Genomic DNA, 72089 nt, shown 5'->3' with positions numbered 1-72089 from the left:
GATCATCTGCGTGACGATGGATTACGGCATGCTTTCTGAAACTTGAGCTCTGCATTCTGTGTACCTGATACTTCAGTTTGATGACTGAGGGACGAAATCAGACTGAGAGATTGTGCAAAGAATGGAGACCAGTGTCCACATTCGCCTACACAGAGAGAGAAATATGCAGAAAGATGGATGGCCCTGAAGAGAAAAGACCTGCATGAGTTTGTATTTGCATGGACACATGCGCATATATTACCCAGGACTGGTTGGCTAATGTTAAACTAGTGGTTCAGTAAGACTCGTTACACCAATAAAAGCTTTATTTTCATGTATTCTGTAGATTTGTTTTTAATTATTTTCTTCATATTTGTCTGAACGATCCTGTGGCTGCTTGTAAGTTCGGGTCCTCTTTTGGGGCCTTTACTGTTTCTGTTACATCTGCTCTCTTTTCAGCACTATATGTTTTGTTTTCTAAGTTATAGATCTTCCATAGGCGCTTGGACTGTATCAAAAATCAGATATTTGACAATTTTCTCCAACTTAATAAAGAGAAGGTAGTGCTTGTGCCCTCAACAGATTTGTGGTAATGGAAACTCTAGGTTCTCCTTGACGCTTTTGCAAAATCTTCTATCTGTCATGGCTTAATATGTGAGTCAGCCTTCCCCTTGGAGGCTCATGTTGACTCACTCTTGCTTTTATCACTTTCAAGTTGCCAATGTGAGTTCTTTCGTACCACGCTGTTAATTGGAAATTGTTATTCATGCCTTTATTTCATCAGAATGGACATGAGGGAATGTACAAAGAACTGGAAAGATTTGAGGGACAGATTTGTTTGATTTTAAAGGTGCTCTTTGTAAAATATCACAGCTAGACATCAGCAGATCGCAGACGTTGCAGTCAACTGAATTCTGTTTTATGCCTCCTCTCAATTAAAGTGCAAAATCCTATCTATGGTGGCCACTGTAAGACAAACAACTCTGGCCACCTTTCATCTATAGTGAGTCATTTCCTTGTTCATCTCAGTCTATTTTCTCTGGAGACTTTGTGAAAGGAGTCTGATATGAGCCGATGAGTCTGTGAAGCTCACTTGTTGTTGTGGATATCCTGAGTTTTTCTGTTGCTAAGCTCTGCTGTTTTTGCCACTGTTAGCTGCTAGCCAGCATTAGTGGGTCTTTCTTTGAAGTGGATCTAAGGTTGATCAATAAATCAGTAAATACCAAGCTGCAACTTTCAAGGCAAAAAACAAATTCAAAGTTAAATTTCCTTTCAGTTTAGTTCCATTTTATCTTATCTATATAGCACCAAATCATCCCAAAAGTTGCTTCAGTGTGGTTTATAATGAAAGGTCAAGACTCTAATAATAGAGAGATAAGAATTGCGCTGGGAGACACTTAAAATAAGTGGAGGATCTATCGGTTTTGTGAGGAAAGAAAAGATGAGAGGTAAGTGTAGGCTAACTATTAGCCTACACGCTTACCTAGCATATTTTGGTTCCTGCAACTGGTCCGTCGGGTTATTGTCTCCCCAGAAACACTTTTGCTTTTGTAAATCTGTTATTCCTATTTCTGTTTTCGTTTTCATTTTTCCAATTTCCGTTGTGTTTTGTGTGCTTTTGCAGCGTTTTTCTGGTGTTTTCAGTTTCAGTCTGTTTGGCCTCTCAGGGCCACCATACAAAAAGACCAATCTCCAGGGTTAAAAACAGTCCCCATTAGTCACAGTGGTTATGTCAATATTTTATGGATAATTTGTGGTAAAAAACTTAAAATTTAACTAAACATTAGAGTCTGAACTGAACACCTGAAGCCGGTCCAATTGGCTGGAACTGAACAATGTTGATGTACAGATCCACTCAGAGACAAATTGTACTAGAAGTCTGTGTGACCAACTTGACAAATTCTCATCCAGCAGCTCATCTTTACAGAACAATTTTGTTCATTATAAGTTGTCGCTTAGCATCTGGCAACATTTCAAGGTGACTGCAGCTAAGAAGTGAACACAGCTGGAGCAGTTTAAAGTTGTGTTTTCTCCTGTCTAAAATTAATCTTGTCTAGATTACCTGTCGTGTGCTTCACCTTCATGTCATCTTGTTGTGAAGCGGTCAGTTTGCTTGTATTAGTGAAACAGCAGAGTAGCTTTTCTTGACATTAGTTTAGGTCTCAGGACAAAGACTAAACCAGATTTATGTGAAGCCAGCTGGATTTCAAATCTCTGCTGCGTGTTTGCTGTCTTTAAAAAACTGAATTCTGGAGGACAATCATCTATAGAGATTAAATTACTCTCTACAGACATTCTATGTCAGGGTTTTTCAACATATGAGAATATTTTCTCTTAATAAAGAGCCTTTAAATTCATGTCTTAATTACAACAGTTACCAAGATAATCACATAAAACCTGAAAGCACTGACTCTGGACATCTATGCGTGTAAATACAGCAGCAGCAGAAGTTGCTCTGGTTTGAGAAGCAGCAGCTTTAAGTCTCTTACACATACTGTGTGAATGTAGCCCTGCTCCACCCGACTGCTCAGCCAGTAATTCAAGAGTATAATTTAGTGTCTTCAATATTTTCTCCCGATGTTCCAAGTATGCTTTCTCTTTCTGCAGCTTAGCCGCAGAAATGCTGCGGAGGGGCCCAGACTAAACATGAAGATATTTTGCAAATGCAAGCAGAGCAGCCAATGAAAGTGAATGTTTTTTATCATTATTTTTGATGGAGAACAGAATACCGGAGAGGATAAAGCAGCCAAAAGGCAGGACTTTCTGCACTGGAGTTCCTAATGCAAAGCTAAACAAAACGGCATCAAAGCTATTGCACAACTGAACCTCCAGTCCCTTCAGCAGAACAAGAGGTACTCTTTGTACATGTGCGTAAGTGAACTCCTGTGGCCTTGGGGTGGAAACAAAGCTCATGACTCTGCTAGACAGGACACCACCTGGACTCTGGTGATACGCACACACAGACACACATGCACAGATGGTGAGGCACATTCCCTTTGTAACTCAGAGTCTGTACGGGCGGAGGCATGTTTCCTGTATGACGACGAGGTTAAATGACGTCAGAAGCCTCCCATCCACCTCTCCTAACCCACTCACACAGACACATACGTGCAGTTATTTCAAAAAATATTCTAATGACTTACATTTTCTTGACTTGTGCTTTAACCATAACCATACTTTTAACCAACCTCAAATATAAACCTGCCCTAAACTGATTATTTACTTTGAGGGGACTTAAAAAAAATTAATGCATGTCCCCATGTATAGATCCCCTCAAGGTGATTAGTACTTACACACTCTTTCTCCACAGGCATTTCAGAAATGTTTGACTCACAGCTAGCCAATCAGAATTGACCTGGCATGTCTCAACTTCTCTTTGCTTTGGGGTAAGTAAACACATTGTTACGGGCACCGATTAAGGTGAAATCGCAGACGCAGCTGCATGTTGTGACCTCATTTCACGTTTTAGTGTTTTACAAATTCTACCTTTGTTCGAACATCTTGAATTCAGAAGCTGCCCAACCCAAATGTCCTGATGAACGTGTTGCAATGAATGGAGTAAGTCTCAGTCAAGTCAATCAGCTTTTAAATTAATCCCAATTATTTCCAACGCCTTTGCAATAATACTTAAGCTCAGTAACTCTGTAATCACAGCACAATGAGTCACTGTGTAATGAAGAATTGTTGTCAGGTCACCTAGAGACTAAACCTGCCACTCAGGTTCAGGTGGTGAGCATAAGCGTGAAAATGACTGCTCATATGTGAAGTGGTGCGATCTGGGAGTGAGGTGACTTTACTTTCTCCGGTTCAGCTCTTCCACTGTGACCTACTACACCAGAGTGTTTGCTTAGTTTTCAGGAATACACTAATATTAGCACTGAAAAAAACTATCCTGGAGTGTGAATACCTCTGAGCTACTGAAAAAGACACAACAGAGACTGTACTTTCTGAGAGTGCTTAGGAAGAACAACATCACACAGAGACTGCTGGTGTCTTTCTACAGAGCCTCCATCAAAAGCATACTAACGTACTGCATAGGCATATGGTACGCTAGCTGCACAGTGGCTCAGAGGAAAGCACTCCAGGGAGTAATCAACGCTGCCCAAAGGACAATCGGCTGCCCTCTCCTCAAACTGAAAGACCTACACAGTTCCCGCTGCCTCAAAAGAGCCCATAACATCATAAAGGACACCTCACACCCTGGACACTCCATGTTCGAACTGCTGCCTTCAGGTAAACGGTATAGAACAACATACACAAGGACTAACAGACTCAAACACAGTTTCTACCCAATTGCAATATCATGTTTCAATGCTACTAAAAGTAGATGACTTTCATTGCCCCTGTTGTCATTTGTGCCCTTGATGTTGGAATGCTTTCAGACATGTTTTGTTGGATGCGCTAACAAATTGACTGAGTGATTGATTGTTTGAGTGATATATCAACTAGGTCGTATGTTGAGTGTCTGTATGGGGCCTTAGGCCTGGATTGCTTGGGTGTATTTACTGTATGAGAATACTGTATCTTATATGTATTTCTATCTTTTATATCCTATTTATTATGGTTTTTAAGTATTTATCTTTCGTGATGTTGCACTGACCGGAGACATCTTTCAATTTCATTGTACTTGTGACAATGACAATAAAGAATATTCATTCAAAAAATATCCTGATATAAACAAGAAACTTGGGTTGGGCTCAAACGAGCTGCCATTATTATGAAATATCGACGATTATGACTGATGATCATTCAAGCAATTACACCATTACCCACTCACTGTCTGTGACTTTTTCATTATGCAACAACTTCCTGTGTATAAAACAAGACAGAACATTCCCGACTAATGAGCCGTATACCTTTCGAGGAAGAACAGGACATGCAAAGGCAGAAAGAGTCACAGACTACGCAGAAAAATTAGAGGCTTAAAAGGAAGTTATGACAAATATATCTAAAATAAATATTAAAGCAATTAAACGGTGGTGTTTGGTGTTTTATTAGAACATTATCAGTACTTCAATCTGTTCAATATTCCCTGAGTAAAGAGAAAAAATCCAGGGAAACATCGTAGAGTTTCCATTGACCAGCTGCAATTTAATGATGCAACCAATAATCCTTACAGTCACCCTCTATGTTTTACAGCTCACAATAATCCTTATATTTCCTTATTGTAGGCCCTGGTGCATTTTCTGTCTAAAACAAGCTAAATTTTGGGCTCTTCCTCCTTTATCACTCTCCCTTTAAGCCTACTTTCTTCTTCACAAGCTTCCTCCCAAGCAGAAGCTGGTGAGTGGGACTTCTGTGCTGATATGACCATATTACACATATCCACTCTCACTGACATGTCTAGAAAAAAAATACTGTAACTGATTGTTAAAGATGAACCCTGAGCTAGCTGCTCTGGATCAACTTTACTTGTGTTTGTTTAGAACATCCATATAAATGACTTCAGGTGAACAGAAAAATCCAACATCCGAGCTTATGACACATATAGAACAAGGTACTTTTTATTAATTCCCATGGGTGCACAATTGTGGATGGAGCCACATGTTAATTTGGCACAGATAACAGGCCACAGACTCTTCGTGAGCTAACGCTCGCGTTTATCCGGGCGTGCAACCGGAACTAGGAGTACAACAGCACGTGACCCCCCCAGCATGTGGCTCCTCCTGGCCTTGAACCAGGGACCTGTCACATATGACGTGAATGTGTTAACCATGCACCACGGAGCCACTTTATATGGCATACAGAAGCCACAAATATATTAGGTGAAGTCACAAATAAAATGTATTTAAAAGTATGAAGTGATGATAGCTAAAGCCCTAAGTAAAACTGACTGAACTGGGATAAACTGAGATACGCTGCAGAAACTGAAACATAATAAAACCACAATAACTCCTGTAGATCATAATCATAAGCGCTGACAAAAAGACAGGAAGTCAGACAGGGGCACAGTAGTAATGACCTCATAGTGATGACACACCAGCTGCTGTGCCAGGAGCACTGCAGTCAGATCTTCAGCACAGGCCTTATAAGGACAATATATTTGACTCATTCTGTGCTGTGTGAATGACTGACAGACTAACTGAAAAGGGGATGACAAGAGTAGTGTTCATTATCACCACACCAGACATCTTCCCTCTTCTTAATCCCTCTCATTTATTTCCTGTCTCCTCCCACACTCCAATCCAATTCTTTCCTGCTTCCTTCTCTCTCCTGCTGTCTTTACTTGGTTCCTCTCTCATTTCCCAGCTTTTAACCGTGTTTTCACCTTCTGTTAAGTAGGAAGGTCAGCATGAGTCCTACACAGACACACATGAACACTGTCACATACACACACATCTGGCTGTAGCTGGATCTCACCACTTTGCTGGGAGTGCAAAAATGGAAGGAGGAGTGCTTTAAACAGGCAGGGCCGAGAGAGGATGAGGATGGGCTGGGCCTCCAGCTCCAGAGTTAGAGAGAGGAAACCCCTCCCACAGGAAACCAGCGCTCCACTCCACATGGCCTTTTAAGGTAAAAAACTTCCCAAAACTCTTCTCGCTTGGGAAAAGGGCTAAGATATAGTCATATTTAAAGCTACAGAGAGAGAGAGAGAGCTGCTAAAGGCAGGGAAGAAGACCCAATGAAAAGCAAGCAGAGGAAAATTCATGTGCTTGGAATTTATTGTGTTATTTTTTAAGTAGCACACCTCATTTGTCAAGAGCCGAGTCAGTTTCCTCAAGTGTTGCTAGTTTAAAGTCATATTTTCATAACATTTCACTATCAGGGCTTTTATGACTGAAAGCCTTCATTAGCTCTGGTTGTGATTGTATCTTTATGACCGAGTCTTTGACCTGCTGCATAGTCAACATTCATGTCAATTATCTCGTGTCTGAGTCATATCACGAGGGGAGGGGTGTGGGAAACAGACCCCATGCATTTCTTACACATGGGAAAACTATCTGCAATTTAAAGGAGATACAAACAAAAGATGCGTCCGCAAAGTGAGCCATTATGAGAAATTGGTATTGTCGAGAGACTTGCAAAGAATTCCTAATGTTTCTGTCGGATGTCCTCTTTGTGAGCAGTTACTGGATAACAGCCAGAGAGAAGTTTACTGTCAGCGTGGATGTTTCAAAGTCTTGCACACAAACAACTATTTGGCATTTTGGCCAAAATGCAGTTGTTTTTTTTTAAATTTCTTTAGCAATGTAAAAGAATAAGGGAGAGCTTTAATATATGATATTTGGAATTTTGTGTGTATCAACATTTTACCTGTTTAACAGACTCACTGTAAGGAACCAACTTCCTTTGGGAGGAAAAAGCAAATTCACATAATTTAGAGTAGAATGAACTTTATTGTAGTTAAACAAGCGCAACAAAATTTAGACTGGCATCCCTCCTATAGCCGTGATGGAGGCCGTACCTCAGGGAAAAAGACATTGCCCAGTCTGTTTGTGTGTACCATTTGCCTAATGGCAAAACAAATGCATGTATAATACTTTGCTTAAGCTTAAGGTTAGAGGCTAATGTTATGTGGTGAGTCTCTAACGGTCTCTGAGTACTTCTGTGTCTTACAGACGGTCTCTTGGATGCACTGCCCTTGCATTTAAACCCCATGGTTTCATTTACTACTTTCACCAGCACACCTTATTGTATGTGTGTGTGCATTTCTATGCACGGCCCTATTTTTGATGGGCGCTGCCTTGTCTTGCCCTATGTTATCTGACTGTTTAACATTGCTCACAGCAAATGTGCAAATAAAGATCGTTGTCTCGAATGCCTGTCTTGCACCAGTTATTCACAGTTTTATCGCCTCATCGCGCTCATTTATCAGAAGACGGGCTGACAGGGAAGTTATATTACCTCCCTGTCAGAGGTGAGATGACACACATTTTGTCATGAATGGCTAACAGTGTGAATGAATGCAGCATGGATCATAAATTCATCTAATTTCACACTTACATTATAATCTCTTATAGTCCTGACTAAATGATCTAATATGATCTCCACCTGCAGGAGCTGCCAGCTTTGCCTGTCTGCAGTTTGGTGCTGGATGGCTGAAAATAGCTCCTGCTGCTGGAAATGAGGTTGATGAGAGCGGTGAGAGTGAACCAAAACAGTAAAAATGTAGGTTGTAAAACCAAGCCCAAAACGATGGCCCATAAACCTCCACAGAGCTGAGGGTATAAAATGAATCTCTGTGGGTTCATTCCAGCAAGAGATCTACACATTAGACATAAGAACCATTGTTCATATAAAAACACTGATTAGAACATCTTTAAGAGTAAATTATTTGCCTCATATACCACAAAATCGCACACATATAACAAACTTCTGAGGCTTTTCCTTCATTATTGTATGTTTAAGCAGCATTTGTACAGACTTTATCCTTCTTAAAGGTATTCTAGGACAAAGTTTTCACCATATAAACAAAGGCGTGTTGCAGAGGTTATCAAGGCTCTCCAGTTAAGAAGCCATACCGGAAAATGCATGACGTTAGCCTGATAGGCTGCAGATAGCTGCCAGCATATCCCAGTTAATTAAAACCTGAAGTGCTGCCACTGCCAGCTCGGTCACAGGAGGTCAAAGGTCACCGTGAGTGATCGTTAGTCTTCCTGGATTAGAAATGAAACAAGGAGGTGTGGCAAATGCATGAAGACTGTGAGAAAATCACGACTGTAAACACTGCAGCCAAATCTAACAGATGTTACACATTTACTTTTTGAGTCAAGCTCTCTATTTAGACTGTAGCTTTTAGTGTAACTCCTCACTGGATGAACTTCATACTCTGCAGTTCGTCCAGAACGCTGCTGCCAAAGCCTCTTTTCTCACCCGTCTCCTGTGAAGCCTCCACTGGCTCCTCACATAAAGTCGAAATCCCATTGTGGAGGAACTCCTGAAGCTCGTAGACCATTTCCAGCCTTCCTCATCTGCACGGTTTGGGCTCAGTTTGTGACGGTGGGCTCTTCCTGTCCTTCAGCAACCTGGAGTTCACCTCCCCACAGCCTGACCTGAAATGTTCTCCCTCCTGATTTCGCAATGTGGAACTTCTTTGGTAAACTTTTGCTCCTCTCTCTGTCAGCATCTTTGTTTTTCAGTCAAATCATTCCAGTATTGTTCTCAACACTGATTATCTCTCTCTGCCTCATTAAGCTACATTAGCTTTTGTACCTCTGTTTGACAAAGTTGTAAAACAAAGCAATAAGCATCATGATGTAAACCAGAGACCGTGCGTGCGCGTGTCTTTTTGCCTTACCCACATATATTTGAACACATGGCTTCATTTAAAGACTAATGGCTGGGGTCATTTGTCATCAGCAGTACAAACAAAAGAGGTCTCACGCACACTAATGCACACATATTAGTTTATGAGATGTGTATTTCCCCCTGCAGCTTTTCAAAATCAGCTCATTTTATGATGTTTCAGTGTAGCCACACTCCATTTCTTTCAGTGCTGCCACAGAGAAGTACGACAAAATTTATGCTTATATTTTTGCTGAGTCGCACCCATTCTCCCTCTGTCCCTTGTTGGGAATATTGCTGTTTTCCATTTGTGGAGGTGTCCCCTCCTTTTCCCACTGCCTCCTCACCAAGCGTAATCACATTTTTTTGAAGGTTTGTCAACAGCTCCCTCTTCTGGGCTTGAAGAATATGACGTAACGTGTGCTGATTACTCTCATTTCTTTGTCGCAAGTGAGACCAATAGGAAAAACACTCACTGGCCACCTCGTTAAGTACATCTGTTCGACTAATTGTTAACACAAACATCTGATCAGTCAGTCAAACAGCAGCAGCTCTTTTAGGCGTGTAGACATGGTCAAGATGAGTTAATGAACTCAAGCTGAGCATCAGAATGGGGAAGAAAGGTGATTTAAGTGACTTTGAACGTGGCATGGTTGCTGGTGTCAGACAGGGTTTTCCAGAGATTTTCCCACATCAACTAACTGTTTACAGAGAATGGTGCGAAAAACAGAGAACATCCAGTTCTCTGGGTTAAAAAAATGCCTCACATCAAGGATGTAGCGCCAGCAATTCTGCTGCAGACGTGTGATGCTATCGTGTGATTATGAACCGAAATCTCTAAGAAATGTTTCCAATACCTTGTTGACTCAATGCCTCAAAGAATTAAGACAGGCCTGTAGAGAAAAAGGCTACTACTTCAGGGTTGTCAGGAGGCAGGCAACCCCTGACACGTAAATCCCCACCTGCAGCCATTTAAAGTCAACATGCATGTCTTTGAGGCATGTAAGGTTATACGACACGCATCGACTCAGTGAGAACATGGAAATTCCAAAATCCAAAAGCCCGAGAGCCAGGGTACATCTTGGACAGGTCGCCAGTCTGTCACAGAGCTAACACAGAGAGACCGACAACCATTCACCCCTATGGGTAACTTAGAATTAACCCCACTACAGGCAGCACATTGGAGGGGTGTTTAGCACTGGTGCCTCACAGCAAGAAGATTCTGCGATCAAATATGCAGGCTGGCCAGGATCTTTCTGTGTGGGGTTTGCATGTTGTCCCCTTGTTTGCGTGGGTTCTTGCTCAGTACTCTAGCTTCCTCCCACAGTCCAAAGACGTGCATTTAGTAAGGCTGCACAAAACTATCATGTAACGTAAATCTTTTAACTGTAAAATCCTGGCTGGGCTTGCTTTCACTCATTTCAAACTGCAACATTTCAACATGATGCTGACTGTACTTCCCAAATATGTCAAGGTTATTGAATGTGTTTTGGCATCAGAGCTATTAGAGCCATATCAAACAAAGTTTATCAAAATGTTAGTTTAACGGGCAGAGACTGCTCCAATCTCTGCTGTCGGAAGACCTCGTCTGCCCGTTTGTATTTTGGGTAACAGTTCGTGACATGACCTGACATGACAAGGCCTTCAAAATCTATTAACGATTCTTAGTTTTATGAAATATTGAGAGATTTGAATGAACAGCATTTGAAATGTGTTTTGCCACAGTGCACAGCGCCACACCTGTCTCCAAAAAAAAAAAAAAAACCCTCACAAAACTACAAACATATCCTAATGTTACTTTTTTAGTCATATGAAAAAAAGAGATTAAAGGTTTATAAAGATTTCAACAAAAGAAAAAGGGGAATCACACCTACAGCCTTACAAGGAATATGAACAAAAACTGCATATGACGTGTTTACTGTAGGGGGAGGCATTGCATTGCAAGTGGACAGCCATGTGTAGTGTTTTTCTCTTTCTGGATGTACAATGTGAGTCCACACTGAAATACAACTACAGTGCGCTCTTCAAGAACTCCATTATTTTATACTGATTGTGATCAGTGTAAAAGAAGCCACTGCAAACAAACACGATCCTGCAGATAAACTTCTAAATGTTTTGCCAGCGGCGATATCAGATGTTACACAGACAGCGTAGGATGCCAACTCATCTATCTGTTTAGCTCAAATTGTGGACACAATGCTGTCATTATGGAGTCTAACACAGACTGGATATTGTGCGCTGCATGTTATAAAGAAAGGGAAAGCCGTGGCCCTTTGTGAACTGGGTCATGTCGGTAAAGAGGTTCACACTTGTCTCTGTCAGCAGAATGATGTGATTTGATAATTCCCATAACCTATGAACCCCCCTGAGAACCAAAGAAACCGTGATCCTTTGTCTCAAACTAACTATGTAGACATTTGTAGGGTCACACTGGATGTCAGGAATAGTGTTGGTTTGAATTAGCCTTGAAGGCCACCAGAAACTCCCATGAAAAACACTTCAGCGAGTTAGAGACGAAAAACCTCATGAGACCACCTCCTGCAACTCGAAAAAGGAGAAACCGACAGGATCGGTTACAGTAGCGTGGCCTTAAAAAAAGAAGAAGAAACTTTAGGATACTTGTGACATATGCAACAAGTGATGAGATCCATGCGAGCAGGAAACCTTTGGAAAGGATTGATTTGAAACCTGAATTCTTTTGTTTCAAGAATGTGGCATTGTAGCGCTTTAAAATGTTCCAAATAAAGCAAACTTTGGGCTATAAAATGTTAAGTCATGGTTACATTTCATAAGAAAAACGCTGAGATAGTGTGTGAGTTAACCCTCTGTCTAAAGCCAACATCCTTGAGTAACCTCTACACTTCATAAAGGTAATGATAGGAAGCATAAAGGTTATGGGGCCTCTCCGAGAGCTGTAAAAGTTGCTTGTTTTCAACAGACAACTTCTGATTTTGTATTTTTATTCACTATATTTGATGTCATTTAAGCCGTTTCCATTTTAAAATAATAAAAAGCTCACTCTGACAACCCAAAGGACACATGAACACACCACGCATGTGTTTAGTTGCACTTTGTTTTATTGATAATACAACCACAAGCAGACTTCTTGATGATATGTGTGTGTGGCCAAAGTTGTGTGAGCCTGGTGGGTGTGTCTTCGAATCCGGGTGATTCCTTTTCAGCCAATCACCGGAACCCTGGAGACCTTTCGGGAAGCCTGCCGGTGAATGATTAAGGGATGGGGGAGGGGAAGCTCTAAACCAGGCTGTAAAAACAGACCTGTTGGAGTAAACTGATAGTAATATGTTCATCTGTAGTAGCTTATCCGGCCAAGAACCCGTCTGCAGGCCAAGTTTGAAATCTGTGGCTGGATGTGACCCAGCTGAAACATCCATCCAGTATTAGTAAATTTCAATATTAGCTGTATTAAGTGAGGACGTTATCCCACTGTCTCTTAGAAAGGCAGATCTTATGTGTCCACGTGTGCACAGACATACTATAAAACTTCAAAAATAAAGCGGTCTGATGCATAAGACTTAACTGGACAAATTTCTACTACTACACCATGAGAACACAACATAAGGACAACTTTGCATGATCGCAAAACCGGGCCGACTGATTTAGTCCTTCATAAACAATAAATATTAAAACAGGAAGGATGAGTGCAAATTAGGTTTACAGGAACAAAAAGGAATCAAAGTTAAACATGCAATAAAATCTGCTGTGGATTCATAAAAAAATAAAAAAATAACAAACATGGCTGCTAAACTCTAACAATATGGAAACCATTTTAATCCGGTCTGATTCACTTGGCTCCAGTTCCCACTGAGAGCTCCAGGATGTCGATAACTAGAAATCCTTCTCCGGGACAATGTGAGGAAGTCTCGTAAGACGTTTTTATCAATGCAAATATCATCAACACAATGTGATATGTCAATAAAACCTCTCAGATCATTTGTACCTGTTATTTACTTAAGACTGAAACTGTTTAAATATAGAAAATAAATAAAATAAAGTTGCTTCCAACCTGCGTTCATTTTATGTTGTCAAGAAAGCAAATTCGGACATCTGCTGACATACATTTGACAAAAAACAAACAACAAAACAAAACAAAAGCTCTAAATGTAAAAATAGATCAAACTTATATTACATCCTCTTAAAATTCTAAGATTTTACTTATCACGGCAAAATATCAAACATCTGGTGCTCAGCAGGTCTTAAAATCAGGTAAATATGAGCTGAGATGAACAACAAAACGTGTCGGGGAGATGGCCTCACATTTGTCAGGTGTCCAGATCCCAAAGCTGCAAAACAAGCTCAAATGATCACCCTTCCTCCCCCGTGGTTGACAGGTGGTATGAGACGCTTGTGTTGATATGCCGTGTTTTGGTTTTCTCCAACATGGAGTTGTGTGTCTGCGTTAAGGCCAAACCATTTTGGCCCCATCTGCACAAAGGACATTGTTCCAGCAGTCTTGTGGTTTGCACAGTTGCAACTTAAACCTTAACTGTGCTGCGTGAATAATCCTTCTCACCGTATAATGTCGACTTCAAATTCTTTAGAAACTGCAAACCTCTGCTTTTATTGAGATGCTCAGATTTGCTGTTGTTCAGTTAATGAAGTGCTTTTGACCCGACTCCCATTTTCCCTTTTAATTCCTATGGAAGTAGCAAGGGTGCACTTATTGTTTTTCCACACAGCTTCGTCATTTTGGCTTTGTTATGGTTAAATAGATAATGCCACAAGTAAAATGTAAAAACTATTTACCGGTTTTTAGCACCTGCTAAGGACTAGGTGATTGTTATTAGTTTCTGATATGAAACAAAAAAAATTAAGCCATTTAAACAGTTTTTACCATGACTGTATAAATGCACAACTCTAAGCCATAAATATCCACACATTAATTTAGTAGCACTTCCCACATCCAATCTACGCTGATTATGACTGCTTTCTTTACCATTACATAATCCCTGATTCCCGAGATCTCTAATTATGTGGCAAACTGTTGTAAACATGTTGCTTTTCTTGTTGCAGAAGTGACACAGGTGGCTTTTATTTTAAGCAGTAAAACCTTTGTTTTATTTGCATCACTTCCAGGTCGACTGATGTCCTGGTTCTGCTATTGTTCTAAAATCTTAAACTGTCACCTCTTTGCTCAGGATGAGGACACAAAATACCCTTCACACAGTGTTAGTCATGCATATGATTACTTCCTTCTCGTATTTATTATGAGAAGGAACCATTTCAGCACTTTCTTTTCTACACAAGGGTCAATAATTAGACCTGTGGGAGACATCTTCCTTTTTCAGAATCATTTCTGAATCACTGCAACACTAAAAACTGCAACATGATCAAGCAACTTATTTACAGCTTGTATGCTTTCTTTTACCAAACAACTACTGTGTTATTCTGTTGACTTTTAATCAGAAAATGTGCCTCTTTGAATTTGATTCCTTTATTTATATATCTATCCAAACCTAGTCTCTATATGTGGAAGAAGTAATTGGCCCCTAAATATAAGAACTGGTCGTGCAGCCCTTGGCAGCTATTACTTTTACAGGGCAAGTTTAGTGAGGTTTTTTTTTTCCATTAACAAATGAAATCATCATTTAAAAAATGCATTTTGTATTTAATCTGGTTATTTTGGCTACTAAAAAAATAGTTTGATGATCAATAACCTAAAAAAGGAAGAAATCTGAGGGCGAAGGGGCGAATACTTTTTTCACAGCAGTTCTATGACTTTTGATTCTGTCACATTTAATCTTGCCCACCAGGAGCTCTCTAACTCTGGGGAAATTTCATCTTGAGGACCTTTAGTTCCTTTAAATTCAACTTTTATCCTTTTTTATTAGTAGTAATTGATCTCCCCCCCAGAATATGCTGGTTGTGAGGGCTGATTTTTTGGACATACCAGAAAAAAAAAAGTGAGAATCTCTGCGCTATGCTAACTATTTGAGAAACATATCTCACAACTTCATTTGAAAAACTTCCTGCAACTGCGCAGGTATCTGTTAGCAAACAAGTCTGAATGTGCCTCTCCAGTGTGTCAGTGTTCATATCTTCCTGTGTCATGGCTTGAATTTTATAAGTAGTCACATTCCAGTGTGGGAAACCACAGGTACGAGATAAGCCGAAGAGAAAGGTAAGGAGAAATGAGATGAGAAAGACAGAGAGAGGTGAGGAAAGGAGAAGAGCGCCCCAATGAGGAGACGATGGGGGTCCAACACTGCTGTTTGCTGCTTTTGCTTGTGGGCTGCCATGAATGGATTACAGGTAGATTCTAAATACTGTCTGAATAAGAGGTCTTAGGACTGCACCTAAAATAAGCAGGGCTGTTTGTAGTCACATGTGCGTATGTGAGCGTCAGTCTGCCTGAGTGTCTGTGTGTGTATGAAATGGCTGTGTTTTGGTGGACTGGTCTGTCCTGGGCGAGACATGTCTCAACCTGTCCCCTCAGGAATGCTGTACAGAAGTGTGCTCTTGCAAAGTGTTATCAGCAGTGGAGAAAAATGTTTTGCTCACTTAGTCTTGCTTATTGGAGTGCATTATAGTGTATTTATGCGGGAGTCACTCATGATGGGCAACTAAAAATGGCTGCAAGCTACAGGGAATTATAATTTTCTTCCCTCAAGGGTTTCTGCAGTTAGCCAGAAAACACTCAGTAGATGGCAGATTAGTTTTAGGCAGACAGACAGTTAAAATTGTTGTGATTGTGCCAAGAGGATATTGTCTGGAAAGATTATTTAGGATAAATTTGGGTTTATTGCTGGATTTATTTTTTCCCCTTGGAGCATGAATGTGCTTAGCAAAGTTTGTGTCATTATAATCTTGATCGGAAGTCATGTTGAAGTCCAACAAGTTATGTATATTCAAAATGTTTAATATTTCTTTGCTTTAACAATGAAACTAATTAAAAAATCTTCCAAAGAGAATAAAGATATTTTTGAGAATTTAGAAGCAGCTACTTTTGATGCTCTCATTCAAGAGGGGGAGCCCCACATATCTGATTTAGCAAATTTTTACACCAGATGCTTCCTGGCACATCCTCCAAGGAATATGTATCTATTTGTCATTGAACTGTGGATGTTTTTCTTGCTATGCCCATGTGTAAACCACTGCACTATAAAGCTACTAATAGAATGAATAGCAGACTTGGATTCATGTCTAATTTTAAAGTAACTTTTTACAAACCATTGCTTACTGAGAGAGTGAATGTTGACACTTAGTAACAATCACATTTCTGGTTTAGGTTTACATTAATAAAGCACAGCAACATTTATTTCAAAACCTTAGCATCTTAGAATGGCCCTAGATAACAAGGCTCAACTCCAAAACAACTCCCCTGCTGTTTAACCTCCAACAGCTGCAAACACAACTTGCTGGAAAACAAAACAGAGTAAAGATTGTGTTTAAAAAACCAAATATGTTTCCTGTAATAAACAAGGATTTTTTAAGATTAGGAATGTGTCATCTGCATCAGGATTGACTTTGTGGTGTAGTGTGCCAAGTACAAATCACTCTGTAAAGGCTGCTTACAGTCATGACCAAGCTTTGGCAGTGGTGCAAATTCGGGACCTTCAGATTTTGTTCATCTGATCTTTTTGAACATGTTTCTATTATATTTCGAACCACAATGGGATATCAGCTTCTGGACTGTTATCTTTATTTATGGCATACTATTCCTGCCTTATCAGTGCTTGAAGCTGGTCAAGTGTTTCCGTTTGATCCCCTGCTTTATAAGGACCGACCAAAGGTTCTCAGTCGGATAAGGTTTAGTGAGCTTCTCAGTTGGCTAGCATGGTGGCGTTGTGCTTATAGCATTGGTGCCTTACAACAAGAAGGTTTGGGGTTCAAATACACCATCTGGGTAAGACTTTTCTGTGTGGATTCTCTCTTACTCTGGCTTTTTCCCACAGTCCAAATACATGCGGTTTAATTAGTTATCCTAAATTGCCTGTAGGTGCGAATGGTTGTCTGTCTCTGTGTTGGCCTTGCAACAGACTTGAGACCCCACTATGACCACTAATTAGATAAGTTGAAACGGGTGACTGGAACTTCTCAGCAATAGGAACATAATGTTAATTTGATTTATTGTAAGCCTTTAGTTATCACTTTTGCTTTGTGAAATGGTGCTCTATCATTTTGAAAACGGTACAGATTATCACCAAACTGTTCCTGCATCAAGCAGATGCCCACAAACTGTAATCAACTACAAGTGCGGATAAGGCAGGAATAGATCACTATCAATCAGGATTTGGCTCAGATGCTGATATCCAGCATGCCATCGAGAATTGTAGCCACAAGCTGTTAAAATCAGAGTTACCTGAAAATTAGAAACAAAAATACTTTCAAAATGTTGCTTTTCCTCAGTAATAGGAACATCTTCCTTTCCAACAGGTGCCGTGAGTAGCATCAGTCCTTACATAAAGTATTACGAGGGCTTGTCTTACGACAGGGAAGATCTTCACAGGAGGCACTTGAGAGCCAAGAGAGCCACACAATCTCAGGACTATACACTGCATTTGAATTTTACTGCTTTTCACAGGTAAATTCATATTTCCGTCTGGGCGACTGGTTGAAAATGTCTGTCTATATGCAACTCTTTGGTTAAACTATTAGGAAATACCTGATTGTGCAAACTCTTTGTTGTTGCTCCTAAACCTGTAACACATGTCAGACATTAGTCACTCATTAGTCCATATATCTCAGGAGATTATAGATCTGCATACTTCCCACAACACTACAAAGCTTTGACCACATCTGTAAGCTGTTTGTGTTTTTCTTCCCTTCAGGACTTTCCACCTGCTTTTGAGGCAAAACAGTGCAGTATTTTCCAAAGACTTTACACTGGTCAGTGAAAATGATTCAACGTATGTTGATCTTTTCCACATCTACTCAGGAATACTAGAAGGTTGGTATCAGAGAGATATCCTGTCATCCTGTGGGACTCCAAACAATTTGTCTACATTTGCAAAAAAAGAAAAAGGAAAAATCTATTTAACCAATTTCACTACAATCAGAATTTAACCTCGGCTTGATCTGGAAAGTTCCACCTGAAGAAACATCTTTAGTAATAGCTCCACATTGATTAGGCCAAAATAAACCGTGCTGGGCACAAGGATAAAAGATCCTCTGAAGAATTTCAAAAGTCCTCATTCAAGTCTCAGGTTTCAAGGTTTATTTTCATATGCAATGGAAAGAAACAGATTTCCCTGTACAATGAAATTCTTTCTTTGCTGTCCACAGATGCCAAACAGAATAGATAAATAAAGTGAATTATAATTTAGAAACCATTATGAAGAACTACGCAATGTACAACAAAAGAAATACAACAGAATATGCAAAATATATAAAAAGATTTTAAAAAGTAATCTGAGCTGCAAAAGGCTGATTTCTCTCTTACCCCATACCTCACCTTGTGTGTGCAGTTGCTGCCTCCTGTATTCAGGTTTCTGTCAGTATCATATATAATCTCACCTCTCTCTAATCCCCGTCTCTCCTGCCCTGGTCATGCAGGTGAACCTGCCTCCGCCTGCCATGGCTCTGTGTTACAGGGACAGTTTGAGGGAACTATCCATACAGAAAATGGGACTTATCACATAGAGCCATCTGACAGATACACCAGCAGTCCAGCAGACCACCACTCGATAATCTACCATGAGGACGACATGGGTAAGACTGCTTCGACTTCAATGAAAAGGTTGTCCTGCACTCAAACTTCTAGTGCCTCTGGAGTAAGGGTCCCAGTAATGCTCACTGTGCAGGATATTTGTGCATTTGCAATCCAAATGATACACCATGACCTGAATTTCCTGGTCTTTGGCATAAACATATCAATAGCTTGATTAATGGCCCTTTTGGCAGTTTTACAGCAACACGTCTTTCCCACTATTTTTCATCCTCAGTGCTCCTCGCTTGTGTAGTATCTGCAGCCTGTAGTTCTCAAACTAATGTTACTACAGGTCAGTGTAGTACCCGGGGACCTTATAATGTAACAGAAAAGCCCTTTAAGAGGGGGTGTAGGGGCCCTCACTGCCTGGGCACTGGCCAAAGAAAAGATAAACCGAAGATGGTGTGACTCTTGAAACAGGAGGGGTGGGTGAGGCTTGGGCCTAAATCAGGAGGAAGAGGAGTGAGAGAAGGAGGTAGGTTTCTAAAATAAGGAGAAGAAGAAAGAAAGGCAATATGTGGCGACTTCTTCAGGGTTTGAGGGCTTTGGAGACAATTTCTACAACAACAGATTAAGATGAATTTGGGTTTGGCTAAGGATCATATGATCTATCCAGATGGGGTACATCAGACAACCGTCAAAGAGTATATGAATCAATGTGGATGCCAAAGTGTGATTCCCTTGCTGAAGGTGCACATTTGCAATAGTATCTGAATTTTTCCAAGAAAGCTTTTTACTGGAAACATAATTCACATTGTGCAAGAAACCCCGTCTCCCCCCACCGTTTCTCCAGAAGTCTGCACAGACTCCGCGGCTGCCTTTCCTCTCTAATCCTCCTGCCGTTCCTTCAGCGTCTTTCAAAGCTGTATCCAAACTTTGCATGCGATAGCATCGCAGCTGTTAACATCCTGCTCTTTCATTCACAAGGCCAGCATATCTGCAGGAAGCTGTGAAAGATTTTGCAGATGATAAATAAACAATCAATGCTTCTAAACAAAGTGGTAAATTAGACCACGAGATGGGTGACATAATGCGTCTGCTCTTGTGTATATTTCCACTTCCCGTGGGTGTCGTGTGGAGGCAACAAGGGACGCATGAGGAACTTTCAGTCCCTGATGCCATAACATGTTTCAGATCTGGGGGACAGGTCAAGCCAGGAGCGGACATATTGCAGCAAATCATCATAGTGCAGTGTGGTAACATTAAGGAACATATGAACAATGTGCCAAGTCATTTTGTCTGCACTGTGGGAACCCTTCAGCTAGTCTTCCACCCATAGATGATGGTCAGTATTGTCCTGGTCATTTAAAAATTTGAATAAAAACTCAAATTATCAGTATCTGTTTTGGCTAATGCAATCATACCATTAAAGGTCATTAAACTACATGCAAAAAAGTTAAAATGCATAGACATATCTTAGGGACATACCCACGTACTAAACACTAAGTTATGCATGTAAATACTATCAAAAAGGCAATAAGAAACAAATTTGTTTAATTTCAGGGCTGCATAAATAAAGATAGAAGAAGCTGGTTGCCCCCTAGATGTGTAAAAAAAACAATTATGTTGCAAAAATGCAGTTTATAACTATCAGTGTAACAAATTAACAATACCAAAAAGGAAGGAAATTTTTTAGTTTTACATCTTTATATATCTTTTAAGTTTACCTAAACATATCATTGACTTTCCATTGAGATTATGAGAATTCACTTTTTTAACATTTCTATTTATTATGAATCTTTTTAGCCATCTAAGACATCTTAAGTACTTTGGAAGTAAATGGTAAATGGCCTGCATTTGTATAGCGCTTTACTCAGTCCCTAAGGACCCCAAAGCGCTTTACACAACATTCAGTCATTCACCCATTCACACACTGGTGACGGCAAGCTACATTGTAGCCACAGCTGCCCTGGGGCGCACTGACAGAGGCGAGGCTGCCGGACACTGGCGCCACCGGGCCCTCTGACCACCACCAGTAGGCAAACACGGGGTTAGTATCTTGCCCAAGGATATTTGGCATGCAGCCAGGAGGCAGCCTGGGATCGAACCACCGACCTTCTGGTTAGTGACTGACCTGCTCTGCCACCTGAGCTACAGCCACCCCAGTACATACAGTGTTTCAGGGAATGTGTACTCATTGCCCCTGAGATCGTGCATAGGGAGTTACTTGCAGTTACTTCCTACTGCTAGGGAGTAGCCTAGGAATGATGGGTAATTATTAACCTCAAATTCCTTTTGGTTAAATGAAAAGTAATACATATCCACATTTATTAGAACTTTTAATGTTTAACTGCTGGGTCCGTAATTGCTCAAACTGAAAGTGCCTTTACAATCAGGAAGTAGTCGTTGCCCACAATATATATCCTCTTCAGAACATCTACTGAGGATTTATTTTACATTTTGTAATCTTACAATGACATAAATGGACCTTCAAACATCTACTTTTTTGTATTTACTGATCTATTACATGCAAGCTTGGAGAATTTGAGAAATAACTCTCACCCCGGCTGAACTCCTGATATTCCAGCAATACAAGAAAGTCATTAAACATTTGAGTCGGTGCTAAAGTCGCTTCAGTTGTTGCATGCAGGTGATGCTCTGGATGGAAAATGTAAGAGTTCTTAGCTCTTGAAAATGATAGTTGTCCTTTTTGGCATGTAGCACACAAAGGGAGGTATTTTGTCTGAGTTTTGTTCTCACTGCTTAAAATCCAGGTGAGGGTGCTTCCTAATCCGAGTTTCCAGGAGGCAAGTCTCACATTGGATAAATCTGCACAACAGGACCCCACACAGACTTTGCATTTTGCTGTTTTAATACCATTTAATCTGTTCCAACGTGGCTAGACACTTCAGTCTTGATTAATTCAGAAAGGTTCAGTGCATTTGTGAAAATGGCTGAAGATGCATCAAAATGTTCTTACATTATTTCAAACAAATACTCAGCAAGTGTCATTCATAGTGGGAAGTACCTTTAGCTGTATTTAAGTTTCATAAATTGCATAAATAGAGAAGACGTGGGTTGATGAGAAATATCTGAAGTAGGATCGCCAAGCAACTTCCCAGTTAGTGTGCAAATGACATCATCGGGCAAACTGTGACTCCACTGAATAACTGTTAGATCAAAGATCTAATTTGGGCAACGACCATGTGTTCATGAGTAATGTTCACCCCCTGGAAACAGTTTATCTGATACTACTGTATCACAGATGATGCTTGTGACACTTATAATTTTGTTAAATTAATATTTTGACAACAATAAAAGCGAGTACAATAAGAGACAGAGGCTATGGGATAAAAGTCGTTTGTCCGGGAAGGACAAACGACCTGCCCACTGTGTACAGCTGGGATAGGCTCCAGCCCCCCAGAAAATAGAAGGGGGGTCCAACAAGCTCATCTGGCCCCTAAAACAGTAACTTTAGGCCAAAAACGGAGCTCTCCTATGCGCACATATTTTATTCATTTCCATCCTGTACCTGTTCTGGACCTGCTCCCAAACAACCCAAATCTCTTCACCACAATGCAACAATTTATGCACAGGAAGAGCATCCATTAAAGATTTAACTGTTCTGTGATTGTGTGGCAGGATTGTAATTTTTGTTTTGTGTGTAAATAATGTAACTGTTACACTAAAAAGCTGGAATAAGACTTTGACTCTGGATTGGATTATCTACATTTTTCTTCACGGTAGAAGTGGCTTCCAGCATCTGTTGGAAATGAGGGTCTTGGCTGAAATGTGACACTGATGTTTTTTTTCATCTGGGAAAATCCTTTTCTGTTTGCCCTGACTGTACAAGAGGCCATTCCAATTAAATCCATTTAGTTGCTGTCTTTGGTTTCCAGTTGGAAAAAGGTGTTTATTTCTTAACAAATATTATAAAGAAGAAACTATTTGCTTGCAAGTTTGACTACACAAAGATTTGTCTTCTGCTGTGAGACTCTTCAACAGACTAAGGAAGAGAACATGGACATGTGGTCTGGAAATAATTCAGTCTGTGGGTAGTCGACACCCAGCATTTAGGCCTCCGCATCTATACCCACCCCCACTTGTGCCATGTATAGGATGAATTACGGGGTTCTGATTGGCTGAAGGACTTTGGTATAATGGTGTGATCCAATCATGTGTTCTCTCACTGTAGGTTCATGCCTGAGTGTCTCTCACACACAAACTTTGCATTACCCCTTAAAGTCACTTATCATCATGTCATGTGACTCTACTGTAACTGTGGATTTCAATAATATTTGGTCAACATTAATGCAGAGTGGATTACATTACTTTCCATTTGCACTGGTTTCCTGACTATAAACCTTGTACTCTTTCAGTGTGAGCACCCTTTGACTTCTTGCACTTTTGTGAAATTCTGCGGCTTTTTCAATGCAACATGATGCGCCAAAACATGCAAAAGCAATACCCCCCGTGGCTGCAGACCCATCATTATTGCATCAGATTGAATGAGACAGCCTTCCCAGAGGTGTTGCAAATCATGGACAATGGTTTAATGAAATCAGAGCAGCAGTTATAACATCATTTCCACATGTGGCTCCATTGCTCTCACTCCAGACCAGTGTGCTGGTTTCCAAATGCAGGCCTATTTACAAATTGTGTGAGGGTGCTTCTGCCCATGATTGCTGCACGAATGGTCGCTCGTGCAACAAGGATCCAATCCCCAGCTTTTGCTATCGTTAGCAAATTCAAGAGTGGAACCACATGACTGATCTGCATCATGTGATTTGATTTTCGTGTAAGTTTCCAGTTTGAGGGCCTTTCACTTGATATTTTAAATATTCTGTTGCTCTTTTTTCTAATTGCTGATATTAACTTCCATTTGGAAATGACTAAAAATAAATAAAATGAAGTACAGCAGGAACAGGTCTAAAAGAGAGAATTTCAAAATTTCCCAGCAAAATCCAGAAACAGCTGTAGATTTTTTCTTATTAGAGGAGTAAAGTCTTTATTGTGACCTCATGCAACTATTTAGTAGAGAATAAGGATTGCACAGGGTTGTGGTTGGGGTACAGGGTTGGGGTTAGTTCTAGCAATCAGTACAGGCAGGAAATATTTCTGTGCAGTCCAGTTCTTACATGCATATATTCAGTATTTGTTCACTGATCATTGCCCCTAGAGAAACAAACATGCAGAGCAAGTTATTTACCATTATCATGTCAGCACAAATATCTTCCAAAGATCACACTGTGGCCGACGAGTACATCACATCATGTGTTTATTTTGATCTTTCTAAATTGTTCCAGTAAATTTGAATAGTTGCAGGTGGAGCAAGCCTTTGATCTCTGCTCAGTTATTTAGCATGACTGAAGAGAAAGCAACGTGAATAAACGTGCTCAAGGACAAGCGTCACTCATTGGCTTGGCAATCTGCAACTTTCTGTGTATTTGGCTAAAGGCGAGGTAGAAGAACAGTGCAGATTCTGTATTTTTGTGACTGTAAATATCTGTGTTTGTTACTAGCTCTGTCATACATGACGTCTGCCCCCGATGGATTCTGTGCTGCAAAAACTCTAAACGTCCTCGCCCAAAACCTCAGATCCAGTCAGGTATGATCATCCAGACATAAACTGAATGAAGAATCTACTGTATCCACTTTCCTCCTCTTTCCTCCTTTGTAATCTTTATTTATAGCCAATCCTATAACTGTTTTTGGAAGAAATTCACTCGTGTGTCTGATTCATCTTTTATAACTGACCATTCATTCACTTTTATTGGGCCTCGTGAGTCACCGGGTAAGTTGCTGTTTATAACTCCAGAAGGCTGTTATCACATCGCCGGTAGCGTGGTGACCAGCAGGGAGCTGAGCGGCCGCCTCACAGGCGACCTTGGCTGTAAAATGATAAGAACAGCTGTTATAAACATCTGCTGTATCAATTAATCTAATATTCCCCATGGGCACGTGGAAAATTGTTAACCTATGACCAAGTGGGTGGTGCTCTCAAAGTCTATTGTCAACAGTGAATGTTGGGACATTAGTATGAATCCATTTTTAACAACATACCTCCTGTCAGACATCACTTCCACTGTTTGGTCATGAGATGTTCTCAACAGATGTTTTTCCCATTTAAGCATCCAAGTTGTGTTCCTGCCACTACCTGTCCCCGCTCCCACTAGGTCATGAGTACGAGCTCTGTGTCAACATTTACTTTGAGAAAGTCTCACTTTCATCTGCTTTCATTTTCTTAAACTCGTGTATGTGCAGTTTTTGCCACTTCATGACATCTTTCTCCCTGAATCAGATCTGTAATTTCAGTACATTCTGTTGAATGTTTGCTATGGAGAATAACAAACTTCAAATCGGTCTCCCATCGGTTTTTCTTTTGCATCACGTCCTTGCATTTTTATCCACAGGAGGCACCAGTGAGCCGGGCGAGGAGAACTCTGGATGAGTCAAAGACCACCTGCCTCCTCCACCTTCGTGCTGACTACCTCTACTACAAAAGATTCAAGTCTGTCGAAGCTGTTGTGGCTCAGGTGAGAAGTTCAAAACTGCTTTATTTGCCACTTAAGAAGTTTGGCTTCAGATATTCAGGATTGCTGCAAAGGTTAGAAAGATTCACAAAAATCTAAATAGAAACATGTAAAAAAAAAAACAGAGCTAAGAATAGTTCTGATTCTTTGTGCTTTTTTGACATCACAAACAAAAGATCCCCTGCCTTTAGGGCCACAGGGCGCTCGTTTAAGAGCACAGTGTTTCTCTATTGGGACATCCTGCAGGAGCATCAAATCACAGCACATTTCCCCTCCTGTTGGCAGAACTCTCCACGCTTTGTTTACACACTCTTAACTGCATTTGGTGTCCTGGATTTTGGGTACACGGGTCACTTAATGTCATTCGTCGATAGTAAAGCCTTATCCTAATGAAACAAGTGCAATCATTAGTCAGACTTTAAGTTATCATTCAAGCCTCTTGTTTCAAAATACAGGCAGACAAAAAAAAACTATACTAAATCTATGTTTGTTTACTGCTTATCATCCTTTTTGTAAATGTACCAGCTAGTAGTTCAGTACACGGCGTCAGGCTTTACCTGCTATCATATTATTTAAATATCAAAGGAGCATTATGCTGGGCTAAGGTTGGATTTTGGTCACGACTTAAACTTTTGTCTGATTTTGTATCGACCAACATCAAAGGATTGAGTGGACAACAATTTGTGCTGCATTATTTACCTTTGAGATAGTCAACAATAAAAGTGTTTGCTACCTTGACGCCGAACGAAGATGCAAATGCCAGGCCCCGCTCTGACGCACACAGCAGCCGTGGCGCAATGCACTGCAGGGACATTATGTTGCACTGGCTGCAAACATGGCTAAATGAGGCTCTGTCAGGTGCAAAGACCTGCGCCAGAATTGTTATCATTTTTCTAAATAGTTTCTTCAGTATGTTCTTTAAAACATATAACTGACAGCTATAAAACTGCCATGCTGAGAACAAGGTGAAGTTTAGATGTTAAATGCATGGTAAATGGTGAACTGTCCATGCTTACATTGCTTTATCTTGCCTTCCCTTTTTCACCAACTCTTTGAAAACTGAAGCCAAGCAGATAATAACTATGGCTGGCTCTGCCTACCCAAACACGGTCTTTCACATCAGAATCAAAGTTTTAGAAAATCATTGATAAAAATGTGATGAATGGTAAACAGACTGGTTCTTCTATAGTGCTTTTCTGGTCTAACTGAGAACTCAAAGCGCTTTATGCTTTGACATAGGCGATTTTTCTCCAAGCACGACATCCCAGTACACTTCAGACCCAGCCACACCCTCAGACAAAAACTGGTTCATCCCAAGGACAAAACTCTAAAACGCAAGCTAAATATGTAGTGCAGTGCAGCGAGGAGTGCTCAGACCTCTACACTGGAGAAACCAAACAGCCACTCCATAAACACAAGGCACAACATGGAAGAGCCACCTGGACATGACAAGATTCAGCTGTGCGTCTGCATCTAAAGGTCAAAGGTCACTCTTTGGAGTATGCCAAAGTTCATATTTTGGACAGAGAAGACAGATGGTTTGAAAGAGGAGTAAGAGAAGCCATCTATATCCGCTGTAAACCACCATCTTTGAACAGAGGCAGTGGGTTACAACTCCAACTGTCTGCCACCTACAGTGCAGTTTTGAGATCCCTTCCCAGGCACCTCAACACCCGCTTCACATCTTGCGTCAGATGATCTCAAAGGATCACTTGAAAGGGTTGGGCAAGGTCACACAATGGTTTTACCCGAAACCTCTGCTGATAATGACTCACACCCTTTTTCAGACTTTGGCTCACGTGGTTGGGCACATGATCAATGCACGATCTGATATCGTCATGTTGGTGTTGTTCCCAGATCAACATAGTAAAAGTTGTTCCAGGATCAACATTGCAAGTGACCAATCAGAATGTTGTGACGTCATACTTTTGCGACTTCGGGAAAAACCGCGTAAAACAAAAAACTGTACTTAAGCTGCGAGAAACCACCTTTATCCGCCGATCAACGGACCCTGACCCTAACCCTTTAATAAACGCTGAGCAGAATTGATATTGTCCTTGCAACATTGGAATTTCATAAATGCACGACTGGCTTGGCGCGCCAAAGAATAACGTCACAACAATGTGATTGGTCACTTGCAATGTTGATCCTGGAACAACATTTACTATGTTGTTCCAGGAACAACACCAACACGACGATATCAGATCATCCCATGATCAATAGTGGGTCAATGACGCACTGAAGGGACAACTCCCACTACGGATTAAATACCTGGGACTCTCCATTTGGTTTTAGAACTGAAGAAGCTTCTCTGACCAGAGGTGAAACAAGTCCAGTCACTTTCTTCCCAAACTCCTCAGACTACCATGACCTGGAGGACTGAGAACCTGCACAGACATATTTATGTATCATTCATCCATTCACACCGATTTATACAAGCACTGCTTTCTATGCTTAAATGCTTTCTAGGCCAAGCTGGAGGTGGCAGAGATGATGTTTGGATTTTCACTGGGAATGACAAAGGAGAGGATTAGTAATAAATATATCAGAGGTACAGCTCAGGTTGAGCAGTTTAGAGAAAGAGTTAAAGTGAAGGCTGAGATGGTTTGGATATGTGCCGAGGAGGGACTGTGGATATACTGGACAAAGAATGTTGAATATGGAGCTGCCAGTTAAGAGGAAAAGAGGAAGATCAGAAAGAAGATTCGTGGATGTAGTGAAGGAGGAAGGTTGATGTGAGAGAGGAGGATGCGATGGAGACAGATGATCTGCTGTGGTGTCACATGCTGGACTAAAATTCAATATCAATTCAATTTTATTCAATTTTATTTATACAGAACCAAATCACAAAAAAAGTCACCTCAAGGCTCTTTATATGGTAAGGTAGACCCTATAATAATAAAACATACAGCGAAAAAGCCAACAATCATGTGATCCTCTTTGAGCAAGCACTTTGGCGACAGTGGGACGGAAAAACTCCCTTTTAACAGGAAGAAACCTCCGACAGCACCAGGCTCAGGGAGGGGCGGGGCCATCTGCCACGACATCAGCAGACAAGCAGCTAAAAGCTTACTTTCTGCCGATGTCCCCGCATTGCCTCAATGCAGTCAGAAACATAATCAGACAGAGAGGTCACATGATGCATTACTTTAAATTGAGTTTAGTTACAAGATGATACGATAATGCAAAAACCCACTTCAGTATGATTATCTTTCTGATTCCTCCGAATTAAAAACCAATAAAGAGTCATTATTTTTGTGATAAAACAAGATAAGTGCACAGATGTGAGTTCATGCTCCCACGAATCTCTTTTTTGACTAATTAAATCTCTTATTAGTCAAAGTCAAGTCAGTTAATGAGTAAGTCAGTTTGTCCTTAGTTTACTTGTTATTCTCTCTGGAGTTTCTTGTGCTGTCCACCCTTTCAGCACCTCTTTGACCCGCCTCAGATTCTTTCCACCTTAAACAAGCACATTTGTTGTCTCTGGTTCAGCGCCAGACCTTTGTTGCACAGAGTGAGAAAATATACTGTAACTGATGCCGTGATGGGATCGTTGAGTGTAAATAAGCAAAACCTTGTTGTCAGAGGCTCCTGTCCCAGTTTGAATGTCTCCTACATCCAAGCTGTCAATATTTACATTCATGAGCATTTCCCCACAGGCGCTTTTGTACGTTTGTCTCCTGCTGTGCAGAATCAAACCTGCGCATGTGACCGGTGTGCACATGCTTTGCTGAAACTGTTACAATCTGTGCCAACCACAACAAAAACACCCAGTGCTTTATATAATACCTGACGCGACACATTTACATATATAACAGTCACATTGTTGTCAACAGATTTCTATTGTTCAATCTTTTCAAATCAGCAGGAGAAGGTTATCTTCAAGACGAAAATATCATTTATAGCACTGAAATGCTAAACCTTCTGAAAATCTTGTTTTTATTTATAAATGAGATAGAATAAGTTATTATGATATATCACTTAATGTTTTCATTTTTCCTTTTCTTGTCTTATTGTGACTTGTTAAAGGCAAAAAAGCTAATTTTTTTTAGCTTAATTCCAGAGAGATTCCTGTTGTTCTCGCATTAACTGTGGTTTCTCAGGTCGCCTCGTACATCCGGGCTGTGAATGACATCTACGACAAGGTGGACTTCAGTGGAATCCAGTTGATCAACTTTAAAGTCAAGTCCCTCAGAGTAAGCTTCAGAACAGTGCACAAACTCCACAAACCTTTGAGCAATGTTCTTCAGTTGCTGATCGCTGATAACACAGTGAAGCTTTTACACATTCAAAATCATGTCATGAACAAGCTTTTTATTGAGATACTCGGGTTCATGCATCAGTCGGTGATGGTGCCCATGTGTCTTCTTCTGGGAGTGGAAGTGAGTCACAGCAGCAAAATAAGCTGAAATACAGGACCTCAGAACTGTGGTGTGTTTGAGTGTTCCTGTGTTTGTCTGTCTCCAGGTGATGACAGAAGAGGATAAAAATGACCCGCTGTCTCCTCTGTACATCGGCCCCGAGAAGCTGCTAAGTCTGTACTCGGAGAACAACTGGGGCAACTTCTGCCTGTCCTACCTGCTCACTGACAGAGACTACAGTGGAGTGCTGGGGCTTGCCTGGGAAGGCAAAGCCGGTGAGTCAGAATCACTTTGGCACTTTTACAAAAATCATAAACAAATGACTTCTTCATGTAACTAATGCATATGCAGCATGGTGGAAACACTGGTTTCCACAGGTACCGTAAATGTAATATTGTGTTTGGTTTCCTCACAAAAGAAGCACACAAAGAATTTGGAACACTTGTTAGGCTACGAATGAACCTTTACTCATTCACTAAATAATGCACAGAGCGAGTCAGGCTCCTGGAAATACGTCCACTGTTTAATAGACTACAAAATCATCGTGTAGCTCTCCCTACAGAAGTTTTACGAACCATCTATTGACCGAGACCATCATGCGTTGGACCAGTCAGTGTTAGCGTTGCAACTTTGCCACCCCAGTACAATGATTTAATTAACCGCTATTAAAACATCAGTATAAGCTGTGTTTTGGCTCCTGAATACGAATACGAGCTAAACTCTGGACTTGGAGGAACAACTCAACATTTTTCAAGAATTGGACAAAATAAACTCATTGTTTTTCCACGACACAGAGAGAATCAGTTCTCTTTCTCACAGGTAGCAGACATCATGATGCTATCTTCATATCTTCATCTGAAAGCAGTTTTACAAAGACCAAAAAATGTCATTATTTATTAAAAATCCAAACTTTTAGCATTGGTAAGCATTTTCCAGCAGTTAATAGAGACTAAAATATTTGCTGGAGCATTTCTATACTGAAAAATTAAAAAGGATGCATTGAGAACATAAGCCAGGCTCAGCGTTATGCAAATACATTATACAGAATTATACAGAATGTGTGGATATGAGCCAGACAGTGTTAAAAAGTTTGTAACCTGGAAAAGGAATATTTAAATAAGAATGTGCATTAAATGAGGTATCGTAGTGGGTGTAAGAACTATATACAGTGGAGCCCCGACTTACGAAATTAATTCTTCCCGAGGGTCTTTCGTAAGTCGAAAATTTTTCGTAAGTTGAAGCACCCATTGCGCGTTTTGAGTGAGGCGATGCTGAATGATAGGCTATAGGCTAAATGCTAACTAGGACAACAATATGTCGTTCAAGTGGAACAGCGAAGCGAAAGTACGGAAGCCAAGGGGTTGTCACCTGGAAGGCATTGTGGGCATTGTAGGCTCAGCCAATCAGAGCCAACGGATTTCGTTACTCGGGCATTTTGCCGTAACACGGGCAGAAATATTGCTGTTCAGTGCCTTTGTAACTTGAATTTTTCGTGAAACGGGGTATTCGTAAGTTGGGGTTCCACTGTATATAGAAACACATATGTTTTATTATGTGCTGGTTGCCCTAAAATGCATCCAAGCATAGTTTTCCTTGTTCAAATGACAATGTTGCACAGTTACAGGAATTAGACAGCTCCCATTTCAAGGCTTTCATACATGCAGTGTTCGGGTCTGAGACATTGAAGTAATAATCCTCAGTTATTCACATACAAACCTGCATGTTGCACAAAGCATTTCTTTTGAAAACATGATGAATTTATTATTTGCATGTAAAATAATAATAAATAAACTCCCATCCCACTTTGCCACAGTATACCTGGATTAGTTCGTACGGTTCAAGCATTAGTCAGCTCCCGTAGATGTGCAGTATCATTGGTGTGCTGGAAGGACTTGACCACATGTATGAGAACTGTTGCAGTAGGAGGTTCTTGCTTGGGTCTATGTCTCACATTCAGCATTTGATTGGTTAAACTCACGGGCGTGAGAGCAGACCACCAGAATGACATACGATTAGGGTGCGCTGAACCTTTGACACACACACACACACACACACACACACACACACACACAGCCGCTCCTAGACGACTTAGAGAGGATTGGAGCTGCATTCCACCACATGATTGCCATGGTGACATCTCACATAAGTAACACACACACGCACACACACACAGTTACACTGTTAGGACTTTTCAGGCTCATGTGATCTCCCATAGACACAGCAGAGAGGTTTGACCTCCACAGGCTGATACACTCGACCTCCGTATGACCAGTTTCTTAGTGGTTTCACCACTGGCCCTTAAACTCAAAGACCCCGTTTCCATCTGCAGCCTCAGCAAAGTGCTGCATTCACACACATGCGGACACACACAACCCCCATCCACCACACCAAACTCCTCCTCTAACCCCTCCAAGTTGCGTTTTTCTACGTTAGTGGAAGATGGGGGTTGGGCTCAGCTCAGAGTTTCGAACCACACCAAGACATTAATTTACCAGACATTACGTTTAGCGTTAATGAATCTTTACAATGGCCTCGAACATACGTATACATACACAAAGGAGGGGATATTCACCAGCTATATTAGACATGGAGAAACTTTAAAGGAAATGCTGCAAAGAAAACTTGAGAAAGCACGGGGTTTTTTTTTCCATTACCATGGTTTGCTTTGAAAATGTAGCTTGTATCTGTAAAATAATTGCTGTATGAAAAGCTAGACAGAGCACAGCTGCTCTCCTTTAGATCCGACTCTTATTTGTGGTTAATCACCTTTCAGCTGGTGCCGGGGCATTCAGTGTAGGACGTTTAGATCTTTGTCACATGTCACCCACCCCCACCCACTCCCTTTGCCTGTACGCCTCTCTGTCAGCTTTCAAACATGGACAAAATGTCAAAGTGCAGTAAAATACAATGCAATGCATGGCATGCAGTTTGGAAAGCAGCGAAAGTATCTAATTACTATTAGGCCAGTTATTTGCTCTGTAACTGTCAGTAGACCAATTAAAGGCTTTATGTGTGTTGTACCAAAAAAAAGTCTTATTCAGATCAGGTGCATAAAATCTCAGCTATAACAAGCTGTTTAATAACCTTATTCTGTACTGGTGGCATGCAGGGCTCATAACTTGTGACTGAACTTCAAATTAGTCGTCATTCTGTCAGTGATTTTTCACACTGTAATCTGGAGAAATATGTGTGTAGTGAGTGGTAAGAACTAATAATATATAATATATCCACACATATATATGTCCATATAGCCATATATAGCCATAATATATATAATAACAAGAATAATATAATTTCTTTGGTTTCTTCCTCAAACTTTAATCATCTAGGGTCTCTCCTGACACAATTAACTAGAAAAAAAAAGTACTTTCTTAAGATTCAATGATTTTTTTGTTGTTATTGTCAATTTCCTGCATGTCCAGTACATGCAGGAGAATCAAAATACTGTTGCTCTCTCTCCTTATTATAGAGAAGAATTAGGAAAGATGAAGGACACATAAAAATCAAACCTATGTACAATGGTAACAGCAGTAATAAAATGAATGCGTGCAAATAAACAGCAGTGGCAGCCTTTTCAATGAAATAGTTTCATTTTGTTATACTGACATTATTGGAGCTGAAAAACATACAAAGCGTAAGACCCCGGCTGATTAACAGCTGTGCTACACACCCGTCAGATTAAGTCTTTAGTCTTTGACCAATAAAAATGCTTGAAACAGCCTCATAACACAGCAAATAAACACACACAACTGCAAGGTCATTGAACTCTGGAGACAAAGACAGCCTTGAGCGGAAGCCTGTATAGACGTACATTATTTACAGTACTTTTGGTTGCCTTCCTGAGTAGTACCAGCATATTATCTGGGAACTAGTTGTTGTTTTTGGAACGCAAAATGTTCACTGCATCTGCTTTTGCTGTTAAAGGTCTTATTTGGGTACTCCGACTCCCCCAGATGTGTTTAGGTCTAAGGAAAGACCCTTTCCGTCGTTGTAGCGTTTGCTCATATAAACCATATAAACTTTTTTTCTACCGTTAGTGTATGTATACAATATATACACGCATGTTTCCTGCTGATGGTGAGTGCGTGTGTGTGTGTCGGTGTGTACATTAGATTTAAGCGAGCCAGATGATTGTTTGCTCATGCAGACTGTGTTTATCCAGCAGGCTAATAATAGGACTCTTTCAGTACGCGTCCTTTGTGTGTCAGAGACGAGAAGGAGAAAAGGAGAGGAACAGAGTGCAGGCCGACTCTGCGATCGCTTGCACGCTTGCTGCCAAAACCCACAGTGGGGACCTCTAAAGTAACACTCTTTCTAGGAAATGCAGCCCCTTGAATTAGGGGGACCATTTCAGGTCAAAAGGAGGGAATGGAGGAAAGAAGCAGCCAGCATTCTTCATCAATGTGACTGGAAAAGCCGTGCTCGGCAGTTTGACTTTTAACTATGCGGAGGATTTATAGTAATGGCAGTCTATCGTAATTCTTTTTGTGTTTTTATCTAAAGCTTAAAAGCCTCAAAGTTTCAATTCCCAAAAGATAAAATAGCCTCAAACCTCCTTCGCTTATCTAGAAGACATTTTATTTGCTACTGCTTCCAGCCTGGTGTCATAGGGTACGCTTCTGTTTTTGCTTTCTGACCTCTGATTGTCCCTGACCCTTCCTGTCACACTTACACCCACTGCGTAACAAAGACATGCAGGTGGGAGATCCAGATGCCAGCGACATTTTCCCACAGTCCGCGATGACACCTGGTGTGCTCGGTTTTCTCAGAAACGGACACGTACCTTGCAAGCTTTTCCCGCCAAAATGGTGGCGCTGATAACATTATGTAAGAGGATGTTACATAAAAGTCACGAGACTGCCAAGACCTGCAACCTCAACCGACACACGGGTGCACGGGAACCAATGAAAAGATGGGGAAGTAACTCCCCAGCTGTGCTTTGAAAACGCGGGTTAGACTCCTCCAATGTTCGGTGTGTTGTTGACAATGAGAAGAACTGAACCTATAAGACTGAAAATTTAGTTAGATAATGTCAAACTACTGGTATTCACATCATACTTTATCCAATGAACAGTCTTTCTGACCTATAGGTGTGCAGCCTGACCAATCAGACTGGTTTCTGTAAAGCTAGCTCTGTGGCTGGCCAGCTGCAACATGACATCACTTCCCAGATATCCCTCCATGTGATTGTGGACAGCTGTTTGTAATTGTAAGAATGGCTTTCAATGGATATTATGTAAAGTGAAAGGCAATGATGACCACCACAGGCTTTGGTGTAAAAAAAGGAGAGCTCACCTGACTCTAGCCACACCTCAAACTGGAGCCACAGTAGCAGAGCACTGTTGGTTTTAAAGTATTTCCAGTAGCACAAGGTCACTTATGCAATCTTATCACCCTGTAAAGTAACAGGTGCCAGGTTTTAATTAGATCTGCAGCTCGTTTCTGCTGTGATTGTAAGATCTTCCTTATCAACTCAGGAGGCATTCATGAGGTTACAGCTTTGCAGTGACCTGTATTTCTACCTTCCTCAGCTGCTTCAGTGGTTTTTAAAATCCTATGTGGATCATTTGGTTGCAGCACTCAGAAGCTCCCTTCACTCACAAAGTTGCAACAGACGGTCGCCCCTCCCACAGCCTGGTTCTGCCACAGGTTTCTTCCTGTTAAAAGGGAGTTTTTCCTTCCCACTGTCACCAAAGTGCTTGTTCATAGAAGATTGTTTGATTGTTGGGGTTTTTTGGATTATTGTCAATTATTTACCTTACACTATTAAGCACCTTGAAGGCATTAGTGTTGTGATTTGCTTCTATATAAATAAACAGAAATGTATTAAATCGACAGCTATACAAAGATATGAACTAATTACAGTTGCATATAACATAACAAAACCCTCTGAGACCTCTATCTCATCAACATGATCAATACCTGCCATCATTTCAACATGTTATGGACAAAACTCTTTTTTTGTATAAAATTAACAGTGTTGTTAACAAAAAGTTGCCAAAAATGGCCAATGCATCAAATGCAATACAAAAAAAAAAAAGATATATCATCAAAATATATCATACAAAAAATGATACAGCAAAAAAAAAAAAGTGGATTTTGTTCTAAGGGTTAATAAACATCTGAGTTCCCAAAAAATCTGAATTCTCTGGCTATTTTTGATGGGTTGGGTCGTACAGGATTGAGATGAATTCATAAATGTTACATAAATATATGTAAAGGTTTTTCAGGAGAACGCTGAGATAAATCGGAATGTTCAGAAGTTTCAGCTTTTAAACTATATTTACTTTAAGTATTAACTTTAAGTGTCATATACTCAGTGAACCTCACAATCTCAGATATTGTCTTTTATTTTCTTTATCTAAGGAAACTGGGGAGGAGTGTGTTCAAAGCCTGCGACCCTCAAAAACGGTGTTAACTGCACCCTGAACACAGGTCTGGTCACAATTCAGAACTACGGACAGTTTCTGCCTCCTCGACGAGTCCAGCTGACTTTGGCACACGAGCTCGGCCACAGCCTTGGATCTCCGGTCAGTCACCACGAAAAACACCAGCAAAAAAAACAAAACAAAACATGATTACAATTCAACCATACAACTTATATAAAGATTTTTTCATATATGTCGGAACTTGTTGATGTCAGTTGTGGTTTAAATTATATCTAGAAGGTCGAACAGGAGGCCTTTTGTAGATATTGCAGCTGCAGACAGAGCAAGTTGTATTCAGTTGTATTTATTAAGTTGTATTTATCTGAGTGTACTGATAGCATTTCAACATCTTACCTTTAAAAAGTACATCTCAATCTTCTGTGCTGCTATATCTCCATGGTGCAGCTAGCGTATGTTGCTCCACGACCACAATTTCATGTTCATGTAAATCAAATTGTGGGTTATTAGACAGATGGTGCTTTTGTTGAGAGACAGTAATGACTTAGCATTAGCCTAGCTTTAGTGACAACAGTGCTCCATGCACCAAAATAAGGCCAGGTGATTTCTGACTGAAGGATTACCTGTATTGGAATCAGTCTTACTCATGGTTAAAAACTCTATTGAAATGAAAGCCAGATTGCTCAGCACCAAGAAAACAAAATCAAATATATCATGCCTTTTCTTTTCTTTTTTGTAGTGCAGCCAAATCTGCTGCTGTTTCTGTTTGTTGTACTAATGAGTGACGGTAAAACGTGAGGAGACTTTTCATTCGATTTGCACGTTTCATGGGTTCAGTGTATCCTGGATGTCTGTTTGCTAGTTTCAACCTGAATCATTTCCATCTTTTATTTAAACATAAAACGTCGTTGGCTGTTTGCTGAACGTGACGAGTCCCAGAGATTCAAAGTGTTGTGTCGCATATTCTCACACGGTTGTTTGCACTGGAACAAATTGTCTGTGAATGATTCACTTCTGTGGGCGTTGGAGACCTTGTCCTTTATTGACTGGTTTGTTTTTATAGGGACCCCTGTCTCAGTCTCACTGGTACATCTCAAAAAAGGGAACGGGAGGAGCTCTGATGTCAGTCACTTGTGTCCTATGGTTACTCTCTGTTTGTGTCCATAAGCAGAGCCTGGCAGTCTCTTCCGCCACCTCAATAACAGCACACATGTTATATAAGCACACAAATGCCTGCACCTCAGTATGCGTGACAGCTGCTAACACCTCCAACCTTTCTCCTGCTGCCCAAAACGCCAGCAGCACTCCACACTCTCTTTTCACCCTGCTCTCTATTATTCATATTACCACACACTAAAGAGCCCTCCGAGGCATTCCTGAGCAGATTAGCTCTGCTATGTCAGACCCTGCTGCCTTTTTATAAATTAAACTACTGTAAGCACACCTCGGCCCCTCTAATATCTTTGCTCCTGTGACAGCCATGTTTCCAGGCTGCATAGGATTGAGGAAGACATAAAGACACGTGACTGAAGGTCTCTCCTGCAACTTCATGGTGGAAAAAGCACAGGGGTGCACTGTGATGGGGAGAAACTTTGATTAAAAAGACGCTTTGGCTTTCAGAATATTTCTCTTCCAAACTGTGTATCTCTACACTGATTTTTAAAAATGAATTCATCAGGTGAAAGATAAATTGAAATATAAAGAGGACATCATTGATGGGTTGGAAACAAGACCAAAGTTTGCAAAGGCGACCTTCACTATCTAAACCATTACACCTTGCAACTGTAAGTCAGCAACAACAAAATGAATTTTTGAAGGTCATTTATCAGACTGGCTTCCAGGTTAATATCTGAAAAGTTATATCTTTTCTTTGCTTTACCTCTAATATAATGGATAAAAAGAAAATAACTATCAAAACCATCAAAGCAGATTTAGGCAGCAAGTCTTAATTTGCATTAAGTTGAAACGTCTTTTTTCAGGTGTAAAATGTAAATAAAAACAAAATGCAATGATTGGCAAATAAACTGATCTGCAAGGCCAGTAACATTGTGGGGATGGAGCTGGACTCCCTTAAGGTGGTGTCGTAGAGGCGGATGTTGTCCAAGATAAGGACAATGTTGGATAATACCTCCCACCCACTCTATGACATGCTGGCTAGCCACAGGAGCACGTTCAGTGAGAGACTGAAAAGCACCACTGAACGACACAGGAAATCATTCCTGCCCGTGGCCTTTACAACTGTAAACACTGCAACAGTTACACCCTTTTTGCACACGCTCTTTTCTACTCAGTAATGTTGTTGTCAATATTCTAGATATATATTTATAATCACCTCTGTCAATCCTTGATATTTATTATTGAGTGGTTTGTATTGTTGTATTTGTACTGTGCTATTTCTTACATCTGTAAATCTGTAACATATTGTATTGTTAAATAGTCTAGCCTGTTTCTGTTACTGTTATTCATATTCATATAGGAGCACTTTTAAGTTTTTCCCCTGTCCCCATATTTGTTTACAGGTGTTGCTGCTCCATAAATCATATTTACTTAAACTGTATAGTCATTGATTGCTTTATCCTTTGTGAATATTTTGTTGTCCCGCTCCTTATTTTCTCATTGTATTCTGGGGGGTGTAGTGCATAGAGCTTATGTATATTTGTATAAGAAGAAACATTCAGTACCTCATAAAATACAAGGAAATAGCACACCAGGTTTTTCCTGAATTGGAAAAGCTTTCTAGTATAAACACTTATCTTTGTTTTTGGTTATGTTTAACCTAAAATCACATCGTGTCTGTGAAAACAGCATCTGTAGACTGCTACAGGTGCTCAAAAAGTAAACAGGAAGTGCTGTTATATACATTTCTGCAGAGGTATTGAACACAGCTTTGCTTTTCTTCCTGTTTTTCAGCTTTAAAGAAAGCGTAGTTCTGGTATACACTAGAAGCGAATACAAGGTTTGGTGTAAAGTCTGAAGCCCCCACAAAAGAAACTGAGGCATGAGAGTGGAAACACAATTCAAGTTAGTTTTATGCATGCTGAAAGAAAGAGTTCCAACATCTGCTGTGTTGCAGTGCCCTGGCAAACCCAGAGCTGCAGATAGTGACAGATAAAGTGACGACTGTATAATCACCAGTGTCTTTCAACCTAATCTTAAACATATGCAAAAATATCCACATCAATGCCGTTTCCCTCAGCATGTTTGCATGTTCACTTCAAGTCTCTGAATTAGACTAATAATTCATCAGAGACTTTGACATGCTAAGAGTATGAGCTCCAGAAAAAGAGGAAGCTCTAGTTTTATTGCACATGTGGAACACATCATTAGATGGACAGGGGATTCAAGATTTGTCTTTTTGCTCTTAAAAGTAAAACTGCCCTTTCAGCTGAGGCCTGCTGATGGACATGACTGGAAAAGCTCCTCATCGTGATCAGTGAAGGAAGTTGATTCCCCGATCTATATTTAAGAGGTGGAAGCAAATATCTTCATGCTTGCCGTTTTGTCTGTGTTTCAGCACGATGAGGGCGCTAACTGCGGGAACCTCGACTCCGATGTTGGTAAAGGCAGGTACCTGATGTTTCCTTACGCCACAGACGGGGCGCGTGAAAACAACGATAAATTCTCACCCTGCAGCATCAAACACGTTAGCAACATCCTGAAGCTGAAGAAAGATGACTGCTTCACGGGTGAGGAAGAAATATCAGTGTCCTGCATCCTGTTTACATTGTGCACTAGTTGCTGCAGCCTTCAGGCTATATCTGTATTTGTGTATCTGCTCATGTGTTTATCTGCTTGTCTGTTCATTTTGGGCAGTCAGTGATCAGCCCATCTGTGGAAACCAGATCATAGAGGAAGGTGAGGAGTGTGATGTCGGTAACAAAGATACAGATCTCTGCTGCTACAGTGCTAAAGAGCCTGTAGGAATCCAGTGTCACCTCAAGCCTGGTAAAATCTGCAGGTACTCCACATGAAAGTGTGCGAAAATGATTTCCAAAACTGTAATTAGCTGTTCAGGTCTTTCTGAATATTTGTAGTTCAATCATGTATGGATTTGAGGTTAATAAATTTAAATATTCATCATGAGTCTTTCATCTAAACTATTTATATTCTAGTTTCGAGATGCGGCTTTGTTTAGTTTAGATGTAGCTCTCATGTGCAGCCATGTTTGTGGTGTTTTTTCTCTTCCATTCATCAGTCCAAGTCAGGGCCTGTGTTGTGGTCAGAAGTGCGAGTTTAAGCCAGAGGGTCAGAGGTGCGACGAGGAGACAGACTGCCAGAAAGCGAGCGTGTGCTCAGGACTCTCCCCGCTCTGCCCCAAGCCAGCTGCCAAGGAAAACCTCACTGTGTGCAGTCAGGGCACGCGTGTCTGCCTGAATGGGGTGAGGCGGGCACATCCACCACACCAGAGCGTTACTTAACACACTCCGTTACCCAATGAGGGAAAGTGTGCAAGTGTGCAGCAATGTTGCAAAGCATGTGAATCTTGACCTTGAAAGCAGCACATGGCAATAGACTTTCAGTATAAGGTTCATTTAGTAGCTTTTCCAGAGATTTCTTTTTCATCATGTCCACTCGCCAGACACCTTATAAGGTGAAGATGGGCACAGTGTGGTCATAAGGACATGGTCATAGTTGGCAAAAATACTCAGGTAGGCTGTGGAATTTGTCAAAGCCAAATTCTGACTCTACCATTAGAATGTCGCAGAACTTCAAAGAGACTCATCAGACCAGACAACAGTTTTCCAGTCTTCTAAGGTTCAATTTTAACAATCCCGTACACGCGGTTTCTTGTTATGAGCTAATAAGAGTGCCACCTGGAGTGGTCTTTTGCTACTCTGGTTCATCTTTCAGAGACATGAAAAAGAGTTCTTCATATGTTGACACAACCTCTGACATCAACAAGGCATTTTCATCCATGAGACCTGCCAGTGAGTGGATATTTTTTCTTTATTAAGACCACTCTCTGTAAACCCTCGACATGGTGGTGTGGTAAAATCCCAGCAGATCAGCAGTTTCGGATATACTCAGACCAGCCTGTCTGGCAACAACTCTGCCACATGATTGGTTCATTAGATATTTACATTGTTCAGTTGAGCAGCGGTTCCTAACAAAGTGTTCAGTGAGTGAGTTTGTTGTGTTGTGTGTCAGCTCTGTCTACACCTAATATCGTGATCATACAAAAATATCAGTGTCAATGATATTTGTTGTATTTGGCACAACAAGCAACCTTTTTTTGATAAAACCGTGTCGCCTGCATACGCAGAAATTCACATTACAATTCAGCCAGAGTCTCACTTATTTTAAATAAAAGTTAAGAAATTTCTTCACTTGAAATCGTTGCTGCAGAAAGGTGATTTAACTGCAAACTAGCCTTGCTTTTATATAGTAGTTCTCTATTGCAAAGAGACGTGTTACAGATGAGTTGCAATCATCAGTGCAGACTGACTCAGACTGATTGCATATTGCAGACAGAATGCTAACATATAAGCAGTCTGTCTACTTTTATAGAAGAGAGCACAATTATTTGCAAACACTCACCAGTGTGTCTGAGAGTGCAGAGAGTGCAAGTTGCCTCCCATCAGCTGACTTGTGCATTTGCCTTCTGATTAAAAGTGATTGAGGGCGTTGCACACAAATAAGTTCGGCTGTTTCCAGTTTCTCATTTAAAATACAATCAAGTGCTTCCTGTTTTTGTTTTAGGTAGCACGAAATGAAAATTATCTTGAAATAATCAGAACATTTAAAACCCACTGTCTGTGCTTACTGGCAGGTATTACAGGTGTAAACAAAGGTGCCATTTTAACACAGCATTTCTGAAAAAAGAAGAGAAAAATCCTTTTTAACCAGCAGGATAACAACAGGATCTCCCTCCAAAATTAAACACAGACGTTACTCTGTCCTCTCAGCAGGAGAGCATTTATTCCAGCTGTGACTGTGGTTTTCTGGATATATTATTCTCCAGATGTTCTAACCTCATCTAACCTGGATGACCTGATCCGGGAACATAAAATATATAATCCCAAACGTAAAACATGATAAAAGGCTTTTAAGAAGATGTAAGTAATAGTGTAAACCAAGAAAGGTAAAACTTATCTTTAGTTAAAATTCTCAAATTCATCTCTTTTTTTTCACTGACACTGATATATTATTTCCAACGAAACACAAAAGAGAAAAAAAAACTTCAAACAAACATATTCGGTTCATCAAAACATGTCAAACATAAATTTACTTCAGGCTTAAAAAACAACAACAGTGAAACACATCTGTGATGCAGATCCCCACATTACAAAGTCTCAGAAAGTAAGAGGCAGTTTCTAAACTCTGTCGAACACTATATAAGTGTCTGTAAGTGTTATATATACTGAAAAAGTTAATGCAACACAAGCGCCCCAGTACCTCTTACCTGTCTGTTTCCCCAGTTTTCTTATGAGACATTAGCCAGGAGTGGTTATGAATGGCTAAATCTGATGTATTAACATGAAATGAAAAACACTCCCTAAACTAGCTCATGTCTTTTTGTGTGCGTACGTATTTGAGTATTTGAACTAGTGTTGTTTGAATTGAACCTGGTATACTTTTCTGTATTTTTTCTTGACTTCAGATCGTTCTTTAATGCCCTAGGCTCTGTATGACATCAAAGAGAGCACATATGTCTAATATGGTGCATAGGCACATGGCTTGGGCTGTGAGGAAAGAAGCCCCGCCCACCTTTAGTTCAAATCTCCTGTTTGTGGGAGGTAGCCAATGAGATATAAGAATGCTTAAATCGAGGGTCCAGTGTACGATAAATAAGGACCTTTATGAGCTCTGGTAGAGTCCTGTAATAAAAACATGGATCTGGAAACTAACATAATAGGTCCTCTTTAAAACATAAATATAGATATATAAATTTTAATTCAATGCTAATTCGCATGACTGACATAAACTGTAAGGTAGTGAAATAATCCAATTACCTACCAATCGAGTCAATATTTTGATCATCAACAATAGACGTACTGATATTGATGAACTTGAACTGGCTCTTATTTGTCTTAATTTCTTACATCATAGTTCTCCCAGCTTCTTCTGACTCTACATCCTAACTGTAGTATCTGTTTGTCTCTGAAGGTCTGCACTGGCTCGGTTTGTGTGAAGCACCACCTGGAGAAGTGCGACTGTCCCGGAGACTCCATGAGGGAGAAATGCCACATGTGCTGCCAGAAGCCCGGTAACCACGGGAACATGTGTCCTCTGCTACAGAGGAATGTGTTTACACGCTGTGTCTCAACAACTCAGGCTGTGTTAATTAGTGCTGAGGTTACATTTCTAAATGATTGTGTTCTTTTAGACCAATCTGTGTTCACAGATCGTAGTTATTAAAGGTCAACTGTTTCTCAAACTCCGGTTTCCATTTCATATTGTCAAGTTTTGAGTAAGTGGCATATCTCTTTATGATATACACACACAGGCTGGTATGCGGCTCAAAAAACTTGCTTTTGTAAAGTATAAACAGTATTTATACTCTCTCTCTCTATGTGTGTGTGTAATGTTTCTGTAACTTGATTTGATTTCCTTTGTTTGTATTTCTTGCAGATCAGCCTGAGACTTGTGCAAGCACCACATCGTCTGTTCTGTCCGATCACTTCCACAAAAAAGTGTTGCCCCTGGTGGGTGGTGCGCCGTGCTCTGGAAACCGTGGATACTGCGACAAATTTCACGTATGCCGCATCCTCGATGCAGACGGCCCCATCGCGAGACTGAAGAACTCCTTTCTTCATTTGGATGACTTCGACGACGTGGGAGAGTGGATGAAGGTGGAATCTACATTAGTGCGATAACATCAGAATAAGATAAATACATTGATTGTCAGGTTTCGCTGCATAGCAGGCACAGTTGGACCCAAGCGCAGGACCCAAAAAATGGCTTTATTTCTGAAGGTAATAGGGCAGAGTGGACACACCTGAGGAACACAGCTGAACAGAATCCGACTGACGAGACAGGGGAAGCAAAACTGAACATGATACATAGGAGACCTTAGACTATTAAAATAAAACAGGAAGAAACACTGAGACTAAGACATGAGGGATAGCTGGGTCTAAATAAATATAAATCTGCCTACACCTCAAAAATGTATTCGATCTACACATGGCTATAAAACATGCAGCTTGTCTACTAGAAGCTCCTCTACTCTACTTGTTGAAGTATACTTGCTCATCTGTATGAGTCTGTGAACTTTAGGTTAAAAGCTCTTAGGTATAAGAAAAGGTGCTTGTGAGAAAGATGGTTGTAGTAAGAAAGTACTTTTTGTGCTCAAATACAGAAGAAAAGTCCTCTTTCCTTCAGATTAGGTATGATCCAAAAAAGAGGTTTACGACTGACGGCCTGTAGATCCACGTGATGAGCCCATCCCATTATTTGGCTGATATGCATTTGGCAGCTGGAGAACATTTGTTTTCTCTATCGGGGCCATATGTTGTTCATATCTGGGTGTTCAGTGTTCAGCCTTAAAACAAAGTAGAGTCTTTTCTACAGTTTCTGGGTTGAAATGGTGTGGAAAGCACGTGCAGCTGGCCTTGAAGCATGTTTTCTTTCAGCCAGTGGATGCGTCAGAAGTGTTACTCAATCGGTAGAGTTACCCAAAAGATCAGCTACCATATGTGCTCCCTGTGTAACAAACAGGATGTTTAGCCATTGTGTTCATTTGAATAAAACAAGTTATTCAAAATAATATAGACCTTTTTTTTAATCCCTCTTGGTATCCTATTGGTCACTGGGAGAAACTGTGCATTTCCCAACCAGTAGGTGAGTAGTTGCAGGAGGTTGTTGGCTGTCACTGTGTGACATCAGTCACAAAAGTCACAACCAGTGGAATACTCCCTTTTCCCTAGCAACTAGTGGTTGCTAGGTAGTCATCAGCCAGTATATAGGTTATTGTGACTGGGAACTAACCAGTATGAAACCACAAAGCATTATAGACTGAAACTTTTGAAAGAAGAAACTGCACATGTAGTGTTTTTGTATCTGCTTCATAAACAAAAAGAGACACGATTGCAAAAGAAAAGGTAGATTAATACTCAGTGATAACATGGTAATAGCACAGTAATAACATTATAATGGCCTGTAATGATATTTAATTATAACATTATTACTAAATAATAGCTTTGTATCAGTGATGGGTTCTAGCTGAGTGATATTAGACTGATTTATGTAATGGGGGTAATAACTGAGGGAATAATATGAAAGTGAACAATAATGAACAATAAGGCAAAATCAGTGAGGTAATATTTTTGGTAAATAAAACCTTTGAACAATAAAATTATTGTTTCTGCTCAACATTTTAAATTAAAGATTAAATTAAAGATTTTTATTCTAGTGATCTTAATCTTAATCTTAAACCAAACGACACCAATGCTTCCAGCTTATTCGAAATCATGTTTCTGTTTATTCTCCTCAGGCTCACTGGTGGGCCATCCTGCTGGCTATCCTGACGCTGTCTGGAGTCATGGGCTGCACCGTCTGCCTCTGCAGCATTAAACTGGACACACGTAACTTGGAGTGACTTTTTATCCCTGAAGACTCTTGAATAAACGTCCTTTACCTGAGATCTTCAGGTGCCACGTCGAGGAGGATTCATCAGCTTTGTTCAACTGCCCAAAAACTCAGCCATGTTCACCGATGTCTTTGTGTAACTCTTCACATTTAGGAAAGACGCAAGAGTCTCCTGTGATGTATGTGTTGTGGAAAATGTTGCTTCTTCTGCTGCCAAATGTGGGTCAGTCAGCTGCCCCTCAGAAAGCTGAAGCTGCAATGTAAAGCCATCTGTCACTACAAAGCCTTAAATGCACGGAGCATGTTTAAGACACTAATTTCAGCTATGAGGAGCATCCAGCTTTCCATCTCAACCATAGCAACACCTGCAACTGAAGGGTCTGCGTGTACATAGAGTTTGACGGTACTTTCTTTCAGTAGATACTATTTTGCAAATCTTTGGGCAAATACTGTGTTTTACTCTGCTACATTTATCTTCAATCTTCTTAACAACCTACATAACAGTTTAGAATAAGATATAAAACAAACTTATCTACGAGGTCAAACCAGCAAGTTCCAACCTTTGTGGTCCTGTAAGGAACCAAAGTGTGGTTAAACTAAAGCTGACGCTGCAGTTTACGGTGTCCTTACTCAGCATATCTTTGGGGTCACCTTGACACATGTAGCCAAACACGTGTCACAACACCACAATTACAAGGACTTGCAGAAACAACACCGCTCGCTGGGCTGAATCCAGGACTGCTTGCACTTTTATATCAGAAACAGTTGTGAGTGTTTAAATTGTTAAAACTGTTTAGATCGAACACACTTTGATAATATTTTTTAACGGAACAAACAGCCTTGAGATGGTAAATAGGACTGATAATTATATTTTTTTTTATACTGAGCGAGCAAGGAAGAAAAGTTGAGCATTTCTCTCGACCTTTAAAAAAATGCAAGCTCAAGATGACCTCTCAGGCGACACGCTGGTTTTATTAAAGAATTTATACAATACAGAGACGTATTTACAGCTATGTACAGTGATTACATGAACACACTTTTTATAGATCAAATTCACAGAGAGGTGAAAATATATAACTAGCAGCGCTCCATATAAGAGACTCCAGTATCTATATTATAGTATTTACATTTATTGTACAGGTGAGTTGTTTTCTCTTTCCCTGTTTTAAGTGCAAAATACCTTTTTATAAAAGTCACAATTATTACAGTACAATACCTCTGAAGAACTGAGGTTCAAGTATTGCTTACTAACTGGAAATGCATAATTGAATGAGCATGAGCCAAAAAATAAAATCTTATCCACAGCAGACATTGCACTTTACAAAGACCACACATCACAAACATTAATAGAAGCTTTGCTTTCGAGCTCACACCGAATATTACATACTCGTTAAAAGAAGGAAGCCATTTTTAGAAGAGTATCCAGCACTTCTTTGAGGTGACAGCTTCAAAGTAACGTCTTCTTGCAGGAGTGAAGCAGTAAAACATGCAAAAGCATTTAAAATAACACCTTTTTCAGCTTTGAGTACTTCAGTATAAGTTCATACAGTAAGAACAACGGACGCCGAGTTGGAAGGCAACAATAAAAAGCCGAAAAGCTTCTGCTGCTTGTTTACAGTAAGGCACACTGATACAGGTCCCACAGTCACATACAGCGCTGAGAGTCACAGTGGTGAATGCTCGGTGACTCAGGTAACTTAGTACTTACTTAGGTAACACAAAAAGGTAACTAAACTGTAACCTACTGCTTAAAACACACAAAAAATACACCTTTAATATTATTTTTCCTCATTTTCAGAGGTGTCACTCTATTATATTTCACAGTGGTTCCTTTATATGAAATATTATTATTGTACTACACATCAGGGCATTAGTACCTCTACAACCAAACTTTGTTGATCTGGCCTGTAAGATTTACTAGTAGTACAACAATCAAGCAAAAGTCATTAAATTACTTTTTTTTTTTTTTTTTTTACAAAGTATGACATAGTATTCACATACATATTGTTTTAAACATTATACCTATTTGGATATATACAAGGTGATAAAGGCTTTCAGATATTTACTGGTGTATAAAAGTTACTAGTGTATAAATTATCTGCTAAGTGCTGAAATGGACAAAGGGGATGGTGGAGAGCGTCTTGTCTTCACGATCAGTGGTTCTCCAGAGTTACTCTACAGACAGAAGCAGCAAATGTATTGTTATTTATCAGCGTTAGCAGTAATGCAATGGTAAAGAGTAGGGTTAACACAGAGGCAAGCTCACCTTCTTAGAGTTCGCTTTCTGTTCGTCCTCCACGGATCCTTACATTTAACAAACGTGAGCTCCTGTGTCAGCTTCTGAGCGTCAGGATCTTTTATGCAGAACACCATCCTGTGGGAGAAATTCATGAAATACTGCTTAACTGTGCGTGTTCAAGTAGCTCCGTGAGATTCTGCTTAAGCCTGTGCTTTAAGCTTGATATATTTTAGCCATAAATCCCAGTAATAGACACATTTCTATGAGGTCCATCATGGAAACTCCAACACTGGCATTTCAGGAAAACTCAAGGGAAGCCTCGAGTTTTTTGTCTTCTGGCAGACAGACATTATTTGGTAACTACACCTTTAATGTTCTGCAACTCACTTTTGTTGCGTCTCGCCCGCTCTAATGCGGATTTTGTGAACTGCCACGTTAGCGCCATCTGAGCTGCCAGACCACCAAGAGGAAACCATCTTCAGCATGCTTGACGCAGACCAGCCGTTTGTCTCCTCCCATTTAAACTTCAGCATCAGCAGGTCACCGATGTCTTTCTCCGTCACCAGCAGGAACGAATGTGTCTTATTTGTGACAATTTTCTCCTTTCTGCCAGACACAGGCGGAAAGAAATGTTGATCTCCACGCATACACATAGCCAGCATGTTTTATTTAACTGAGGCTTGTAAAGTATGTGCCATAAAAGATGATAAAATGGCGATGAAAGCACGCTGTAAAGGCCCAGCAGTGAAATGTGTTTGTGTGTGGTTGCCTCTTTCTGTTTATGGTTTCTGTCTCGTGCTGTTTTCTTTGATTACTGTGCAAGTGTTAAAAACAACTCGTAACTTGAAAAATGCAAGTCACTGTGCAGTAATTCTTCTTCATAAGGGTTCAAACCCTCACTCACAGTTTAAGCTGCAGGTTTTCAGCTTCTCCTCTGGTTCCATACAGCGAGACAGTAAGCGAGGGCTCCATAGCTGAGCTATTCACCTTACTGGAGAAGTGGATCTTCAGCTGATAGTGGTAAACTGCAAAACAAAGCAACAATTTGCACCATTTAAGGACCTGAAAGCATTAAATGTAAATTAACGTAATAAAACTTCTCCAGATTTAATGGGTTTAAGTTTCAGCCGAAGCAACTAGAATCTCAAAAGTCAACAATCCCAGAAAGTATGAGATGTTTTTTAGATTATTCTTTGCTTTTTGTTTCTGCAAATATATCAGCTTTCATGTGATAACAGCGATGATATTAAAGAGCATGCCGCTGACCTCTGAAAGGCATGGAGGATCGTGTCTTGGTGTACATCTGAACGCTGCGAGGCTTGCGGACCTTGTTGATGTCGTAGCCCACCGTGTTGCAGCGGCTTTTCCGGCAGCTCAGGCACATCCCGCGGTCGAACATGTCGTTGCTGCCACATCTGTACGCCATGGCCGCTTCCTGCTCGTTCAGCAGGGAGTCGATGAAGAGGTGAACCGAACGCTCGTGTTCACACTTGACGGCGTCCGACACAGCTGAGGAGGAAAGAAATGGATGCAATTTATTATCTGCTCTAATTCTCTACATTGCATACACATTACTTTTCCATTCAGTAGCTGACCGTGCTCCGGGTAAATTTACTTATTTTTAATCTGACCTTTCCTCAGCCATGTTTGGGACCCTCTGTTTATTTTCACACTGGTGTGAATGACGTCATTGTGCAGCTGTCATTAACAATGTCCACTGCTAAGATATTAATGACAGCAGCAAGCAGTTACAAGCTTCTAAGCGGCACACTCTGTGTATAGGCACTTATGTGTTTCTAAAAAATGTGCTTAATTTTGTTTTATTGTGGCTGAACCTCTGATCTGATTGCTTCATAATAAAGTTCATTAACGCTTTAACTAACTTTACCTGTTTCTTACTCTCTTCGTAAAAGAATACAACAATCACTGTGCAGATACAGTAAAATCAGGGCTGCAGTCATTTTAGTTATTTTTACCAAATATTCCAAAGTTGGCGATCTTCTCCAGCGCTCCCCTGAGGTTGCAGCCCGGCTGGTAGCTGCCTCCGTTGGGGTAAATGTCCACGTGGCCGACGGGCTGCTGGATTCCGATGCTGAGACCCAAAGAGCCGCGTGTGAAGGTGTGAAGGACATCCACGAAGTGAGCATCATCTGGGGAGAGGCGCCTGTGGGCGTGTTCGCCCTCGAAGTCGGGACCAGCGGGATCCAAACCTTCAGACAGAGACGAGGAGGACCAACATTACACGACTTTATTGTTGTGGTAATAGCTTTAAAACAAACATCTGAAATCTTCTGTCTTGTTTACCGGTGATTCTTCCGACTTTATTGGTTGCATGGCTGCCAGCAAATCCGGCCACGTGGGCCCCGAGGCTGTAGCCAATCAGGTGAATGTTCTCAAGAGGCATGTTGGTGGTCTCCTTGAAAATCAAAAGTAATTAAGTTAAGGAGAGTGTAAGAAATACTCCACATTACCTTTGGGTTTAATTTCATTCGCTTTTTCTTTGTTACTCATATAAACACATCGTTTAAATACTTGAGGTTAAATAACACTAACTCATCGATATTTTAATGAAAGGGCATTTAATGAGACCTGTGAAATCAAGAGCTTAACTAACCTCGATCCAATCGATGAACTGAGCGATCTCCTGCCCCACTGCTTTGGTTTTCTGAGCTGCGACCACATAGTGATTCTGAGCCGAGTTGAGCCAGTCCACCACGATGACGTTGGCCGTCTGCTCTCTCTCATACAGTGCCGATACCAGTTTAGGGATCCAGCTTTCAAACATACCGCTCAGCTGTTGAAAAGACAAACAAACATCAATCCTGACAAGTGAAACTAGTGTACGCGTGTAATTTAAGCCACCTCCAGATCAACATGTCAGGAAATACTTTGGCTGGTTGTCAGTCAATATGATTTTTTTATTTTAGTGAGATGCCACCTCACCAGAATTTGGTGAAAGGTATTCCCGGTCTTTTATTCTCCTTTCGATTCAAAAGAAAACAAAGCTCTGGATATTTTGGAAAATAGGGGCAGGTTAAAACAAGCTGAAGCATCTCTGCTTACCGTCCAGCCATGGATTATGAGAAAGGTTTTGGAAGTGCCGTTGAAGGTGCAGGTTGCCAGGGAGTCGGGTTTTCCTGGAATGATGTAGCAGAGGTCATCATCGGGATGGGATGGCTTGCGCAGCGAGAATTTGGCAACAGTGGCATTGCTCTCAGCCTTGTGGTCAAAAAAGCCTTTCACAGGATCGAGGAAGTTACCTGACAGAGAAGATTATCCAGTTAGCTGGATGGTTTAAGAGAACTTTATACTCTTAAAAAAATAAAGAAGGGGAAACAAATCCTCTGGCTTCCTGGTGTTTTGATCAGATATACAAATCTTATCTAATAGTCTGGCTGGAAAGTCTGAGAAGTCTGACCAGCTAGCTGAGTTGCTGGTGGCAATAAGGTCCGCCCCCAGGGCCCCTCAGAAAATGAGCTTCCACCTTAGAGGAGATCAAAGCTCAGGGGTTTAAGGAGTTCACTTGGTCAGGACTGAGCTCCACAGAGGCTCATAAGGGTTTCTCAGCTTTGTTCCTGCCACCTCACCGAATATAATCTGCCCAAGTTTCTGTGGTCCTGCTGGCACAGTCAGCTGACTGGGCCTTGTACTGATTTTCAAAGTGTGGGGAGGCGGAGACCAGACCCTTGCAAACAATTACCAAAATAAAGGCTCCAATAGTTTGAGGATCATATTGTGAAAATAAATAGACATGATGACACCCGGATAAATCAGTTTGTTGGGATAATTTGACAGTCTGACACATTTCAGTTTATTTCTCTAATTTCCAGCGTTAGCTTCAATTTCAGAGCGTCTCTTCCAGGGAATAGTAAGTGAGGAGAGTATCAGAGATGAGTTTAGTCATAGACACGTGACCTAAAGTATGTCCTATAGCGCGTTGATATCACTGGCAAGGTAGAAACTACTGTACACACACACACAAGCACTGCGCTTGGTTTTCACCAAGTTACAGTTACACGGGAATTTTCACCTCACGTACCTGCAGAACTACAAACATACAGACCTAAATGTGGATGAAGTAACTGACAACTCACCAAAAATAGAATCGGCGAGCTCTTCCTCCAAGGACGTCACATTTTGCACAGCTGCATTCAACACCACGAAGCACAGAAACCGCACTTTCCACGCTCTCATTTCTTTTGCACTTTATTCCTTTTGGAGAAAATATCTTTAAGGACGAAATCAGTCAATGAAACGCCGCAGCCCGGGAGTGTACGCAGTCCTGTAGTAAGGAATAAGCCCGCGCGTCCTGTTGCGCGCAGTGCGCTGATATCTGAACCACCTTGAACTGTCTGCGTCTTAAATAGCGCTTCTGAAGTTCTGACAAGCCATTGGCTGCTGGCCTCGGGCGGGGAATGGAAAGTAAATGTGTAAACTAAACCATTAAGCCTGCTTTATGAGGAGCGATAGCAACAGTGTTTGGCAGTGTAGCGACTCATTGAACCCCGAGAAAGCGCTATTTATTTTTTTAAATGCATTCAGTGTATGTTTCTACCACACGACCACGGCCAGATCAGCAGGAGACACTGATTAGCATAAACGTTTGCATTGTTGCAGTGCTTCCTGTGTGATTAACTAAATCTGTAAAGAAATGCACTTTCATATTTAAATAGTGTAACTAGGCTGAATTGTATACATACATGGCTTTAAACCGATTTTTATAAGTCAAAGGTTCCACATCATTCAGATCATTCATCGTCACGTTTGCAGGGCTCCACTACTCAGAAACAGTTCTTATTCAATATTATATTATTTTTTTAAACTGGAAAGATAAGACTGAAACCTAACTGAGCAATCAGTGAGGTTCTTGCAGTAAAGTTAGCCGCCATTGCTTTAAAACTCTGACCTTTGACCTATTACATGTGATAGGTCAATACCTAACCTATTTACTTACCAAATAGGCTAGGTATTGCTGATACAAGTTTAAGATTATGGACACATATTCATGCAAGAGTAGCTGGCTTTACAGCTGCTGAGTTGTTGCCCAAAACGTCAGGACAAGACACTAAGAAAAACTGGGAAGGAGGCCAATGAAGTGATGGTTGAAGAGTCAGAAGCTTGTTAAAGTCAACTGCACCATTTGCAAGATATAAAAAAATTACTGGTGCAGTGACTGATATATACTATGTATGTTTGTCATGGTCGGACGGTCCTTCCCGGAGCGACCTGTCTGTGTGTGTATGTGTGTGCTTCTCTCTCTCTCCTCCTCCACCCAGTGGCTGACACACCTGCACCTAATTTGCCATCCAGCTGTCACTGATCATCCTCGTTGTGGACTGAGGTACTTAACTATGTGTCCGGATGGCAGTCGACGCTGGATTGTACTGGAGGCTCGGAGGAAGTGATACGGAGCAGAAGGTTGAAGAGAAGGAGTCCGCTGGATTAAGCCCTCGGAGGAGAAACACACTCAGATAATCACTTGGGAGACTCACCTGCACACCACTGGGAATTTGGAGATGATCACCGTTGGATTTTTGTACTTCGCTTTGTGACTGTTTTTGAGCACTGTAAATAAACGCACTGTTTGCTTCGCATCCAGAGCTCCGCGACTGAGTCTGTATTTCCCCCATTACCCGTGACAGAACAATCCAGCCAGCTATGGACTCAGCGGACTCAACCCCCGTCCAGCGCGAGCTCGCGCTTCAAGCTGAACGGTTGGAGCGGCATGAACAGATGCTGCAGCATGTGGCCAAGGAGCAGTCCGCGCTACTACAGGTGGTATCTGAACTGAAAGGTATGTTGCTTGCTACACCTAGGGCACCCATTCAACCACCAGAGCCCAGTACACCACCACAACCACCAGTGGAGCTTCTAAATATAGCGGCGGCCTGTCCCCTTCCCCCATCTCCGCCTCCGCCTCAGCGAGAACACACGTTCCCTATACCTGAAAAATTCAGTGGAGAGTTGGACAAGAGCCGGGGGTTTTTGGCTCAATGCTCTCTGATTTTTAGGCAGCAGACTCGAGCTTATGCCTCTGATATCGCCAAGATCACCCTCATGGTGGAGCTCATGACCGGACGAGCGCTACTCTGGGCTCAAGCAGTCCTGAGCGCCCAATCCTCCATCTCATATAGTGATTTTTTTGAGCAAATTTCGGTGTGTGTTTGACAAAGGCTCTAACCCTGACAGTGCTGCTCATCGCATGTTTACTTTAAAGCAGGGCCGGCGAAGCGTGGCAGACTTCTCCGTGGACTTTTGGATCCTGGCCGAGGAGACGGGTTGGGAGGAAAAGGCGCTCCGAGGAGCATTCCTAAACAGCTTAAACGAGAATGTCAAACGTGAGTTGGCCACTAAAGAGCTTCCTAAATCGTTAAGTGCCCTGGTTAACATGTGTATCAGTCTAGACGACCATATGCGGGAGTTTGGCAGGCGGACTGGAGATGGGCGACGGTCAGTAGGGGTCGTAGGAGTTTCGACTGGACTCCCCTCTCTCGAGTGGAGAGAGGAGGGAACGGACTCACCTGCTGATGAGGAGCAACCCATGCAGCTCGGACGGACTAAATTCACCCGGAGCAGAAGACAACTGGTGGGTGAGTGTTTTGTGTGCGGGAAGAAGGGGCATTTCGCGGACTCCTGTCCCTCACGGCTAAAAGACTCAGCCCGTCAGTAAAGGTGGGGATACTGACGGGTGCGCCGGTGAATACATTCCTCCACCTCAGCTGCCCTGCTAAATTATGGTTTCTTTCCCGCACCCACTCTTGTGATGCACTAATAGACTCAGGAGCTGAACAAAGTTTTTTGGATGAGGCTTTGGCCCACAAGATGGGTTTGCCTGTTGTTCCTCTCCCGGAAACACTCCAGGTGTCAGCGCTTAATGGCAGGCCTTTAGCCGCTGTCACTCACCGCACTCAAGAAATCACACTCACTCTCTCCGGCAACCACACTGAACAGATGTTCCTGTTTCTCTTCAAGGCACCTGACACACCCTTAGTTTTGGGATTCCCCTGGCTCCAGCGACACAATCCACAGATTGATTGGGCCAAGGGATGTATCGTAGGGTGGAGCACCCGTTGCCATGAGCAGTGTTTACGCTCTGCTGTGCCGGGTTGCATGTCAGACGATCTTGCGGGGCCGCCCTCTCGCCTCGACTTGTCAACCGTGCCAGCCGAATATCATGATCTAGGTCGAGTCTTTAGCAAAGATGGGGCCCAATCGCTGCCCCCCCATCGTCCGTACGACTGCGGGATTGATTTGCTCTCAGGCGCCCCCTTGCCCACTAGCCGACTCTACAGTATCTCGAAACCTGAGCGCGAGTCTATGGAGCGCTACATCACAGACTCCCTGGCAGCAGGCATCATCCGTCCCTCCACCTCTCCCTTGGGTGCAGGCTTCTTTTTTGTTAAAAAGAAAGATGCGTCCCTACGCCCCTGCATTGACTATCGGGGACTGAACAAGATCACTATCAAAAACAAATATCCTCTACCTCTGCTCACCTCAGCTTTTGAACTCCTTCAAGGAGCCACCCATTTCACCAAACTTGATCTCCGCAATGCTTATCACCTGGTCCGCATCCGCGAGGGGGACGAGTGGAAGACGGCCTTCAACACCCATCTGGGCCACTTCGAGTACCTGGTAATGCCGTTCGGACTAACTAACGCCCCTGCCATTTTCCAAGCCCTGGTAAATGACGTCCTACGAGATTTTTTAAACCACTTCGTGTTCGTTTACCTTGATGACATTCTGATTTTCTCCAGGTCCAGAGCTGAGCATGTTAAGCATGTGAGACTGGTGTTGCACCGCCTGCTGGAGAATCGGCTGTTTTGTAAAGCGGAGAAATGTGAGTTTCATGCCTCAACTGTCTCTTTTCTGGGTTTCATCATTGAACAGGGCCGGTTGCGAGCAGACCCGGCTAAGGTCAAAGCTGTGTTGGAGTGGCCTGTGCCCGGCACTCGGAAGAAGTTGCAAAGTTTTCTGGGATTCAGCAACTTCTACAGACGCTTCATCCGGGACTTCGGTAAGGTGGCATTGCCTCTTACCCAACTCACGTCGCCCAAACAGCCGTACCAGTGGTCTCCAGCGGCTCAACAAGCATTCGACCGTCTCAAGAGCTTGTTTGCCTCGGCCCCCATCCTGGCCCAGGCTGACCTCGCCCTGCCGTTCGTGGTGGAGGTGGACGCTTCTGATTCTGGAGTTGGGGCGGTTCTCTCTCAGCGCAAGGCAGGTAAATTACACCCCTGTGCCTTTTTCTCCCGTCGGCTCACTCAGGCTGAAAGGAATTATGACGTGGGCGACCGGGAGCTTCTTGCCATCAAGTTGGCGCTGGAGGAGTGGCGGCACTGGTTGGAGGGGAGCGAACATCCTGTTATCGTGTGGACGGACCATAAGAACCTCGCCTACCTCCAAGCGGCTAAGCGCCTGAATGCCCGACAGGCCAGGTGGGCACTGTTTTTTGCACGGTTTAACCTAACCATCACCTACAGGCCCGGGTCCCGGAATACGAAGCCAGACGCCTTGTCGCGCCAGTTCGCGCCAGACACGGACCCTGAGGAGAAGGAGAAACCCATTCTGCCAGCCTCATGCATCGTGGGGACCCTCACCTGGGAGATAGAAAGGGTGGTCCAAGATGCTCAGCGACAAGAACCCGACCCCGGCACCGGTCCAGCAGGTAGATTGTACGTTCCCTCAGCGGTCAGGGGTAAGGTCATCCACTGGGCACACACCGCACGGTTTACCTGCCATCCGGGCAGGAACCGAACTGTCACCTTCTTACAAAGGCTGTTTTGGTGGCCCTCTCTCTCTCAGGATGTCCGGGAGTATGTGGCCGCATGTCCTGTGTGCGCCCGAAATAAGACGTCCAACTCCCCTCCATCGGGACTCCTCAGACCACTGCCTGTCCCCAGCCGGCCGTGGTCGCACGTCGCTCTGGACTTCATCACTGGCCTCCCTCCGTCCTCTGGTAAAACTGTTATACTCACCATCGTTGACCGTTTTTCTAAGGCTGCCCATTTTGTTGCCCTTACCAAACTTCCCACCGCTCTAGAGACTGCCCAGCTCTTGACCCAACATGTTTTCCGCCTTCACGGCATTCCTCTGGACATTGTTTCTGACCGTGGGCCCCAGTTCACCTCGCGGGTATGGAAGATGTTTTGTACCGAGCTGGGGGTCCAGGTCAGCCTGTCCTCTGGGTTCCACCCGCAGACTAATGGGCAGACTGAGCGAGCGAACCAGGAGCTGGAGGCCATGCTGCGCTGCGTCGTTTCCTCCAACCAGTCGTCATGGAGTGAGCAGTTGGCGTGGGCCGAATACGCCCATAACTCTAGCACGTCGGCCGCTACGGGTGTCTCTCCCTTCGAGGCGTCCCTGGGGTATCAACCCCCGCTCCTCTGCATCACGGAGGGAGAGGTGGCCGTGCCTTCCGTGCAACATCACATGAGGCGCTGTCGACGGATCTGGCGGGCAACTCGAGCGGCACTGCTGCGTACGAGCGCTCAAAACAAGAGACTGGCTGACCGCCGCCGCGTCCCTACACCGGCCTATCGGGTGGGCCAGCAGGTGTGGCTTTCCTCTAAGAACATCACTCTGCAGACTGAGTCCAAGAAGCTGGCTCCCCGGTTCCTTGGACCCTTTTCTGTGCAAGCCATCCTGAATCCAGTGACTGTCCGACTGGCCCTCCCGCGCAACATGAAGGTACACGACGTGTTTCATGTTTCTCAAATTAGGCCGGTCCGGACCAGCCCGTTGTGCCCGCCTCCCGGGCCCCCGCCACCCGCCCTGGATATCGCTGGCGCTCCGGCGTATTCCATTACTCGCATAATGGATGCCAGGTGCCGCGGTAGGGGCTTCCAGTTTTTGGTGGATTGGGCGGGGTACGGTCCGGAAGAGCGTTCCTGGGTGCCGCGGTCTGCGGTTCTCGACCACGCTATGGTGAGAGAGTTCCGCCGTCGGCACCCTGACAAGTTTCGTGGGTCGCCCGGGGGCTCCCGTTAGAGGGGGGGTACTGTCATGGTCGGACGGTCCTTCCCGGAGCGACCTGTCTGTGTGTGCTTCTCTCTCTCTCCTCCTCCACCCAGTGGCTGACACACCTGCACCTAATTTGCCATCCAGCTGTCACTGATCATCCTCGTTGTGGACTGAGGTACTTAACTATGTGTCCGGATGGCAGTCGACGCTGGATTGTACTGGAGGCTCGGAGGAAGTGATACGGAGCAGAAGGTTGGAGAGAAGGAGTCCGCTGGATTAAGCCCTCGGAGGAGAAACACACTCAGATAATCACTTGGGAGACTCACCTGCACACCACTGGGAATTTGGAGATGATCACCGTTGGATTTTTGTACTTCGCTTTGTGACTGTTTTTGAGCACTGTAAATAAACGCACTGTTTGCTTCGCATCCAGAGCTCCGCGACTGAGTCTGTATTTCCCCCATTACCCGTGACAATGTTAGAGTGTGTAATAAATACAGTACATACCAAATTAATATAAGTTCGGATCTTTTTTTAAGTCCATTTTAATATAATTTTCTAAATAAATCCAAGTTCTTGATTCTGACTGCTAAACTGCTGCTACTTCACACTTTATTCACAAATCACTTGTGATCTGACTCAGACATGAGCACATATAAAATGATCATTCGTGAAATGGGACTCCCTGAAAGCTATTCAGATCACAAAAGACATATATAATTACCAACATACAGTACTTTACTAACCTATTATTGAAAATACCTTCTACACAGTGGCACATAAAAATAGCATTATGAATTTATTAAAGTATGGACTTAAAATGAAGCGCTTGCAGATTTTGAAAAATCCTCACCATACAGTATTTAGAATCAAATATATTTTAGCAGCAGCTGTTGTGTTAAACTCTTTCAAAACAGAGAATAATTTTAACATTTTTGTTGTGATTTTTATTCCAGATCTTTGGAACTCTCCAGGTCACATTAAAACATGCATATTTAAATGGCCTGTATTTGTATAGCGCTTTACACATCCAGTCATCCACCCATTCACGCACTGGTGATGGCAAGCTATGTTGTATAGCCACAGCCACCCTGGGGCGCACTGACAGAGGCGAGGCTGCCGGACACTGGCGCCACCGGGCCCTCTGACCACCACCAGTAGCCAACGGGTGAAGCGTCTTGCCCAAGGACACAACGACTGAGACTGTCTGAGCCGGGGCTCGAACCGGCAACCTTCCGATTACAAGACGAACTGCCAACTCTTGAGCCACGATCGCCCCATTTACATTAAAACTGCAAAAAAAAACCTTATATTCAGTTCATTTAAGATGAATATAGCCATAAAAATGAGCGTTTGATGGAGCATCTAACTTGGACCATGAGTAAAACCCTGCAAAATCAATAATAATACCCACTTTTAGCCTCACCTGGACTGGACACCAACAGTACAGTCTTGAGATTCCTGCCCAAGGGCTTCAACTCCCAGCGCACCTTGAGTCAGGTGATCTCAAGGTCTCAGAGTGGTTTCATCCAAAGCTTGTAGTGCTAATGACACACGCCTTTTTTCACACCTGGGCTCATGTGATGATGCATATGATTAATAGTGGGTCAAGGACAACCACCTAAGGAACAAACCCCAACTAGGGTTTAAAAACCTGGGACTCTCCACCCTTTGGTTTTATGAAGAAGCATTTTCAATGAGAGGTAAATGTCTCCAAAACACTTAAAAGACAACTGTGACCTGGATGACCGAGAACCTACACAGAAATATTTTACATAATATCTTCATTTTTGCTCTGTTACATGAGGTGCAGGCCATAATAAAAGCTCCACTCCTCTTCTTCCTTTTGCACACACTCTCCAGATGTTGGTATTGCAACAAAACAGCTGGCTTCATTACTTTTTATTCTTCTTTGAATATGATTGGATTTTCCTTGAAAAACAGTGACTGCATTTGTTTTTCCACTCCTGCCTCTGCAGCCTTTTCAAGGGAAGCACTCGTCCCCTGGTGACTAAAGGGCAGTGAAGAACATGCCGGACAGAACAGCCAAGATTTGTTGGTTCCAGCTGAGATGAAAAATGGGCAAACAGTAATTCCTCCTTAAAGTTTGGAGACAACAGAATGTCTTTAATTTTATGTACTTCCAAGATTATTTCCCAAGCTGATTTCTAGGAATGGCACATGTTGCATATGAGAAAATCACACAAAAAAAGACGAACAGAGTAAAACTTTGTGTTTTTTAGGCTTATAAAAGACAGCAACAGCTTTAAACCAAGCAAAAATATGAATAGTTAATTTGTTACCATTTATACATGCAGCGTTTTTCCTGAGCACTAGTTTCAGATTGGAGAGGGCAGCAGGAAAAATGTAAAAGTCATCTTTGTGGCTTCAACAACACTTGTTCACCAGCAACAGAAAGTCATGAGGGAAAGTTTCCACAGTGACCACAAGGACAAAAATGCTTTCCTGTACCTTGACCTTACACTTACTCACACCAAGTTCTGTTACAACTCTTTAACCTTCTTTGTGTCCCAGAAAAGTAAATGAGCAATGATGTTAGTGATACTTTATGAATAATGGGAAACGGACTCTAAGAAACTCTTTGGCTGAAGGTTAGAAATCCTGTTATTCCCCAGTGACACTGCTAAAAGAAGAAAATACTGATTTCTACAGTCCCCTCACATTGGATCAGGCATTTTCAGAGTATCAGAATTATAGAAAATGAAACATTACAAACAAAGTCGGGGGAATTTTTGTTGTTTTGTTTGGAAGATTAAATCACGCCATGACCTGATCAACTTTAAAACTAAAACAGCCGTCAGCTGACATTCAGATTGTGCTTTGAGAGTTTAAACAACTAGAATATAAAAAAACATCCACATCTCATTTCATTATCCCGGTCCAGACTCCAAATGTTGCACAACAGCTTTCCTCTTTTTAGGAAAGTTTAGGTTTAGGTGAGCTGTGGGGCTGTGGGGGCACAGCAAACCCACACCTATTCAGGTTCAAGTGGATGTGTCTACACAGGGCATACAGCATTTTGGGCCTTTGGGACTACTACATGGTCCACAGTGTACTTACCCATAGAAAACCCACGTGGAGCCTCAAAGGGGAAAAAACTGCTGTGGGCCCTGCTTGGGCACACCCATTTGAGGCCCATTTGAGGGTGGAGAGTCCCAACCAACAGAATATGTTGTTTTCATATTCTGTGAAAGTTCCCCAGTTTGAGCCTCGGAGGAGACACATGTGAGGCCCCAGCACCGAAGTCCACAATGTGGAGTGGGGCTGAGGTGTGCGTTACAGGTGTGCCTGCTGTGGACCCGTGCGGGAAAGCTGTTACTTTTAAGTAATATTACAGTCTTTATACACAAGGGTAGTAAAAAAAGAGTGTTTACATAAACAATTCTTCTTTAGGGTAAATCATCATCTGTTGCCAGGCAACATCATCTGTTGCCTGGCACCTTATCCTTAATTTTACAGTACTGTTGTGAGCACTGATTTATGCACCTATATGGCTTGAGTCCTCCTAGCTATGGAGTGTACTTTTAATGAAAAGAGCAAAAGCAGTTTTAAGAACTGTATCAGTGGTCGAAACCGTTTTAGCGGCTGCTCAGGAAATGGTAACACGTGGGAAGCTGAAAGTATCATTTATTAAAATATCCGAGCACGCATTCTCAGTCAAACTAAACTGAAATTGTTTGAAAATGTACAAGCATGGCTCTCTCCACAAATACAATCAAGTACCAGGCCATAAAACTGCAAGTCAGCAAGTAGAGAGCATGAGTGTATCTCCAGCATTCTCGGTTGCTATACTTTTAATTTATTATCAAAGTAATCTATATTTAATTTAATTTATTTGTATAATCACAGGTAGCACTCAAAGTGGCCAGAATATTTTTCTAGCTCTTTTCACAGCAAGATATTTTTTTCCTTGTCTTCACTAACATTCACGATTTCAGTTTTATCATTTCATGAATGCCACACATGCAGAAGCTTTACTGGAATGAAAATGTAACATTAGCTTCTTCTTCTGCCTCAGTTTCACCATCCTCTGTAATGCCATTCCCCTCTCACTACATCCACAAATCTTCTCTGGAGTCTTCCTCATTTCCTCCTGCCTGACAGCGCCATATTCAACATCCTTCATCCAGGATCTCCACCATTCCTTCTCTCCAATCCAATCCATCTCAGTTTTGCTGCTCTAACTTTGTCTTCACACTGCCCAACCTGAGTGGTCACTCTGATATACTTATTTCTCAACCTCTCAGAGTCTCAGAGGTTAGATAGGGCGTCATCTTGGCGCCCTATCTAACCTTCTCCATCAGCACTCTGAAAGCAAACATTGCATCTGCGCTGCACTGCTCCTCACTAATCATCACCCTTCGTCTTAACCTAGCTTCAACAGCTCTTCCCCATATCTTCATGATGTGGCTCATCGGCATCGCCACAGATCTGCACATCACTCCTTGTTCTTGAGAACTGGTACCAGAACACATTTGCTGCATTATTTATATGTATGAGTGATGCTGATACATGTAGCCTTCATTATAAGGCTCTGTTCTTTTGATAGCAAGGGCTGTTGACCCCTACCTAACCAGCATCTGCACATGCTCAAAGTAGTGGTTCCATCAACAGCTAGAACTGGGACCAATTTGATCGATCCTTCCAAGGTCTCGCCCACAAAAACACAAACCGCTTGAATTGTAAAAAAATAGAGATGACAACGGGAGCCTGCCAAAATATATTACAGCTTTATATACAAATATATAAATGTACAATCAATAAATACAAGGTGAAGTAATCTTGAGATGTATTATGGCTGTCGTTTATGTCAGTCCATCACAAATCATAAAGGCTTGGGTGATTTTTTTGTAATGTTTGACCTTTTAGTATATGGCTATAATTGAGTGAAATGAGGTAAACTGTTTCAGGTGAGATGCTGTTGACCGAGAGGCGCACTTATCCTTTAAAATTTGATCAGTTTACCAAAACTAAAAAAAAATGCATATCCTTATTGGAGTGCAACCTCGATGACCTTAACATCTGAACTGCTTCGAGGGGCGGAGAGCCTTTTAAAGTGACCAGTGACACAATAACCAATAAAATCAAAGATCAAGCAAGACTTCAAAAGATCAGATATTACCATGTAGCTCATATTTGAAAAGATACTGATTAAGGTATTTACAAAGACCACTGTGATTCTCCATTCAGTAGATTGTAAATGCTTCTTTGGTCCCTGTTGATTGTTGGCAATTAGTGGTTAAGTAAAGACAAATGTTGGGCAGAAAATAATCACTTTGGACATTTAAAAAACATAAAAACCAACAAAGATGTGCCAAAATTATGCCTATCACTCTGGATTATTTAAACATCAATAATAATCCAAGTTCACAAAGGCTCAGAAAACACATCGCTTCTGTCAAAGTATATCAAAGTCGGTATAAACAGTACATATAGGATACAAAAAGCAAAAATAATGATTACAAAGCAGTTCAGCTACTTAAAAATGTCAGCACATCATCAAGAAGAAACATGCTACAGCAGCGTGATTTCTAGCACTGTGGATGAGGTTAAGTTGGTTGCACGGGAAGTTCAGTAAATACAAGAGCAGGAGAAGAAGAAAAAAACACAGCAAATCTCATATGTGTCCAGTTATTTGCGAAGGCTTTCCCAGCGTTGCTGTGTGCTGCCCATCTTTGGCTACGTGTGAAGGGACAGATGATACAACTTCAAGCTTCCTGCTGCCCAAAAAGGCTGCCCTTCGTTTTAAGCTTGTGCGCCCTGGGAAGAAGAAGAGTAGAATGAGACATCTTGTCTTTGATAATACGAAAACAAAGCTCGCAGGACCTAAAGAATGCTATCTATAGGATTCAAATGTGATAATTGTTTTATTCTTGTTGCTCTTGTTTTCAGATTTCATCTCCTCCTGGCCTCCACACTTTCCTCTGTCATGCATATCCACAAACATCTTCGGGCCGTCCTCCTTTCATCTTGCCTGGTAACTCCTCCCCTCTTAATACATCCAGTAATTCTCCTCTTTGCATGTCTAAACCTGCTCAGTCTCCCCTGAACTGCCCAATGTCTCTGCCTAAAACTCTTTCTAATACATTTGTAACTGTTAATTAAAGTTTAATGATCTATTTCTGTGGTTCAGGTTTGATTTACTCATTTTTCCACTTCCTCCAATTTATCAGGTATGGGGAAAATTGAGTTCTCTACATCTCTCTAACAAGATAAATCTACTTTTTACATTTAGGCAAACACTTAAAGATTTTATTTAAAGTAGAAAATGTTTCACTGTCTTTAACTTACAGTTTTTCTTTACGGCTCTGTTTGTCTTCCTTTGACTTGACAAAGACGGCGTTCTCTCCTCCCCGGGTGAGGTCAACAAACTCTCCGTCCTTTGCATTAAAGATCACCCTGAATACACACAGAGAAAAAAAAACATTATTAACATCCTAAATGATTATTTTTCCGTCACAAGACTGCAGTGCATAAATGTCAGCAGGTCTGAACTTACTTGGACTGAGTCTCTCCACACTTGATGCGAAGTTTTCGGATGTTGAACTTGGTGTTGCCCCACCAGTTTGACCAGCTGATGTACGCATCCCGCTCCCAGCGCAGCTTCACGATCATCAGGTCTCCGATATCCGTGTCGGTGGTGATGAGGAAGGATTGAGTGGTGTTACTGTTCAGGGCTGGTCTGCAAGGTTAAGACAAGAGAAGCTGCTCAGATTTGAAGGTTCTCTACACGGATTGTTAGATTTGTCTACCTTTTCTTGTAATCTACATGTGCACGTCTTTGCAAACTTGGTTTTAAAGTTATAAAAGTAAATATGTATGCTGTTTAATGTACTCACAGAACAAAAGGAATATCTTCCTTCTCTCCATTTGTTCCATACAGGGAAATCTTCATTGGCTGCTCCGTGAAGCTCTGCTTGTTCTGGCTGAAGAAATGTGCCTTCACCTGGTAGTGGAAAACTGTAAGAAGGGGGGATCCAGTTGTTAGAGATTAGCCCACTTCTCTTATTTGACTGCTCCAAGTTTGTTTATCACTAGAAAAGCTTATGTAACCTGGACCTTTCTCTATCTCAGTGTGACCTTTACAGACTGGCATTTAAAACACGGATTTGCGGTAAATCCTGGCTGGTTTCATTTGCAAAGCCACATAAATGACTAACAGCCAGATTCCCAGACACGGCTCAAGACGTGTACCAGATTAGAGGAAAAATTCAATCAAGATCTTTGTTGAAAAAAGTCACTGAGTGGCGAATGAGGCTTGATCCATGTTGGAGACCCTATGTATCTACAAAACATGCTAAGCTGTCCACACAAAGTTTCTAACAATAACACTGTTGGCTTGTGTCAATAAACTTTTCCATTGCTGGTGTCCACTGGTCTCACTTTTCCTTAACATCCCCTCCAGATAAAGGAAACACCCATGACACCTTCTCGTAACCTTCTGAGTGCGTGATACTTTTTGTACACATGTCGTTGCAGTAAGTCATCTTTCCTGGTCCACAAATTGTGCACAGCAACACTACCAGTACTACCAGTAATTCCAGCTTCAGGAAACCACATGCACACTAAGAACACCACAGAACAGTAGCTCATAGACTGAGGATTACTTTAATAAAGTATGTGAATGGCTTAAATCATTATAATCCTCCATAAAGTACATAAAACCAGCTGGAATTTTCTTCAGCTGTTAAATGTTAAATTTAATCTCTTTTGCACTGCAGGGAGCATCCATTCATTCTACTTTAATATCACTGACAGATACTCAAATCTTTTCACGTGCACATCCTTTTTTCTGGTTTTTACCTTTGAAAGGCATCGTTCCACGAGTCTTGAGGTACATCGTTGTGCTGCGGGCCGTGCGGACTTTTTTCACGTTGTAGCCGATCTTGTTGCAGCGGTTCTTCCTGCAGCTGAGGCACATTCCCTTGTTGAAGGTGTCTTTGGAGTTGCATCGGAAGGCCACGCTCTGCTGCTCGATGTTCAGCAGAGAGTCGATGAACAGGTGGATGGAGCGCTCGTGGGAGCATTTGACAAGCTGGTCCATATCTGCGAAACAGAGAGCAAAGAACGTGTAAGGTTTCTGCACATCGCCCAGGTAACGTCACGCAAACATGGAAAATTACTTCCTCGTGTTGGACTTTTACTGTTTTTTTAACACATGCTGACCCACAAGCCATTTCCCACTTAATTCTGCTCTGCTCTGTTAAAGTACAACAGCTGAGGGGGCAGAACATCAGGAGGTACTTTAATCTCTGTCACAGTGCAAGTCTGTTATGACTGGAGGCAAACACGCTTTAACTGCGGCCCTGAAAGCTTTTATACAGTCAGTGTCTGTTGATGCCACGTAAACTTACAAGAACTGTTACAGACATTCGTTAAACTGATCGTTTATACAATTTAACCGATCACCATTATCTTCTGTTTTTGCTCATTATACTGAACATAAACACTCACTCTTGGTGTTGAAGAGCAAAGATTATGTGATGCTGCATGTGCTGTTATGAATCCAGGTTATATTTGTATTTGGTTGTGTGTTATCATCAGTAATCAAATCAAACCTAAACAAAGTGCTTCAAAGTGAATATTTGTAAAAGTGCAGTCAAGAGCAAAAAGCAAGGAGGGTTTGTATGTCATACTTTGGAGGCCTTTGATTCCTTCTAATGCAATTCCCATCAAAGTGTTCTGGATGTCGCAGCCTGGCTGGAAGGTGCCTCCGTTGGGGTAAATATCTATGTGACCCACTGGTCTCTGGATGCCAATACTGCGGTCCGGGGAGCCCCTGGTGTTGGTGTGCAGGACATCCACAAACTGGGCATCGCCTCGGGACAGTGTGCTCTGTTCATCCGCGTGCTCGAACGTGGGGCCGGCGGGATCCAGACCTGGAGAAAAAGAGGGATTTGCGTTTTTTTTACTGTGTCACAACAAAGAAAATATGGATAGATTTGGATGTACTAGAAGAAAGCGATCACTTTTATAGATAGATTTACTAACAGAGCTGCACATATTATTCTTGGCAGGTCAGACGGATTTCAAAGCTGGAGCAACGTCATAGTGGCAAAAAAAACCTGGAGCCACTAGCTGGCAGGAGCTCAGTAGATGTAGATACACATGCATGCCCAGATTATGTTTTACTGGCATGCCGAGGTGCTTTTAAGAACGGCACTGGAAAAAAATACTCATACATATGGTATGGTATGTTAACACACAGGCACTTACACTATATTTAGTATTTAATGGTATCTGAAAACAGGTCACAGTGCTTACAGCTAAAACACCTTACACAATCCTAACTGTAATGATGCAGTTGTGTGAGACTGTGCTGTCAGTCGGAACAGAGGGCAACACTGACCCATTGTGCTAATAAATCTATAATGTGAGCAGATAATAATCCATTTGATATCTTAATGCTCTTACCTGTGATCCGGCTGATTTTGTGGTTGGTAAGGTCTCCGGCAATTCCAGCAACATGCGCTCCCAGACTATAACCCAGCAGATGAACTCTGTCCCAGGGCAACTGCAGCTCGTTCTGAAAGGTAAGAAATGCGTCAGAAGAACATATTACACTCCCTTAAAACAGTTTGTAGAGAATCCTGCAGACTTGCAAGAGGGATCGAAACTATCTGTAGGTTATAGCTTTTCCAAATGTTCACAGAATTTTGGAAATCCTCCAAAAAAGGGGATCATTTTATGTAATTTGGGGTTTGCCAAATCTTTGCAAGCTTCATGTAAACAAATTCTTCACGCCAGTTCCCCTTTTAGCCTTGTTCAAACCAAAGCTGCGCTCCACTAAGCCTTGTTAGGAGACGCTGTTGTGAGCCACAAACGCGGTCATAAAATATTTTTATTGGCATTTAAAATCATAACCAGTAGGAAAACATATCCGCAGCAGCACCACAGGGTACAAAACATTACATCATGTAAAGCAACTTTCTCTGGCAGCACACTGACGACAAGTCAGCGCTGTGGTAATATGGGCGTCCAAAAAGAAAAAAAAATGTGTTAAGTTAGTTGTCAACCGCTGCTTTTCTGTGAGAGCACTCACTTGTATCCAGGTAACAAACTTGGCGACGTCACGACCCACTAGTTTGGTGTAGGCGGCAGAGGTCGGGTAGTGCTGGTTGGCTCGGGACAGCCAGTCCACCACAATCACATTAGCAGTGGGTACACGGTCATACAGAGCGGACACCAGCTTGGGCACCCAGCTCTCAAACATCCCTGTTACCTACAGGAACACACAAAGCTAGTGTGAGCTCAACTGCAGTATGGCATGATTTATTCTTGCCTTAGCCCTCGCTCTGTGTCCTGTTGTTGGAGAACAGCCAAAGCATCATCAGGTTCAAATTTTGCTGCCTGACTGGCCATAAATCACATTAAAACAGAAAATGCATGGACTTCCTATCATTCCTTACCCAGCCTGTTTCCTCTTACAAGTGTAGCTTTGTATTAAGTTTACAATTCTGCCCCAAAAATAATAGTACAATTGGTAGGTTTGGTTTTTCAACATCAGAACAAAGTATTTCTGTCATTTGCAAAGAGCAAAACATGGCTGTCAAGTGTGCTCAGTGTGACATACCGTCCAGCCGTGTATCACAATGAAGGTCTGTGTTTCTGGATTAAAGTTGCACTCCTTGATGGTTTCCGGCCTCCCAGGTACTATGTAACACATGTCATCATCCGGGGTGTCTGCGGTGCGCAGGGAGAACTTGGACACGATGTCGGTGAAGTCGGTGAGCCATTCAGTGGTATTCAGCAGTTGATCAATGGTGACTGTGGTGTTTGCTGTTACAACACACACAAACAAGCAGTGCTGGATTGTTATGATATGACAGAAAAGCGGGTGTCTGTTGACAGGTGAGACAAAGACACTTTTTTACGCTGTTATTAAGTTTCAGTTAAATGCAGCTTTTCAATAATGACGGAAAACTCTTCAAAACAATACGGTGACATAGTTTTTTTAATTAAGTGAATCAGCATCATTCTTACGCCTCGGACTGCTGATGCATAAAGCATTGTGAGCGGTGGAGCAGTAGGAGTGTAAAGCGTGGCGGTGTCGCCCCCTTTTGTCTCCTGGATTCCCACCAGCACAAGTTTTGAAAGTTTCGTGAAAAAATGAAGAATGTGGATTTTCCGGAAATAAAACTGGATCTTGTAAAGTAAACAATAATAACTTTTTCCCTATGAGACAGACTATGAAACTGAATTTGCGTTGTAACTTAATTAAATATGAGCATCGTGTTTTTCTACTCTAATATTTTTCATGTTTTATAATAAAACTGCGAAAATAAATGTGCGAATATTTTTTGCTTTTAGTTTTTCCTGTGTTGATGCCTTCTGCTTTACTCTTTCCTCGGACAAAAGCCTCTTGGCCGCAGTCACACATGGAGCTAAAGACCTAAACTCCGTCCGCTTATTACCAGGTTATTACCGGTCAACACGGTGCAGCGCGCATTAATTAACCTGCATCCATTTACTTAAACAGAGCAACATCGGGGTAATATGATAATAATAATTTAAGATAAATAAAAAGTATCTCAGCCACTTACCAAAAGCGGTGGTGTTGGATTCAAGGTCTGAAGAAAAAGTTGCAAAGATTTTTCCCAAAATTATCCAAGCAGTTAAAAAGCAGATATTTTGTTTTCCCATCTTATTGATGTGTTTCTTCGAAATGTTGCTGGATGCTGGTGGAGCAGTTGTAGATCCAGTTGATGTTGGACAGGTCAGAAAGTGGTGTGAAGCTGGAGCTGAGGAGTGAAGTTGCTTATGGTCTGTCACAGTTGCCGCTACAGGTCATCTTTATTGGTGGCTTATTTGAATATTCAAGTACGATTGGCTGGAGGTTCGAGGGCGGAGACTGATGTTTACCCCAGCTCTGAGTGAGCGAGGAGAAGGAGAACAGATCATCCACATCCCTTTACAGAAGAGCTGGCTGCACGGCAGAGTGTTTTATTTACGCGGTGATAACAGGGTTAGGTATGAATTACCATTCAAGACAATAGATTTTTAGGAAAACACCAGAGTTTCCTCACACTTCAGCCAAACAGTGACATTTAAAACAGCATATTAGACTCATTAACTGGTGTATGGATTTGGATGCATGTGTTATTATTTTATGACACATATGATCATACTGCTGTCCGTCCTGATCAGGACATTCTTGTAAGAGACTTTTAATCTCAAGAGTTTTTCCCCTAGAAGGTTAAATAAAAAAATTATGATCGACCTTATTGAATTAATATAAAAATGTTACCAAAATAATTAAAAAAGTATATTCAGAATCTTTACAATATACAGCTAAACGTCTTGCTGTAAGTTTGTGCTTCAAATAAAAGTGAACAAAAATGAGGGCAGGGGAAAACCAGCCCATTGAGTCATGACTTTAGTTGGGAAATGAACAATCACGCAGTCAGACAGTACGGATCGAGGCAGGGGAATGAATCCAATGAAAACATGTTGTGTCAGCGTGGAAGTGAGTGTTGGTAATTTGGTTGGACTTAACCTTTTAAATATCCAGATGGAGAGACGTGTGCTTGTGGGGAAACATCACTTCTGTGAAGCCTTGCGTGCCACAATAATAATTTTTTAATCATAGGCTACCTGGTGCCATGTTTTGTTAGTAGAGGTCGCTCCGTCTTTATGGTAAACACTACAAGTACTGGCTTTAAATACTGGAGTACATATTTCATAAGTTAAATATTCATTTTCTAGGTGTGAATTTATGGTTCAGTTACCTAGATTACGTTTAATTTTTAATGACTAATTAATGAAACTGGTCACAAGCCAGTGTACTCCTAATGCCAGCCCTGTCCATGTCCAGCACTAGGAGGCAGAAAAGGCATTCAGATTGTCACTAAGAAGAAAAATCATTTGTAAAACACAGAATAAAATATACAATTCATAATAAATGTATACTTATAAATGTATTATGAGCTTAAAAATACATTAACCTACTTGATGTTTCCTATTTCAAGATCAATAAATCGTCTACATCAATAAATCAAATCACTTTAAATTCTAAATATTTCTGCTTGTATAAATGATCTTTTCTTTTTTATTTCATATTCACATTTTAAACTACTTTGGCGGTGGTACTGGTATAAGTCTGATCTCAGCCAGGTGTTTTCTGCTTGTGGCATCATTACCCCAGCGGTTATTGTTGTGGAGTTGACAAAACAGAGCTTTTTGCAAACAGGAGAAGTGTTCCTTCTAACACATCTTGTGTAAAAAGGGGCATTTTAACCCTAACAGCGACGTTTTCCAAAACCAAACCAAACAGCTACTAAAACAAAATGTAAAAAATGAAAATACAGCACGAGCCCTATGCAGGAACACAAACTTGTGTCTTCTTGATCAAAAATCTTGTGATGTATTCACTGCAGACATGCCAACAAAGATGCTGCGCTGCAAGTTGAGAAATCACACTAGAGGGGGGACCCAGTGCATTAAAACATGACAATGCTTCTTATCAAGCATGATGAAGTGGGAGTGAAAGCGTGTTGACACAAAACAGATCCAAAGAAGCGCATCGACAAAGTCTTTGAAAATGCGCACGGGGCAGTGAAAAAATCCCAAAGAGATGTGAATCTGGAGATCTTTCTCCCGTGTGAGTTGAAGGCTTTTGCATCTTTGTGCCCCTCTGGCCCAACCTCTGATAATCTGTCCACGCCTTCAGCATACCTCCAGCAGATCAGAACAGCGTGGGTGTGCTACAGAGCCCCCTCTCTCATTGGTGGACCTCTGGTGAGCCATCAACTGTGTAGCAACGCCAAAAGCACGACGTGGTGTCTAATGCTTCACAGTGTCTTTGTTCTCTTTGGGTTTAGAAGAAGAATTTAATAACCATTTCCCACCCCTATACCATATATAAATAAAACAAGCTGCTTAGATGCATGTGCATACTTAAAGCCTTTTAGTGAGGGCCTCGGGGGAACCAAAGCAGCAGTGAAATCAAAAGCATGTGGATGTTACGAGAACTGCATTTCACTTTTACAATGATTTTCATGCCAAAACACCTGTGTGAGAATATTTTGTGCCTCTCTTCTCCAGACAGAGGCCAACAAACACAGGCTGACTTTTAACCTAGATTACCCACAATGTAATTGTATAGTGTGTTCTCTGTTGTAAGCAAAGTTTATCTGTTTGATGTGAAAGATTAAAATATGTGGAGACTGAAAAGGATTGTGCACATTCTGCACACCTTTTCCCCAACACTAAGTTGTTTAATTGACAAAAACATTGCCCTTTTAAACG

The 72089-nt window shown here is 41.7% G+C and overlaps 3 protein-coding genes across 3 annotated transcripts; 1 reads left to right on the top strand and 2 right to left on the bottom strand.

The window, feature by feature from the left end:
* Window positions 1-15269: 15269 nt before the first annotated feature.
* Window positions 15270-46929, top strand: LOC147301032 (disintegrin and metalloproteinase domain-containing protein 10). The gene is made up of 15 exons (XM_086281628.1): window positions 15270-15477; window positions 17602-17749; window positions 17997-18115; window positions 18721-18876; window positions 24337-24422; window positions 25228-25350; window positions 29451-29543; window positions 29815-29983; window positions 36075-36238; window positions 39609-39780; window positions 39908-40052; window positions 40290-40473; window positions 43202-43301; window positions 43667-43887; window positions 45528-46929. The coding sequence occupies exons 1-15, from the start codon at window positions 15417-15419 to the stop codon at window positions 45630-45632; spliced, it is 2046 nt and encodes a 681-aa protein (XP_086137754.1). The 5' UTR covers window positions 15270-15416; the 3' UTR covers window positions 45633-46929.
* On the bottom strand, window positions 46488-52196 carry lpl2a (lipoprotein lipase 2 a). The gene is made up of 10 exons (XM_086281629.1): window positions 51956-52196; window positions 50925-51121; window positions 50476-50655; window positions 50166-50277; window positions 49838-50071; window positions 49128-49370; window positions 48766-48886; window positions 48249-48467; window positions 47889-47996; window positions 46488-47797 (listed from the first exon to the last, which is right to left on the bottom strand). The coding sequence occupies exons 1-10, from the start codon at window positions 52053-52055 to the stop codon at window positions 47776-47778; spliced, it is 1536 nt and encodes a 511-aa protein (XP_086137755.1). The 5' UTR covers window positions 52056-52196; the 3' UTR covers window positions 46488-47775.
* Window positions 52197-62550: 10354 nt separating this feature from the next.
* Window positions 62551-69604, bottom strand: lpla (lipoprotein lipase a). Its single transcript, XM_086282419.1, has 10 exons — window positions 69386-69604; window positions 68416-68621; window positions 67885-68064; window positions 67257-67368; window positions 66479-66721; window positions 65646-65888; window positions 64682-64802; window positions 64342-64524; window positions 64134-64241; window positions 62551-63602 (listed from the first exon to the last, which is right to left on the bottom strand). The coding sequence occupies exons 1-10, from the start codon at window positions 69483-69485 to the stop codon at window positions 63551-63553; spliced, it is 1548 nt and encodes a 515-aa protein (XP_086138545.1). The 5' UTR covers window positions 69486-69604; the 3' UTR covers window positions 62551-63550.
* Window positions 69605-72089: the final 2485 nt, after the last annotated feature.

The sequence above is a fragment of the Aulonocara sp. 'chitande type north' Nkhata Bay genome, linkage group LG23 (assembly GCF_057382095.1).
Source record: "Aulonocara sp. 'chitande type north' Nkhata Bay isolate Kocher_YH1m ecotype deep benthic linkage group LG23, A_spYH_male_GT1.1, whole genome shotgun sequence".
Classification (NCBI taxonomy): domain Eukaryota; kingdom Metazoa; phylum Chordata; class Actinopteri; order Cichliformes; family Cichlidae; genus Aulonocara; species Aulonocara sp. 'chitande type north' Nkhata Bay.
This window is presented reverse-complemented; position numbering and strand designations above follow the sequence as displayed.

Bases quoted from the DNA above. Each gene is read 5' to 3' on its own strand.
- LOC147301032 (XM_086281628.1), top strand. From the start codon at position 15,417: ATGGGGGTCCAACACTGCTGTTTGCTGCTTTTGCTTGTGGGCTGCCAT. The intron at 17,750-17,996 runs GTAAATTCATAT...TCTTCCCTTCAG, and splicing joins AATTTTACTGCTTTTCACAG to GACTTTCCACCTGCTTTTGA. The intron at 39,781-39,907 runs GTGAGGAAGAAA...CATTTTGGGCAG, and splicing joins GAAAGATGACTGCTTCACGG to TCAGTGATCAGCCCATCTGT.
- lpl2a (XM_086281629.1), bottom strand. From the start codon at position 52,055: ATGAGAGCGTGGAAAGTGCGGTTTCTGTGCTTCGTGGTGTTGAATGCA. The intron at 49,371-49,837 runs GTAAAAATAACT...TTTCCTCCTCAG, and splicing joins CGCCAACTTTGGAATATTTG to CTGTGTCGGACGCCGTCAAG. The intron at 48,468-48,765 runs GTGAGTGAGGGT...TGTGTCTGGCAG, and splicing joins GAAAACCTGCAGCTTAAACT to AAAGGAGAAAATTGTCACAA.
- lpla (XM_086282419.1), bottom strand. From the start codon at position 69,485: ATGGGAAAACAAAATATCTGCTTTTTAACTGCTTGGATAATTTTGGGA. The intron at 68,622-69,385 runs GTAAGTGGCTGA...GTGTTGTAACAG, and splicing joins ATCCAACACCACCGCTTTTG to CAAACACCACAGTCACCATT. The intron at 66,722-67,256 runs GTAAGAGCATTA...CTTTTTCTCCAG, and splicing joins CAAAATCAGCCGGATCACAG to GTCTGGATCCCGCCGGCCCC.